The 72089-nt window shown below is 43.8% G+C and overlaps 1 long non-coding RNA gene across 1 annotated transcript; it reads right to left on the bottom strand.

Moving 5' to 3' along the window:
* Nucleotides 1–17010: 17010 nt before the first annotated feature.
* On the bottom strand, nt 17011–53696 carry LOC136627050 (uncharacterized). The gene is made up of 3 exons (XR_010792741.1): nt 53532–53696; nt 49897–50009; nt 17011–17330 (listed from the first exon to the last, which is right to left on the bottom strand). It is a non-coding gene; the product is annotated as an uncharacterized lncRNA (long non-coding RNA).
* Between the last annotated feature and the right edge of the window lie 18393 nt (nt 53697–72089).

Here is a 72089-nt window from a genome sequence, read left to right as displayed (position 1 = left end):
TCCAGAATGAGCTTTCAATACCCCCTCCTTGACAACTGAAGAACTCTGAAGTGGTTTGCACTCGGCCATCCTATGTTCCACCCACTCTCACTACTTTCTAAGCCCCCACCGAGACCTAGAGGGGCACAGACACTACTATATTGTCGTGTGCTGCCAATTGTAATGGTAATTACTCTTTCACCTTTTAGCGGTGCCCTTTGAATTTATGCTGTTTGTGTTCTTAACACTGGACTCTTGAATGATCAGCTGTGCCAGATGTGTCATCAAAGACTGCACTCATGCTTGGCACTTAATGATGCCAATTACTAAGGGGGGTCAGTATGTAGGTTCACATGCTGAGCTTTTATCCCAGTCTTTAGACTGTAAAAAATATAGTGACTCTTTTGATATTTGCAAATAAGGGAGCAAACAAAGTTCCCTGGAGAATGGCTGCATGGTCTTAATTGAAGGACATTTTCTCATGGTCACATTTGAATATCGTGTTGAAATGCATACTTTGCCAGAGCGTCTAGGACTGGGTCAGGATTTTTTCTTTTTTATGAATTGGCACGGCACTTGCACGCAGATGTGCATTAAGAATGAAATGGTCTTTGCATACAGTATTCTCCATAAGGGAATTTCATGCATGAAGACAGCAAATTCAAACAATGACATAATTAAACACTTGCATATACAACTCCAATTAGGGCAAATGCCGGCTAGTTCTATTAATTAGGGTTAGATATGCCCATTGTGGTTGTTTGTAGAAAGTATGTGCTCATTAAAGTGCTTTGTTCTGGTAGTTTTTTTCTCACACAGTTTTCTGAGCTTTAACCCCTGAAATACTTAAACATGTATTTGGCTTATTGTGATGTCTTTTTGTTGACTTGCACCTGCTGTTAAAAATGAAGCAAACAAAAGCCACAGTACCCTTAATAAAGACCAAGCCACTATATTAGTGGCATGCAGTTGATGGACGTGCAAAAAATAATGGTAAAAAATGTATATGTATATTTTTATATGTGTTCCTTGCTACTAGAACACTAATGTACAGACAAAGCCAATGTATGAAGATAAAAACAAATATCGTAATGGTTGTAATGCGTGACTTCTAAACTCCCTCCCCTCTCTTCCCATCGGGCTGTTTGCAATTGCAGGGGAAGGGGTGGAGACAGAGTTAAGCACCACCCCCTCATGCCTCCTCCCATTGCAGCCTGCCAGTAGGTAAGAGAAAGACAGAGAGCCTGTGAGGGGGAGGGAGAGAATTGCCCTATACACAACCACCCTATCCCAGAAATCCCAACCACCTCCCTCCCTATCCCAGAAATCCACACCACCTCCATCCCTATCCCAGAAATCCCCAACACCTCTCTCCCTATCCCACAACCCCCACCACTTCCTTCCCTATCCCACAAACCCTCAGCACATCCCTTCCTATTCCACAACCCCCAACCACTACTCCCTATCCCACAAACCCCCACCACCTGCCGCCCTATCCCACAAACCCCTACCACCTCCCGCCCTATCCCACAAAAAGAAAACAACAAGCCTTGGAGTCAGTACAGGGTAATCGGTAGAGATAAACATCATAAATAAAATAAATCACGGTATTTGTATAGCGCCAACTTATTCCGCAGCGCATTCAGGTAATTATTACGTATTACCCTCCACCAAGCTGGGTTCTCATTTTACCGACCTCGGAAGGATGGAAGGCTGAGTCAAACTTGAGCCGGCTACCTGACGCATGCGGGGATCGAACTTGCAACCTTCAGGTCGTAGCGAGAGCTTACACTCTGCGCTACACGAGGCTAATCAGCCCAAATTAGAGTCAACAAATAGAATTGGTAAGGGTCCCGAGCGACAGATGGTGACCAATCAACGACTGATGACCTATCCTGATGATCATCTATAGTATTTCACTGGAAAACCCCTTTCACTTGTAATTATTTACTCTCACATTTCCTATAATGCTAAATTCCTGTAACATTGTTGTGTTCGGAATTGCCTGTTCAGCAACTGCACTTCCACAGCCAGACTTGGCACTGGCTACTCTGGATAGCAGGATCTAGGGACCGCAGGTGTTCACCCTTTAACCCCTGTACAGGGATCTGGACTTCGCTGCTACGAGTCCGTAGGTTGCATCTCCAGAGTAGTCGCTGACTGGTGGAGCAAACAGGCAACAAAGAAAACAACAAGCCCTGGCATCAGTACTGGGTAATCAGTAGAGCTTCAGTCCAAATTAGACTTAACAAACAGAATCGGCATCAGTGAGTAAAAATACTTGCCCTATACACACCCTCCCTATCCCACAAACCCCCACCACCTCCCACCCTATTCTTCAAATTCCCACCTTCTTCCTCCCTATCCCAAAAAAGAAAACAACAAGCCCTGGAGTCAGAACTGGGTAATTGGTAGAGATAAACATAAGTCAAAATTAGACTCAACAAACAGAATTGGTAAGGGTTCTGAGCGACGGACGCTAACCAATCAACTACTGATGACCTATCCTGATGAAATATCATCAATAGTATTTCACTGGAAAACCCCTTTAACTTGTAATTATTTACTCTCACATTTCCTATAATGGTAAATTCCTGTAACGTTGTTGTTTTCAGAATTGCCTGTTCAGCAACTGCACTTCCACAGCCATACTTGGCACTGGCTACTGTGGATAGCAGGATCTAGGGACCGCAGGTTTTCACTCTTTAACCCCTGTACAGGGATCTGGACTTCGCTGGTACGAATCCCTAGGTTGCATCTGCAGAGTAGTCGCTGACTGGTGGAGCAAACAGGCAACAAAGAAAACAACAAGCCCTGGCATCAGTACTGGGTAATCAGTAGAGATAAGCTTCAGTCCAAATTAGACTCAACAAACAGAATCGGCATCAGTGAGTAAAAATACTTGCCCTATACACACCCTCCCTATCCCAACCCCTACCCCCACCTCCCTCCCTATCATACAAACCCCCCCCCCCACCTCCCACCCTATCCTTCAAATTCCCACCACCTTACTCCCTATCCCAAAAAAAGAAAACAACAAGCCTTAGAATCAGAAATGGGTAATCGGTAGAGATAAACATAAGTCAAAATTAGTCTCAACAAACAGAATTGGTAAGGGTCCCAAGCGACGGACGCTGAACAATCAACTACTGATGACCTATCCTGATGATCATCAATAGTATTTCACTGGAAAACCTCTTTAACTTGTAATTATTTACTCTCACATTTCCTATAATGCTACATTCCTATAACATTGTTGTGTTTGGAATTGCCTGTTCAGCAACTGCACTTCCACAGCCAGACTTGGCGCTGGCTACTCTGGATAGCAGGATCTAGGGACCGCAGGTTTTCACCCTTTAACCCCTGTACAGGGATCTGGACTCGCTGGTACGAATCCCTAGGTTGCATCTCCAGAGTAGTCGCTGACTGGTGGAGCAAACAGGCAACAAACAAAACAACAAGCCCTGGCGTCAGTACGGGGTAATCAGTAGAGATAAGCTTCAGTCCAAATTAGACTTAACAAACAGAATCGGCATCAGTGAGTAAAAATACTTGCCCTATACACACCCTCCCTATCCCACAAATCCCCACCACCTCCCTCCCTATCCCACAAATCCCCACCACCTCCCACTTTATCCTTCAAATTCCCTCCACCTTTCTCCTTATCCCAAAAAAGAAAACAACAAGCCCTGGAGTCAGAACTGGGTAATCAGTAGAGATAAACATAAGTCCAAATTAGTCTCAACAAACAGAATTGGTAAGGGTCCCAAGCGACGGACGCTGACCAATCAACTACTGATGACCTACCCTGATGATTATTAATAGTATTTTTCTGGAAAACCCCTTTAACTTGTAATTATTTACTCTCACATTTCCTATAATGCTAAATTCCTGTAACATTGTTGTGTTTAGAATTGCCTGTTCAGCAACTGCACTTCCAGAGCCAGACTTGGCGCTGGCTACTCTGGATAGCAGGATCTAGGGAGCGCAGGTTTTCACCCTTTAACCCCTGTACAGGGATCTGGACTTTGCTGCTACGAATCCCTAGGTTGCATCTCCAGAGTAGTCGCTGACTGGTGGAGCAAACAGGTAACAAGCAAAACAACAAGCTCTGGCATCGGTACTGAGTAATCAGTAGAGATAAGCTTCAGCCCAGATTAGACTCAACAAACAGAATCGGCATCAGTCAGTAAAAATACTTGCCCTATACACACCCTCCCTCTGTATCCCACAAACCCCCACCACCTCCCTCCCTATCCCACAAACCCCCACCACCTCTCACCCTATCCTCCAAATTCCCACCACCTTCCTCCCTATCCCAAAAAAAGAAAACAGCAAGCCCTGGAATCAGAACTGGGTAATTGGTAGAGATAAACATAAGTCCAAATTAGACTCAACAAACAGAATTGGTAAGGGTCCGGAGCGACGGACGCTTACCAATCAACTACTGATGACCTATCCTGATGATCATCAATAGTATTTCACTGGAAAACCCCATTACCTTGTAATTATTTACTCTCACATTTCCTATAATGCTAAATTCCTGTAACGTTGTTGTGTTTGGAATTGCCTGTTCAGCAACTGCACTTCCAGAGCCAGACTTGGCGCTGGCTACTCTGGATAGCAGGATCTTGGGACCGCAGGTTTTCACCCTTTAACCCCTGTGCAGGGATCTGGACTTTGCTGCTACGAATCCCTAGGTTGCATCTCCAGAGTAGTCGCTGACTGGTGGAGCAAACAGGCAACAAAGAAAACAACAAGCCCTGGCATCAGTACTGGGTAATCAGTAGAGATAAGCTTCAGTCCAAATTAGACTCAACAAACAGAATCGGCATCAGTGAGTAAAAATACTTGCCCTATACACATCCTCCCTCCTTATCCCACAAGCCCCCACCACCTCCCTCCCTATCCAACAAACCCCACCACCTACCACCCTATCCTTCAAATTCCCACCACCTTCCTCCCTATCCCAAAAAAAGAAAACAACAAGCCCTGGAGTCAGAACTGGGTAATCGGTAGAGATAAACATAAGTCAAAATTAGACTCAACAAACAGAATTGGTAAGGGTTCTGAGCGACGGATGGTGACCAATCAACTACTGATGACCTATCCTGATGATCATCAATAGTATTTCACTGGAAAACCTCTTTAACTTGTAATTATTTACTCTCACATTTCCTATAATGCTAAATTCCTATAACATTGTTGTATTTGGAATTGCCTGTTCAGCAACTGCACTTCCACAGCCAGACTTGGCGCTGGCTACTCTGGATAGCAGGATCTAGGGACCGCAGGTTTTCACCCTTTAACCCCTGTACAGGGATCTGGACTCGCTGGTACGAATCCCTAGGTTGCATCTCCAGAGTAGTCGCTGACTGGTGGAGCAAACAGGCAACAAACAAAACAACAAGCCCTGGCGTCAGTACAGGGTAATCAGTAGAGATAAGCTTCAGTCCAAATTAGACTTAACAAACAGAATCGGCATCAGTGAGTAAAAATACTTGCCCTATACACACCCTCCCTATCCCACAAATCCCCACCACCTCCCTCCCTATCCCACAAACCCCACCACCTCCCACCTTATCCTTCAAATTCCCTCCACCTTTCTCCTTATCCCAAAAAAGAAAACAACAAGCCCTAGAGTCAGAACTGGGTAATCAGTAGAGATAAACATAAGTACAAATTAGTCTCATCAAACAGAATTGGTAAGGGTCCCAAGCGACGGACGCTGACCAATCAACTACTGATGACCTATCCTGATGATCATCAATAGTATTTCACTGGAAAACCCCTTTAACTTGTAATTATTTACTCTCACATTTCCTATAATGCTGAATTCCTGTAACGTTGTGTTCGGAATTGCCTGTTCAGCAACTGCACTTCCACAGCCAGACTTGGCACTGGCTACTCTGGATAGCAGGAACTAGGGACCGCAGGTTTTCACCCTTTAACCCCTGTGCAGGGATCTGGACTTCGCTGCTACGAATCCCTAGGTTGCATCTCCAGAGTAGTCGCTGACTGGTGGAGCAAACAGGTAACAAACAAAACAACAAGCTCTGGCATCAGTTCTGGGTAATCAGTAGAGATAAGCTTCAGTCCAGATTAGACTCAACAAACAGAATCGGCATCAGTCAGTAAAAATACTTGCCCTATACACACCCTCCCTCCGTATCCCACAAACCCCCACCACCTCCCTCCCTATCCCACAAACCCCCACCACCTCTCACCCTATCCTCCAAATTCCCACCACCTTCCTCCCTATCCCAAAAAAAGAAAACAGCAAGCCCTGGAATCAGAACTGGGTAATTGGTAGAGATAAACATAAGTCCAAATTAGACTCAACAAACAGAATTGGTAAGGGTCCGGAGCGACGGACGCTTACCAATCAACTACTGATGACCTATCCTGATGATCATCAATAGTATTTCACTGGAAAACCCCATTACCTTGTAATTATTTACTCTCACATTTCCTATAATGCTAAATTCCTCTAACTTTGTTGTGTTCGGAATTGCCTGCTCAGCAACTGCACTTCCATAGCCAGACTTGGCGCTGGCTACACTGGATAGCAGGATCTAGGGACCGCAAGTTTTCACCCTTTAACTCCTGTACAGGGATCTGGACTTCGCTGCTACAAATCCCTAGGTTGCATCTCCAGAGTAGTCGCTGACTGGTGGAGCAAACAGGCAACAAAGAAAACAACAAGCCCTGGCGTCAGTACTGGGTAATCAGTAGAGCTTCAGTCCAAATTAGACTTAACAAACAGAATCGGCATCAGTGAGTAAAAATACTTGCCCTATACACACCCTCCCTATGCCACAAACCCCCAACACCTCCCTCCCTATCCCACAAACCCCACCACCTCCCACCCTATCCTTCAAATTCCCACCACCTTCCTTCCTATCCCAAAAAAAGAAAACAACAAGCCCTGGAGTCTACTTAGATCACAGCTGGGAAGGGGTTAACAGCGGGGGGCGCCTCTCCGATGTCCCCCCGCTGTTGCAGCAGGACGCCGGCTGTGAGTGACAGCCGGCTCCCGCTGCGGGATAGCGCGGGGTCAGTCATGATCTCACGCTATCCCGATGACGTACCGGTACGTCATGTTGCACGAAGCACCAGGATCCCATGACGTACTGGTACGTCATGGAGCGGGAAGGGGTTAATCAGGTCTAATAGTGTAAATTCGGACCAGCCAGTCACAAAATGTGCCATATTTATCACCATGTCCAATACTTAATGATAAATTTGACGAATCCTCAGACACCTCTATCTAACTCTACACCCTCTATTGGTTGGCTTACTTTAAGCAAAACTTTTGGTGCACATTGTTACATTTAAGCCATGACTACTTTTTCACTAAAACGCATCCTTGACGTTACTGGATACTAATAGTCCGTAGACTGATACAAATAACATATCTTATTAGGTCTATCAGACTAAAACTGCTCTGCCACACTGCTGCCCCAACAAGGGATAAAGAAACGCTAGTGGGTAAAAGCCCTTAGGCTTCTTTCCCACGACCGTATATCAGCCAGTCAGATATACGCTATGTTGGGAGAGATAAAATTGGTGAACGAGCGCAGAAATCAAACATTTGTGCGCCCGTTCAGACACCATGGGTCCTTGGGCATATGCGCCAAGAATACCATGCCATCACCCCTTTTCCCTCCCTCCCCATTGCAGGCTCACCTCTTTTCTCCTCCCCGCTCGTTCTTTGCAATAGGAGGGGGCGGGACAGGAGCAGGGCTAAGCCTCCTCCCATTGATGACCATGGACAAGTGGCGGGGAGAGGGTGGGATCTTAGCTCTGCCCACGTCCCGCCCCTTGTCCATAGCGAGCAATGGGAGGAGGCAGGACGGGACGGCGCTTAGCTCTGCATCCGTCCCGCCCCCTCCCATTGCAGAGAGGCAGCAGGGAGGAGAGGACAGGTGAGCCTTCACAGGGGGAGGAGAGCAGAGGGAGGGTGTTTAGCATATATGCGCCGAGCTTAGGCCGTCTGAATGGGCATACAAACGTTAGTTTTGTGCGCCCATTCATGCGTCTGTACGGTGCCGGCGGGTGCACATAAAATCACCTATGGCCATGTAAATAAGCCCTTAGGCTGAGTTCACACAAGCATATGTACAAAACGCTGCATAGGGCAACAATTTTGCTCCGTGCATGACAGCGTATCTCACATACGCTGTCATGTGCAATGTGACTGGTTTATTTTTTTTTTATTTGCCGCTTTGTCTCTTAGTAGTGGTGCATATAAATGCTGCACGTACGCAATGTAATTGTATAGGGTCCTATCATGAATAATAGGCTTCTACCATGTGTAATACATGGCAAAATAGAACACGCTGCGTTCTTTTTTAGGGGCGTATTACACGCAATAAAAAAACACTAGTGTGAGTGGATCAATGTAAATCAATGTATTTTCATCAAATCCATTCACCAAGCGGGGCTGGAGGAATCCCCCAGCAGCAAGTCCAGGGTTTCCCTGCAGGGGAGAAGAAGGAATCCCCCAGCAGAGGGGAGACGGGTTTTTCCTGCAGGGGAACCCCTCTCTCGTCGCTGCTGGAGGATTCCTTCTTCTCCTCTGTAGGGGAAACTCTGGTTTCGCCATTGCTGGGGAATTAATCACTGTTTGCCGACCGCCTTGCATAGTCTCCCATAGGAGTCTATGAAGGTTTCTACAATTTTCTGCAACAAGATAGGTCAAGACTAGAGATGAGCGAGCACCAAAATGCTCGGGTGCTCGTAACTCGGGACGAACTTTTCGCGATGCTCGAGGGTTCGTTTCGAGTAACGAACCCCATTGAAGTCAATGGGCGACCCGAGCATTTTTGTATCTCGCCGATGCTCGCTAAGGTTTTCATTTGTGAAAATCTGGGCAATTCAAGAAAGTGATGGGAACGACACAGCAACGGATAGGGCAGGCGAGGGGCTACATGTTGGGCTGCATCTCAAGTTCACAGGTCCCACTATTAAGCCACAATAGCGGCAAGAGTGGGCCCCCCCCCCCCCCACTGTCAGCATAAAGATCGTTCTCCTCTGCCACAGCTGTAACAGCTGTGGCAGAGAAGAACGATGTTTGCCCATTGAATTCAATGGAGCCAGCAATACAGCAGGTTCCACTGAAAGCAATGGGCTGCCAGCGATCGCGGGATGAATTGTCGGGAAGGGCTTAAATATATAAGCCCTTCCCTGCAATTCATCCAGAAATGTGTTACAATAAAAATATATACCGGCATATAAGGCGACGGGGCGTATAAGACGACCCCCCAACTGTCACCTTATATGCCGGGAATACAGCGGAGCAAAGAATAAAAATCATTACTCACTTCTCCTGGTGTTCTGCGGCGCTGCTGCAGGCTGTCGCTCCCTCCTGGTCCCCGGCAGAGCATTGCTTTCTGGACGCAGTGGTTGAAATCCCCGCCTCCAGAAACACACGTGCCTTCAGCCAATCACAGCCATTTAATGACATCATTGTCATTGGCTGTGATTGGCTGAAGGCACGTGTTTCTGGAGGCGGGGATTTAAAGCCCTTCGTAGAGAAAGCAATGCTCTGCCGGGAACCAGGAGGGAGCGACAGCCTGCAGGAGCACCGCAGAACGTCAGAAGAAGTGAGTAATGATTTTTATTCTTTGCTCCACTGTATTCCCGGCGTATAAGGTGACAGTTGGGGGGTCGTCTTATACGCCCCGTTGCCTTATACGCCGGTATATATTTTTATTGTAACACATTTCTGGATGAATTGCAGGGAAGGGCTTATATATTTAAGCCCTTCCCGACAATTCATCCCGCGATCGCCGGCAGCCCATTGCTTTCAGTGGAACCTGCTGTATTGTCGGCTCCATTGAATTCAATGGGCAAACATCGTTCTTCTCTGCCACAGCTGTTACAGCTGTGGCAGAGAAGAATGATTTGTCTTCTATATGTTGTCAATGGGGTCGGCGCTGCTGCCACCGGCCCCATTGAGCGCATATAGAGAAGGGCAGATTTTAATACTCGGGTGACACCTGATCTCGCCAGCCACTCACTGCAGGGGGGTGGTATAGGGCTTGAACGTTGCAGGGGGAAGTTGTAATGCCTTCCCTGTCTTTCTATTGGCCAGAAAAGCGCGCAAATTTCTCAGGGAAGAAAATGAAAGTAACCCGAACACCGCGTGGTACTCGTTACGAGTAACGAGCATCTCGAACACCCTAATACTCGAACGAGTATCAAGCTCGGACGAGTATGCTCGCTCATCTCTAGTCAAGACCTATTTTTTCACGCAGCAGGGAATTTCAGTCGCTGAATTCTGCGGCTGATGCCTCATCTTTTTTGGTGTGATTTTCATTTTTTGACATGGCTACAAATAGTTCATTTGAAGGTTTCCATAGAAAACTATTGGTTCTATTAGATGCAATTTTTTGATGCATGTAACTTTGCTGCAGAAAATCGTCCACATGAAGGTGGCCTAACAGTCTGAATCTGGGTCTGGTGACACTTTTTTTTTTTACTATCAGGGTTTATGTGTCACTTATACAGACACCAAAACTTTCTGTATGATAAAATTACATAAACTGTACCATGCAGGTCGTTTACAGAGGAGACAGGAACTCCTCTCACACTTACTGTTGATGATTAGATGCTTCTGTCACACAGTTCTTATGAACATGATGGCAGTTCAGCTTCCCTGACTGTACACTTATGGTCTCTTGGCTTACTTAGGAAAATATAGAGGGTAATGGTAGTAACGTCGGCAAAAATGGCATTGGCTCATGTGATACTGTACTGAGACATCATAGGATTGACAGTATAGCATGGAAGAAGAGAAAGTAGGGAGAAATCTCATTTCCAAGATAGAGTCTGATCAGAAGCATACAAGAGGCTGCACTGCATGGAGGGGAGTGCAATGTATGGAAAAGAAGTCCAGAGTGTGATTGACAATCGGATGGAAGTGCAGTGATGGTGGTGTTTCTTCTAGATGTCTTCCTTAACGCTTTACTATATGAAAGTTAAATAATCATCATAAAGTCTGCATGAATGTTATAATGGAATTCTGCAAGTAATAATAGATATGCAACGATCAAACAGCTCTGTCATATATTATGCCTTCTTGGCCAACAAGAGGAAATGTTAATTCTAGCAAAAGGTACCTACATGTCTGCCCAGGACAATCTGACATGCAAAGACTTAAGGCCCATTTAGACACAACCTTATCACTCAAAATTAGCTCAAAAGCCATCTTTTGAGTGATAATCGTTGTGTCTAAATGTGTCCATCTTTCAGTTTTCTGAAGAACGATGGTCTTCAGTTCAGCTTGAAAACCATCCTTCAGCAGAACAGCTGATAAGCAAGACCGCACGTTGTACTCTGCCCGGGAGAGCTGATTACAGCTGATAACATTGTATCAGCTGTTCTTAGCTGTCAGCCCCGCCGACAGAACAAAGGAATTTACTCAGAGAACAGCAGGCGGTCCTCTGAATAAATTCAGCTCCCTGGGGCTCATATGCTGCTAATTGGTACCAATAGGCATTAGTACCAATTAGCAGATTCTGCAAAATGATTGCTCAAAAGCCATCTTTTGAGTGATCATCTGTGTGTCTAAATGGGCCTTTATGTTTGCTAGGAAATCCTGGAAGCAGATGAAGTCAAAAGTGTGATATCTTAGAAACTAGTCAATGAGCGTGAACAGTAGTAGAACGATATCCGTACCATCCTGAACAAAACATGATTTGCACAGGGAGACACATTGATAAGGATCTCCAGTACTTTCTGGCTACATGTGATGGAAACAGAACACAAACACCAGCTGGCCAGGACATCTCTGACATTTGCTAAGTCAGACCTTCGGGGCTGTGAAAAGAGCATTCTTGGGCGACTAGTTACATGTATCTATCTTCTAAAGTTGAGCCAAATAAAATGCCAACCATCTGAATGGAAATGATCTCACATTAAACTTTTAACAGCTATACAGACTATATTTAGTGGGTTTGGACTATTCATATGCTGTAGAAATGGTCTACTGTACAGTACTTATATTAAACAGTGCTTTTTACACTGCAGGAACATCTTTTGTTAGGGTGGCTTACTATCCGTAATAAATCCACTATATATTGCTATTGTAACATAGTATGTAAGGCCGAAAAAAGATATATATCTATTCAGTTCAGCCTTTTACCCCTCAATGTTGATCCAGAAGAAGGCAAAAAAAAAACAATGAGGTAGAAGACAATTTTCCCTATTTAAGGGAAAAAAAATCCTTCCCGACTCTTCAATGTTCATAGGCTGGGGAAGTGGAGCTTGACCGGAGTTGTGAGCGGCTGTGTGGTGTGAGAGCTCCAGCCAACTATCCTGGCATTCATCCTAATCCTGGGCGCTTATTACCTGCTGCAGCTGCCATGCATGTTGGAGCGCTCTCTGGTGCCGTGGGATTCTGCCATGATACGCAAACATCAGTTCAAAACTGGGGAGAAAAGCAGCTGGGACATCCAAGATGGCACCACTGCGGCCTCTCAAGGCAGACCTGAATGCAAGGACACCGCTGCAAGGCTAGCAAGGTTTGCCAGAGACATTCCACTAATAATACCCAGGCCATCAGTGGTGGAGAGCAATCTCATTATTTTCAGAGAATTCTTCTACAGCACTAGTAAAACCAGCAGAACCCATGTTACAGGACATATTTTTGGTTATTAATAGAGATGACCGAGTGTACTCGGCCACGCCCCTTTTTCGCCTGAGCGCTGTGATTTTCGAGTACTTCTGTACTCAGGCAAAAAGATTCGGGAGGCGCCGTGGGTGAGTGGGGGGGGGGGGGGGTTTGCAGCGGGGAGTGGGGGGGGAGGGAGAGAGAGAGGGCTCCCCCCTGTTCCCTGCTGCTACCCCCCCGCGCCGCCACACCTCCCCCTGCCCCCCTGGCGCCCCCCGGATCTTTTCACCCGAGTACTGAAGTACTCGAAAATCGCAGTGCTCGATCGAGTAATTACTCGAAACGAGTAGGTTCGCTCATCTCTAGTTATTAATAAATGTAACACTGCTCAGACTACTCTGTATTTGCAAGTTGGCTCCTTAACCCCTTACCGCTTCATGGCGTATAGTTTTGTCATGGAGTTTCAGGGTTTGCATGGAGGGAGAACGGGAGCCGATCCCGCTCCATACAATTCATGTGCCGGCTGTTTCTTAAAGTTGACACCTGCCCTGTAAGAGCTGTGATCAGCACTCCAGCTGATCCTGGGTGTTAAGCCTTTAAATGCTCCATCAATTCTAACAATGAAAATTAAAAGGCCCCAGAGTTCGAGGGTCCCGAACGGTCCCCCACAATGAGATTGCTGGGTGCCAATCGGTTGTCATAGCAGCGGGGGGCCTTCTGAAATCCCCCAGAGCTGACATTGCATATTATCTATCAGCCATGTCTGCAGTGTGGCTTGATAGATTGCCTGCCAGATCGCAGTATAATATGATACTATGGTTTTACAGCATACTGACAGAGCGATCAAACCATCAGAAGTTGTACCCTATGTACCCTATGGGGGCTGGAAAAACATTTATTAAAAAAAATAAAAGTTAATAAAAGTTTACAGAAAAACCCTTTTGCCATATATATATATATATATATATATATATGTATATAATCTAAACAGAAAGTCCGCTCTATCAAAGTAACGCATTATTTACCCCGCAAGGTGAACGTTGTCAGGAAAAAAAACTACACAGCGTGAGAATTGCACTTTTTTGGTCACCCCGCCTCCAAGAAAAAAATGTAATAAAAAAAGCGATCAAAAAGCCATATCTACTCCAAAATGGTATCAATGGAAACTACAAGCCCTTACGCAAAAAGCAAGCCCTTACACTACTATGTCGACATAAAAATAAAAAAGTTATGGCTGTCAGAAGATTGCGGCAGAAAATAACATTTTTTTTCCAAAGATATTTAATTTTTTAAAAGTAGTACAACAACAAAAACTGTATAAATTAAGTATGTCCGTGGAGCAGGAAAAGGGAATTTCTATGGCCGAACTGAACAGCGCCGGGTGAACCCCATTAACTATAATGGAGTACGCCTGCTTTCCACCTAACTGCTTGGCTTTTGAACAGAAGAAAATGCGCTGCATGCAGCACATTTTCTTCCAATATTTTCAGCCGGTTCTGCGATGGAACTTCCAGCCGGAGGTTCGAACGCAGATGTGAGACTGGCCTTATTAGGATGAATTTTCTACTTTCACCATTATTTTCTTTTATCATTAAATAAGTACAGGAAAAATTTTTATAATACAATGCAAAAATGTCACTAGCCAGTCTGGATATATGTTAAGAAAGAGAATCTAGAAAACAGAATGACTGCACTGTTTGAGTCCTTCATGTTTCCCACAGTAATATTTGTGAAAAGGAACTGAGATCTCCATGCTAACTTTAAATGTTGGCTGAACATTAAATATTTTGAGAACTTATTAATAAAGCAGAAAAACATCTGTCAGAAACATATGGCATTATATTCTTCTATCACAATGATACTTTACTTGTGGAGACCTGGAATAACCCCTTTCTATGGCCTAATATATAAGTCATGTTTTCTAGCAATATCCTCTATAAACCTCAGAGATGGAACTGTAGAATAAGCACCTTGGAATCTCTCTCTCTATATCTCTGTCTGTCCAGAAGTAGGACTTGAAACTACGGTAAGAAGTAAGGCTGTGTTCACTTGCATCGCTATTTCCTTTCTTCTGTTCACCCCAAGGAGCAGGCAAATGATTGAGCATTGGATGCATCACAGACACCAATGGTACCCAACAGACCCCAAGCATTGCATGTCATTTACAGTGTTGTCCTCTTATGGAGGATAGGTAGACAGTACTTTAAACAGGCCGATTTTGCTGCCCTCTCCTTTAGGGCGAATTCACACGTGCGTATTTGCACGCATATTTGCGCATGTGCAATATGCAGAGAACAGAACCCCCTGATTTCAATAGGTTCATTCACATTTCCTTTTTTTGCAAAAAAATTGGATGTACTCTATTTTTTTTGCACCAAAAGTCCCCATAAAAGGCGTAAAAGCGCAACACGCTGTGCAATTGCATGAAAAGAAGAACGCATGTCGACCTCGTTAGGCTAAACAACCTATACAATCAGGGAGGGGGATGTGGTGCACGCCTATGAACAGGCCCTTCATGCGCAAAACTGTATGCACGCGAATCAATTCATTCATAGTGCAAATACGTTGCGCTGAAGCATGTGCATACGCCGGTGTGAAGTCACCCTTAGGGTACCTCTACATAGGCCAATACTTGCCTAAATAAATCACTCATAGGAGTGATTAAGGATGACTGTTGGCCTGTGTATACATGGCCCCATGTGAAGTTACTCAGTAAGGGTTCTTTCACAGGGGCATATGCGTTTTGCGTGTGCCTTAGCGCAACAAATTTGCGCCATGAACAAGGTGCTTTTGTGTGTGTGTTTGTGCATTGTACTGTCTTTGCACACAGGGCTGCTCACATGCACACACAACACAAATTGCTAGCTGTTATGTTTCAGCTTACTGAAATGGAACGACTGCTGAGCAACGTCTCGCTAAATGTAAGGACTCTTTCACATGACTGAATACGTTTTTACTTTCGTCCATTTGTGCTGAAAAATTGCATGAATGAAGAATAGCCACGATCAAGTCCTGATCTTTAGCTGCGTATTTTCTGCCGTTCCCACTGGAAACTACAGCTTATTGGCAGAAAAATATGCTGCGGCGTGGAGATCCTTCGATCGGCAGAAATCCTTGGAATGACTTCTAATGGAAGCTAAACTACCCCCCATCTCCCTTTTTTCAGCACCCATAGGAGTCTATGGGAGCTTCCAGCATATCTTGGGCAAAGATAGGGCAAGACCTACCTTTAGACGAAGCGTATAAAATCGGTGACCGAAAATGGTCACCGATGTTCTATTTTTGAAGGCATAATTCAATAATTCATCTGATTGAATACATTGGAATCCAATCCTTCAGATGGTAGGAATTTTTGCCCAATTTTTGGAGGCTGCTAAATAGCTCCGTATATACAGTCATGGGAATAAAGCCTAAACAAGAGTTGTCCAATCTATTTAATGTAGTGTAAAGGTACCTTTATGCACTTATCTTGTCTAATTTATTCTGTACATTATGTTACTTGTCAGAAAAGTGCAGTTCAAGTGCAGTCGATATACGCTGCCCATCTGATGCAGTGGTTTACAATACATCAGTTCAGATGGGCGTATTCCCGTGGTGTAAAAGTGCCTGACCAGCCAAGATAGCACAAAGGAGCGCATTTTGGCTGGGTGTTTTTACATGGGCCAGGAAAGATAGTTCAGGAACTATCTTCCTGGCCAGAATACAGCAGCGGCTGACTCTTATGGGAGCTCATGGTAGCTGCGGGAGAAGGGAGGTGGGAGGGAGTTTAGCAGCATGTCTGCTGTACACCCACCCCCTCCCTCCTTCTCTTCACCCTTGCCGGCTGTTTGCAAAGGGAGGGGCGGAACAGGGCGTGAGCTAGTTGCTAAGCTCCCGCCCCCTCTCATTGCTGGCAGCCGACAAGGGGCGGAGAGGGGGTGGGAGCTTAGAACACTATCTCCCACCCCCTTCCCTTGCTGGTGAGGGAGGGGGGAAGGGGGAGGCTCTGCTAAACTGTCTACCTCCGCCCGACGGCAATCCGGGCTCGGCGTATATGCGCCGGACCCAGGCCATCTGAACGGGCGCACAAACGGCAGATATGTGTGCCCGTTCACGTGATTTTCGGTCGCGCTCGTGCGAAAGAACCCTAAAAGTCATGCCTTTTGTTTTATAGCATTTCAAAGAAAATATTATCCAAGATCCATGTGAATAACTGCTCTTAACACCTAGTAAGTTGTTGGATCTATTGTTTTATTCCAGTTCACCCCCGAAGTTACTCCTATACTACAAAAGTTCCAACAGACAAAGGCAAACCTTCTAAACGAAACCTTTTGTGATGCTAAATCAAAAAGATAGATTTTATAAGAGGGATTCTTTTATTGACTAACCAGAAAAAATTATATTTGTCTTTTTTTTTACACAAAAGTATTTAACATCACATTGATTTTTCTGGCTAATATGGTACCACACTATTTTTGCTGCACATCATAACAAAATTGTAGCAAGTTTCATTTGGGAGGTAAACATGGTAATAAAGTGTTTTTAGAAGAAAAGGCTTTACTTTCAATTGACTCTGTTTGACATGTAAAAACAGAAATTTGTAATGTAGAGTCCGATGGCAGTAATGATATGTGCAGACCACTAGACTCAGAAAGAAGAGGTGGTTATTTCTAGAGTTGTCCATTCATCAATTGTTAAAATAAACCACCCAGCTGGAAACCTCCAAACCCTCTCGAGTAGAGAGAACATTTGTCTGAAAAAGAAAACAGAGTAGCTGTGTTAGTTCAATTACACAGAAAGGAAGGCCTGCAAATATACACTGATTGCTTCACTGCAGATACTTTGGAAACAATGTAACAGAATGTTACTATGAAAGGTGAAACCTTATCATCTATGGGAGTGACCTGGATCACAGGCATGTACAGCTGTTTGCTGTGAGAAATGTCATGCGAGCATGTGTCAGCTAGTTGTAGAAGTTCATTATTTCACTCCATTGCATTAGTGGTACATGTGCAGTTAGTGTACAAAATTGCTAAAGATAGATAGATAGATAGATAGATAGATAGATAGATAGATAGATAGATATGAGAGAGATAGATAGATAGATAGATAGATAGATAGATAGATGTGGAAATAGATAGATATGGAAATAGATAGATAGTGCATTCTCGAAAGACCAAAAATATTAATTTTTTGTAAAAAAAATCAAGCACCTAGGTGCTCTGCAAAACTCGGCATGCAGTTACATCTCAGGCAGATATGCAAATGATTAGAGTTGTGGCGTGATTAGATGAACAGTCTTGCCACCTGAGGCCCTAAAAGTGGTTTCACTCTTGGCCTATAAAAAGGCTCTCTTACATCCAAACTAGAGGTGGCTTAACAGGGAACTAGAACCTCCATGCCCAGCTGTATCACATCTTACATCCAAGCTAGAGGTGGTACAACAGAATACTAGAGCCCCCATGCCCACCCGTATCACATCTTGTATCCAAGCTAGAGGCGGTACAACAGGAAACTAGAGCCTCCATGCCCGCCCGTATCATATCTTGTATCCAAACTAGAGGTGGTACAACAGAATACTAGAGCCCCCATGCCCGCCTGTATCATATCTTATATCCAAGTTAGAGGCGGTACAATAGGGTACTAGAGCCTCCATGCCCACCTGTATCACATCTTGTATCCAAGCTAGAGGTGGTACAACAGGGTAATAGAGCCTCCATGCCCGCCTGTATCATATCTTATATCCAAGCTAGAGGCGGTACAATAGGGTACTAGAGCCTCCATGCCCACCTGTATCACATCTTGTATCCAAGCTAGAGGTGGTACAACAGAATACTAGAGCCCCCATGCCCACCCGTATCACATCTTGTATCCAAGCTAGAGGTGGTACAACAGGGTACTAGAGCCTCCATGCCTGCCTGTATCACATATTGTATCCTAGCTAGAGGCGGCCCAACAGGGTACTAGAGCCTCCAGGCCCATTTGTATCATATCTTGCATCCAAGCTAGAAGCGGCCTAACAGGGTACTACAGCCTCCATGCCTGCCCGTATCACATCTTGTATTCAAGCTAGAGGTGGTACAAGACGGTACTAGAGCCTCCATGCCCACGCTTATCACATTTTGCATCCAAGCTAAAGGGGGTACAACAGGGTACTAGAGCTGTCATGCCCACCCGTATCACATCTTGTATCCAAGCTGGAGGTGGTACAACAGGGTACTAGATCCTCCATGTCCGCCCACATCACATCTTGTATCCAAGCTAGAGACGGTACAACAGGGTACTAGAGCCTCTATGCCTGCCAGTATCACATCTTGTATCCAAGCTAGAGGCGGTACAACAGGGTACTAGAGCCTCCATTCTGGTGTTCAGTTTTCCACAATAATTTTTCCTTTTGCTCTTATATTCCAATCACTTACTTATATCAATGTTACAATCACACTGAGAAAGTTTCATTTGATTCCCAGAATGCCTTTAAGAGGGAGGGATTTTTTTTTTACAAAGAGTATATTTTTTAAATGACATGGGACCCACAATGCCAAAAAAAGCAGGTTATGTTTTATGAGAACATTAATTATATGTTTAATTTTTATAAAAGTGTTGTGGTTTACCTGAACTTTCTTAGCCATTCATTACTCTCCAACATTGGGAAATATGTGTAAATGTTAAAAAAAACTGTCTGAAAGTTAAAATATGAAGAGCTACCACTATAGAAGATGTTCAACATGAAATTTTCTATTGACAATGTGAGTCACTAGATGTAATAGCACAATAATTTTGTGTAAGATCTATAGTTATAGATATTATTATTTATTATGTATCTCTACAGAGATTAGAAATCCCTCCAATTAGAAAATAAATAGGAATTCATGGTCATAGATTGCAGCAGTTTATTTTTGAAAAAGACAGATTAAGGACAAAATAGTGACTTTATACAATATCAATGAACAGTACATAGATCTGTCTAATGGTGTACTTATAACCCAGGACAGTAACTATAACAAGGGGGCACCTTCTACATCTACAAAAAAGCTAGTTTTACCATCCGTTTAGACGAATGGGAGCTGTAAGTAGCCAAGATTAAGGCTGTCCAAACGGAGCAGGCTGGAGCAGTTGAATATGATGGGGCACCCCCACGCTCCTTCCCACCTCCCATATTATCCCTAGCTAGTGTGGCAAAATTGCAGCTTGACAAAGTTTTATACCACAGACCCTTTTTACACTAAGCCATGGCCTTTGTAGTTCCCTAGAGGAATAGTGCTCCTTAATGACCCCTTCATAGTAATAGTGTATACTGGTATCTTAATAATAGTTACCAGCTGCACATAGTGACATTGATTACAGTGCAGTTACCTCCAGTGATCACAGGTGGCGTCATCAGTGTTGTTCTCTCTCCCTTTTGTTTTGTATCCGCACCCAGGCCAACACAATGACTCCTCCTGACTACAACTTTGGTTTCTTCCTTTCCATTACCCTCCCTACATTTCCCAATACCTCTATAAAATCCATAGTCCCCCAGATAGTAATTACGCCCCACGCAGTAAGTGCTGCTTTTAGTGCCCTCCACACAGTAAAAGTGCCCCTTTTTGCCTCCATTAATAAAGCTGCATCTTCTGCCCCATAACTCAAACTGCCCCTTTTCTGCCCCCATGAGTAATAATGACCACTTTCTGCCCCCATAATTAAAAAAATTCTGCCTTTGCTGCCCTCGTAATTAATAGTGACCCTCTTCTGCTTCCGTATTAAATAATGTAATTGTTGCTGACCCCAAAATAGATGAGGTCATCACTTCTGTCCCACGTAGGTAATAAAGCTGTCTTTTCTACCCCTGTAATTATTAATGCTGCCTTTTCTGTTCCCTTTCTAATAATGCCACCTTTTCTGCCCCCTTTGTAATAATGCAGCCTTTTTCGGCCCTCGTAATTATTAATACCACTTTTTCTGTCCCCTCTGTAATAATGCCCCATTTTCCGCTCGCTTTGTTACAATGCCACCTTTTTCGGCTCCCTTTTTTAATAATGCTGCATTTCTGCCCCCTTTGTAATAATGCCACCTAATACCACCTTTTCTGCCCCATTTGTAATAATGCCACCTAATACCACCTTTTCTGCCCCATTTGTAATAATGCCGCCTTTCTGTGCCCCCTTTGTAGTAATACTGCTATTTTCTACCCCTTTTATAATAAGTAAAAAGCAGTGAAGCCCAATTTTGCAGTGGTGTAAAAAAATACAACCAGAGGTATGCTCACCTTGCACAGCGCTCCCTTGTGCAGCTCTGAGCGTCTCTTCATTCTCTTCCTTTCTTTTGGGGTCAGCACAGTCTCGTGGTGTATGCTCTGAAACTTGCCCAGCGCTAGTGCTAGAATATTCAGCACAGTGTAGACTGCCGAATAGGGGATAACTTGCTGATTGGTGGGACCTCCCTCTCTGTCAGCCTTTTAAGCACAGTGGTCGCATTGACCGTAGAATGTAAAGAGTTAAATAGCTGGCATCAGACGTTTCTGTTCCAGGCCCTCAGAGTCAGAGCTCAGTTATCAGCCGACAGCCAAGCTCCCCCCTCTCGAGTATGGGAGACCCATGCTGACCATATTCCCAAGTGCCATTAAAAGGTGTATGCATTGGAATAAGGCCCCTTACTAACCACTGTACATTAGGCGTATTGGCAGTAAGTAGTTGTGATGACATTGGTAATTATACGAGCACATTTACTGTACACTCTACAAAGATCAGAGATGCATACAGAAATAGTCGTATCATACCAAGGCTGTAGATACTTGTATTAAATTGCTTTCACAGCATTAAGATACAAGTTGTGAAATAGCAGCTCACCACTCTAATGGTCAAATTACTCCTGGCATAACAACAGCAAGGCAAAGAGGAAGGCATTAAAATATAATTGTTACTATTATTTTGAGAAAACTTGCCTAAATTAGTAGTACAGTGATATCTTGGGTGAAGAGTGCCTCCGCTTACAAGCTTTTTGACTTTAGAGCAGGCTCTCTCCCGAATTTTTCCCCCGGTTTAAGAGCAAAGACTTGGGTTACAAGCCTTGCTCTCAATGGGGTCGCCGCTGCTGCCGGTGGCCCCATGGAAAGCAATGGCCTGCCGGCAACCCCTGCAGTGATTTTTGGGAAAGGGCTTTAAATATAAGCCCTTCTCTGAAAATCATCCCTAGCTGTAGTAAAAAAAAATATATTCATCTGTCCGCCGCTGCCGGGGCTCAGGCATGTCTAGCTTACACTAGGAAAAGCTTCAGAGTAGTGCAGGGAGAACAAGCGGCGGCTAGACGCACCTGAGCCCCGACAGACAGGTGTGTATATATATTTTTATTTTTTTACTACTGCTAGGGATGATTTTCAGGGAAGGGGTTATATTTAAAGCCCTTCCCCGAAAATCACTGCGGGGGTGCTGACGCCCTATTGCTTTCAATGGGGCAATGCCATCCCCATTGAAATCAGTGGGAGAGCTTCGCATTACGGAACTGATTAATGGCTTTTCCATTCATTTCAATGGGGAAAATTGATTTGACTTACGAGTGTTTTGGGTTAAGAGCTCCGTCACAAACAAATTAAACTCTTAACCCAAGGCACTACTGTATTCCCAAAATAATTTCAAACAAAAACTTATGCTTAATAAATGATAAAAGAATGGCCTTAGTAGTTCAGATGCCCATAGACGGTCGCTATTGGTAAACGATCTAATAAATCATACTACCATACATGCTACCAATTGGTCCAATTGTAAATAACTGTCCTACCAACATTTCCCTGTTGGTCCCTTCTTGAAAAACCAGGGCGATTGGCCTGAAAGGGCAGCCTTGTAGCAGAGCTTCACCCTATAGGAGGGATATATTTTAGGCTCTGATTATATTCACATTATGGCTTCTATTATAAAATGATCAACAGATCCTGCTGACTTAGCAAGAATAACGGTGCCGACTGCACTATAATTGTGTCAGAAATACTGGATCACAGTGTAATGTAAGCTGAGGCTTATCCCTCACGTGAGGACAAATTGTCACAACCTTACAGGGTTTGTCTTGGTTTCCACTGTGTCAACAAAGTAGAAAATACTACAAACTATTAAGTAATGTAACTATATATAACATATATAGTGATGCAACATCCTCAGCTCTGAAGTGTTATTCTATCTGCCGCAGGACACAAGCCATTTTGGGCCTTGAGGAAAAATTTTTTTGGATAACCACATTCCAAGGGACAATAGGTTTTCTCCATCACTACAGCTTTAGCATGGCTTTTTGTGGGACAACTTGACGTTGTCATTGGCACTATTGTGGGGGATATAGAATTTACTGGTTAACTTTTCATTTTGGGGGAGGTGGCTGACAAAAAAAAATTTAACATTGTTGTTAATTTTTTTTTTGATGTGTTTCACTGTGAAGGATAAATATTTTTCCTTTTGGTTGCTACCAAAAATGTATCATTTTTTACACTTCAACTGCTTATTTGCAATAAAACATTTTTAATGGGGAAAAACAACTTTGAGGAGAGCTGACAGATCCTCAAGGCCACACATGTGAAACACAAGCAGCACTAAAGTATGGAGGTAAAAACTAGTTCTGCTAATGTAAGTGGAGAATTACCCAAGACGCCTCTAATATGGATAGAGATTGTGTACTGAGCTAAAACCGCACCATAGTGTGAAGAAGAGACTGTGTAATAGAGACCTATTGCTGTAGCTACTGGAAACTGCTGCTTGGAGTAAAGTCTTAGAGACTCCTTTTTCTACAAACTATGCACTTATTTGCCCCTATAAAGATATGCAACTGTCAAGCTATTTGCCTCTGTAAAGATATACAACTGTCAAGCTATTTGCCTCTGTAACGATGGGTAACCACTAAGCCTGTTGCCATCATTGAGAAACTGTAACCACCAGACCCTTTGCCACAATGAGTAAACATCCATTCTAGTCAACCCTGCTGTCTCTATGTCATTTTCTGTGCCGTCCTCAAGTGGGACCCGAGTTACACACTCTGGCCTGAGCTCCTTAGGCCACTCTGGCACAAGTGTTTGCATAAACGGTGCGTTTATGGCAGCATTTACAGCGTGCAGGCAGTGCTTTTCAGAGTTTTTGTGAGCATTTGTCTTTGTTTTTACTGCATATTTTGTACAGTAACAATGCAGGCAAAGTAAGCTGATAATGTCACCCTTTTTCCCCCTCCCAGTGGCATTCTAGGCAGTGTTAAAAATGCTGTAATACACTGTTAAACCCCCCATTCACTTCAATGGGCGATATAGGGCATCAAATATGTGCTGCAACACTGAAAAATAGAACAGGTTTGATTTAATATGTATTAAAATGCTGCACTAAAACGCTCATCTGAGAGGCCCAAATGAGATGAATGGAAGCTTAGTGCTGCATTTTTAGCTTGTGATGAAAATGCCCACTAAATGCTGTAAAAAAAAAACCACCTATGTGAGAGAGGCCTAACACTCTTAGGTGGGGTCCCCACGAGATGGAATTGCTGCAGAATTTCCATGCGGACATTCCGCACTGAAATTCTGCGCCATTTACAGAAGCAGCAAAGTCAATAAGATTTTGAAAATCTCATCTACAAGCTGCGGAAACAACCTGCACAAAACCTGTGCGTAAATTTACTAACAGAGCTAAATTCAATTCCACTCCATGTCAATTTTATTGCTGTCTCTGGTACAGAATTTACCTCCTTTCAATGAGAAGGGGGAATTCTGCACAAGAATTCATAATAAAACCCACCCCAAATGGTGCGAGTTTGGCGGCAGACTTTCCACGTCAGATCTGCAACAGAATGCCCCCTGCAGACATTCCGCTGGAAATCCGCCTTGTGTGGACCCAGCCTTATGCAAAAGGCATAAAAGTAGTTTTAACAAAAAGATGACATTTAAACAAGTGCTAACTATGCACTTGTAGGTACCTGGCAGGTGAAATAATAGGATTGGTTATAAGTGTAGCAACTTTTTTGATCAGTTGATCTACATGTAAAATATCTGTACAGGTAAACAAAGGAAGAACTTGAAAAAGAACCCAGGTTAGGAAATAGTATACAGAATCCTGAAAGAACACATCTTCAAAGTTAATCTTTGGTTGCTATCTGTCCAGGATCCTTTGTTTGGAATGATTATGTCACAAAGACTTCATAAACTTTGACATGTCTGTCCGACAGGCTTCAGCAGCATCTCTTTAGCTGACATAAAAGGGCTTGAAGATGTATTGACCTACTATCTGCCGCACTGTTAGTAATTCTAGAAAGCTTTGACTCTGTCTATTGTCATCTTCCAGATAGGATTTCCTTGAAACAAATCTGGAAATTATTATCTTGAAGACACTAGTGATGTTAATATTTTGTTAACTATGTAACAAAATATGATTTCATTTGTAGCTTTCTACCTATCTATATTTGTAAATAAACCAGTAGGAAAGCGATATCAGCATGTGTTGATGATATAGGAGTGTTGAACCTGTGATCTTAGTTTCTCATGAAAATGGTAATAAATCCTCTGTATTCATCTACACCCACTTTACATATCTGGACCGAGCAGCAATTTAACTGATCTTCAGCCAGACTTTGAAGTCTATCTAAGTTCCCTGGAATTTGACCAGACCATGTAATGTATCACAGAACTCTTTGCATTATGTATTCCAGATGCTGATTTCCTGTTCCTTTGTAGAGTTTTTTTTTCAACTTTTTTAATGTATCATGCTATTGATATTTCAAAAAGAACAAAAAGTAACAAGCACCTAATATTGTGACAATTTGGAAAAAATACAAAATAACTGTGTTGCGCATTGCATTACGTTTGTGAGCTGTGTTTGCTTTCTTTGGCCATATTATTACTTCACTCGTGGTATTTCTATAAGTTTCATTGTAGGGTTATTAGGCTTGTTAATGAGCTTTAAAACTGAAATCCAACCTAATTAATACAGAGTTTAAGCCAGAGAGTACGTAATTCCAAATCTGCTGAAAGCCTCAGTATAATTTGGGTTTGGGGTTTAAATGAATGCAATATGAAATGTTTCCTATATTATTTCACTGTAGCACCTTAACCACCAGTGGCATATAAAAATAGATTGACTCTCTCAAGTTCAGGAAACCAGCTCCGTCCTTTGAGGGGAAGAAAACACAAAATAATCAGTCCTGTCACAGTGTGCCAAATGGTTAGTGGTTAAGAAGTACGGTCACAGTCCACAAACTGCTTAAGTGAGACCACAATATTTATTTAAGGAGCCAAAAGTCCCAAGTTTCCTTAATGATCTTCAGATTCTCTGGGTCAGATCTGGACAAGGGCCATGGTACCACGAGAGCAATGAATCTGTAAGCTTTGACACAGGTTACATCTGAAAGCAGCGTTTCATGGAGTCAAACAACAAATATAAAGAGCATAGTGCGGAGATTAGTTTTCCTAAACAGCTCCAGTCCTTCTGTCTGTAAACATTCACACTAATCTTGTTTAGCTTGGAAGGACAGATATTTTTCTTTCTCTCGAGAGAGTAGATAGGGAGCAAAGACATGCCGGCCTCGTACTGGAATATTATTCCACAAGGTCCAAGTAGAAATGATGTTATATAACTTCAGGAGAAATTATTTTGTCGGCAAGCAAATCATGACATGGACTTCTGTACATTATAAAGGGAAGCTGAAGCTTTGGTCAACTTTTACCAAATACGTATGGAAATGGAACATTATGATGTCACATATTTCAAGGTCAGAACGTGAAACCGCACCAAAATAAGAAAGCGATATGTCTTACCAGCCTACCACCGAAGGAAGAAGTAGGAATCCAACAGATATATCCAAGAACATATTTTATTGTAATTTGATACATTACATGATTTCACCCAAAAATGGTTCATTATTAGAGATGAGCGAACGTACTCGGATAAGCACTACTCGTCCGAGTAATGTGCTTTATCCGAGTATCGCTGTACTCAGGGCTAAAGATTCGGGGAGCGCCGCGGAGCGGGGAGCTGCAGGGGAGAGTCGGGAGGAACGGAGGGGAGATCTTTCTCTCCTTCTCTCCCGTCCGCTCTCCCCTGCTCCCCGCCGCAACTCACCTGTCAGCAGCGGCGCTCCCCGAATCTTTAGCCCCGAGTACAGCGGTACTCGGATAAAGCACATTACTCGGACGAGTAGTGCTTATCCGAGTACGTTTGCTCATCTCTATTCATTATCATTACCAATGAATTATCACTTGCCCTGACTGTTTGTACTACTGCCTGTACATTGAGTGTTTACTTTTTGTTTGTTATGTATAATGGGGTTTGGTAAGTGGAGCTAGATTGTGGCAGTAGACCACAGTTGGCACCACTAATGTTTCTTTTTGATTTCCTTTCCTGTTTAGCCATAAAATGTATCGGAAGTGGTGACCCAGAGAAATGAATGTAGCGTATGGAAGCAGGGGACTGGTTCATATAGGCAACATAAGCACAGGAGTTATGCTTCAGACAACCATAGAAGCCTTTGCACACACTCCAGCGCAACGTATTTGCACAGTGTACAACTTTGTTTTTTTGCGCATGTTTGCACATAGTACTGTACTTTTTGCGCACACAGAGCCATTTCACATGCATACGCACCCCCCCCCCACCTGATTTAAAAGGCTATTTAGACTAATGAGGTTCAGATGTGTCCTTTTCCCTATTTCATTCATCCCCTTGCATTTTGCGCCTGTATTTACGCATCTCCCATTGACATCTATGGGGCCGTTGATGCGCAAATAAGCAGGAAAATAGAGCAGGTCCTGTTCTTTTGAGCACGCACAAAATATACGGGAAAAAACGTTAATAAGAATAACTGCACAGCCTTAAATCATAATGTCTTCAGACGTCAGACAGTGGATTAGAAAGGGTTAAATCAGGGTGGGTGTTTTGCGTGTGCATGTGGACAGGCCCTGCGTGCGCAAAAAGTACAGTACAATGCGAAGACGCGCCTGCAAATCAAAGTTGTTCACTGTGCACTGAATCGTGTGCAATTGCACATAAGGTCGTCTGAAACCGCCCTAAGTGAAGGTCTGAGCAATGTTTTGCTTTTTCTTCACACATAAGAGAAAATTTCAAGAACCATCTGCAAGTGACTTGAATTCCTGAGGGTGTCTATGTTCATAATGTGCTTTACAGGCTTTTATGATTGAGCAGTTAGTCTTGTTTCCATGTGTAGCCCAGATGTGACATTTTTTAAAGATCCTATATTCACAAGATTTTTATGTGACCCTTTTTATGCAGTATTTGGCTTTGCAGAGAGAACTGTTAGCATATATATATATATATATATATATATATATATATATATATATATATATATATATATGAAAAACTTTATTATTCTAATTTTGCTTTAATAAAATACAGAAACTAATTCTCACCTGCCAGAAGCTTAACCTGTTCTTAATCTACATTCTTTGTTCTTATAGCACCTTGATGTGTCTCACCAGTTTCCACAGCACCGATAGCAGACTTCTAGCTGCACTTATATAAATATGTATAACAATGTACAGATGTATCAAATCTGAAATTGAGTTTCACAAGATGCTATGCCGTTAACATAGCGCGCCAGTACTTCTATGTCAATGGCTATACAAATTGCGTAATGCGTCAAACTATCATTTGGCACATTAATAAACAGATTTAGCTTGCCAAACACTACTTTGGCACATACTATATCTGTTGTTATTTCACTTAACCCCTTAATGACGCGGCCCCTTTTTTTTTTTTTCATTTTCATTTTTCCCTCCCCCCTTTAAAAAAATCATAACTCCTTTATTTATCCATTGACGTCGCTGTATGAAGGCTTGTTTTTTGGAGACGAGTTGTACTTTTTGGTGCTAATTAAAGTACCATGTAATGTACTGAAAAATTCTAAGTGGAGTAAAATGAAAAAAAACAACAACATTTCGCCATCTTTCAGTGCGTCTTGTTTCTACAGCGCACAAACTGCAACAAAAGCGACATGATACCTTTATTCTATGGGTCGGTACGATTACTACGATACCCAACTTGTATAGTTTTTTTTACTATACTACTCTTTTTTTTTTCAAAGACATTTAATTTTATTCAATTATTTTTTGTGCTCATCCTGTGCGCGCGATAACTTTTTTATTTTTCCGTCGACATAGTTCTGTGATGGCTCATTTTTTGCGGGATGTCCTGTAGTTTCTGATAGTACTAATTTGGAATACATATGAATTTTCGATCGCTTTTTATTGCACTTTTTCTTGGAGACAGGGTGACTGAAAAAGAGCATTTCTGGCGTTCTTTTTTTTTTTTTTTCGGACGACGTTGACTGTGCGGGGTAAATAATGTGCTACTTTGATAGATCGAACTTTTACAGACACGGAGATACCAAAAATGTATTTTTATTTTATGATTTAGATTTTTTAATTACAAATATGGCAAAAGCGGGGGGGGGGGGGATTTAAACTGTTATTACTTTTATTTTTACAATTAAAAAACTTTATTGATCCTTTTTTTTTTTTACTTTACTTTTATGCCCCCCTGGGGGACTACAATATGCGATGCTTTGATCGCTCCTGTAGTATGATGTAATGCTACAGCATTACGTCATACTGCAATTTGACAGCCAGCCTATCAAGCCACCCCACGGGGGTGGCTTGATAAACAGCCTCCTAAGGCAACCCTGGGGCCTTTCAGAAGGCCCCCGGCTGCCATGACACCTGCACTGCTCCCCCAATCTCACCGCAGGGGGGCCGTACGGGACCCCTGAACGTTCGGGGGATTTAAATGCCGGTGTCAAAATTGACAGCGGCATTTAAGGGGTTAATAGCCCGCGGGTGTCAGCTGTACTAAACACCTCTCTTCATACATACCCGCAACCTCTCTTCATACATACCTGATGCTCCAGGAAGTAAATGTACGTCCTGGAGTGGGAAGGGGGTTAAAGGGGTTGTCTAGTTGCAAATTATTCATGGCCTACCCTCAGGATAAGTCATCAATAATAGATCAATGGGGTCTGACGTCAGGGACCCCCACCAATCAGCTATTCTCCAGGCCATTGTGCTCATGCACTGAGCTGATTTCTGCAGTAAACAGCCACTCCGTTCGCACTGCAGTGGCCAGGGTTGGTATTGCAGGCCAAGTTCTCTTTGAAATAAATGGTTGATAAACATGTTTACAGACATCTCTCAATGCTTTTCAGAACTGCTATAATACAATTAAACATGTTTTTCTTACATCAGATAATTGTATTCACAGTGTATTATATTTTAGCTCTGAAGCCTGAAGCATTGTAGAAGCAGCCCTAGCCCAAATACAAGCTGTAACTCAGTATAAATACTAGATAAGTTATGGTAATACAAAGTTACACATCTTTTTATGCAAATTAACTTATAAGGATGGAGCATGTCTGAATTATAAAGCTGGTAACTGTATGAGCTTCATGGATACTCGGATATGTAAATTGGGCTCCAGGATATTCTTCCCACTCATGATATATGTCCAAATGTGGGAAGGGGCTCATTGTATCTGTAAACTAGTATTCAAAGGTGGACATACACTTTAACTTGATAACTATATTTTCATGAATTCTGTTAAGTTGATTATAGAGGTACAAATTTAATACATATGCAACAAAGATGTTTTGATATTAGAGGAAAATAATGTAACATTTGCATTGGCCTAAACGAGAAACTTGATCAACAGATAAGACATACCTCCAGTTAAGGCCGCCTGCAGTCAGCCGGGTCGGATCCAGCTGCGAGAATTCTCGCAGCAGGACCCAACCCGAGCGCCTGCAGAGAGCAGCGTGGAACTCACCCGCTCCCATAGCTCCGGCTCTCTCATGTGCCGGCTGCCAGAGCCGGCGGCCGGGGAGTGACGTTTCTGCGAGCCCCGCACAGAATTAGAGCATGCTGCGGTTTGTTTTCTGCGCGTGATTTCGCGCAGATGAACCGCGGCTGTCTGTATAGGATTGCGTATTGTAATGTAATCCTATGCAAGAGTCCAGGGGTGGAAATTCTGCGGGGAATCCCGCCGCGGAATTTCCGTCCGTCTGCAGGCGGCCTAACATACAGGTAAAAAGTGCAGGTGTGGACACAATAATGCTTTTTCTACATCATTTGTATAGCAGATTTTGCTTCTATATATCACAATGGACCAGCTACAGTCTGTACTCCTTGTTAGGCCTTAGTCACACGGGCGTTTTTTCACGCGATTTGCGGATCGCATGACGGATGCGCATCCGCAAATCGCGTGACCGCTGCGCGCAAGTCGCCCGCAAATCGCCCGAAAATCTGCTCCTAGCCGCGTTTCATTAGAAACGGGCCGGAGCTGTCCAGCGCATTGCATTTAATGGAGACGGCAATAGAGCCGGCTCCATTTAAAGCAATGCGCTGCGGGCGAGCCCGGGATGAGTTGTCGGGAAGGGCTTAAATATATAAGCCCTTCCCTGCAATTCATCCTAAAATGTGTAAAAATAAAAATATATATATACTCACCTTCTCCCGGCAGCCGGAGCTCCGGCGGCCGTCCTGCAGTGGGTGTAAAGGGGGTGTGAGTCAGACCTGCCCCCTGATTGGCTCAGCGCTGAGCCAATCAGAGGCATGTCTCACTCACACCCATTCATGAATTCATGGATGGATGTGAGTCAGACCTGCCCCTGATTGGCTCAGCGCTGAGAGGCAGCAGTCACTCACCCATTCATGAATTCATGAATGGGTGTGTGAGTGAAACCTGCCTCTGATTGGTCAGGGCTGTGACCAATCAGAGGCAGATCATTCAATAGGCGGGGATTTTAAAGCCCTGCCGGCTGAATAGTGCCGAGAAGCAGTTCAGGAGAACTGACAGTGGCCGCGGCTGGACTCCGGCTGCAGCGGAAAGGTGAGTATACAATTTTTTTTTATTTTAACACATTTTAGGATGAATTGCAGGGAAGGGCTTATATATTTAAGCCCTTTCCGACAATTCACCCCGCGCACGCCGGCAGCCCATTGCTTTCAATGGAGCGGCTGTATTGCCGGCTCCATTGAATTCAAGGGGCAAACATTGTTCTTCTCTGCCACAGCTGTGTGAAAAGGGCTATAACTTTAAGGCATAAGCCAAGAACCAATATAATGTACACTAGTATACGTATAGATGGCATCAAGGACCCTAGAGAGGCTATGGTACAGCTGTCCCTCTGTCACTTTGTACACTTGTCCTATGTATATTTCACTGAACCTTCTGGTCTTTGCTATAACAGACTATGCTATACATTTGGTTAGTCATTTGCACTTGACTGTTTGTTTTTAACACATGGCTGCTGGAAAGATTAACAACACTTATCTATGCAAAGAAGTTAAGCTGAGTTAAGTTTACACACTAGAGTTACAAAAGCCAATTAAATAGCATTCAGCATGTGTGGATGCCAACTCCTCTAATTCCACTGCCATGTTGCGTTAGCCTCTAAATCAGCGCAGTTTTGTTTGATCTCAATGAGTTACTGTTTATACACGTATTTATACAAACCCTTACACTTTCTATATTTTGCTTTGAACAGTGAAGTAAATGAGGATGTGGCCCTCCATACACATGGCAATTGATAAACAGCACAGAAACCTTTTTTATTTTGCTTATCAAAGCTTTCCCACTAGTATTCATGCCAAATGCAGCAATGTTCTAGAAATAGGTGTGAGAACGAAGTTAATGGGAAAGATACCAAAAGATATTTGAAATAAATAGTAGGTTAGATAACAAACAAGTATAACGAGTTATATAGCAAACAATAACTGCAAACTTTGATTGTTAGATCCATTATTAGATCTAACCAAGCATATTGATTAGTGTTGAGCGATTAGTGGAATAATTGGTTTGCATCGGGATCGGGGCAATTTCATCATCGTGAATCAAGACAGTCAATTCCATCTCCCAATAAAGTCAATGGGAGTATAAATCAAGTTTACTAATTTGCCCTTCAAAAGGTCCCCCAAAGCTCCCCAAATTCCATGTGAACACAGCTACACATCTGGGAAAAACTGTGCTCCTCCCAAGGTTTGATAAAAATAGTGTAAAGGGATGTGAGGGTGATTTGTAGCAGCGGGGTATGACTAAAAACAAAAGAAGGCCCATATAGAGATCCTAGATCAAAAATTGTGCAGACAGCGGGTGTGGTGCTTGTTATAAAAGCAATCTCATACATTTTCAAAGGACAGATTCCACCAGGTGAATAGAAGAGCCAAGCACGGACCTTCTCCAAGGAAAAGCTGTAGAAATATATTTTTTTTGTAGAATGAGGAGGAGGAAACATGGCGGAAGCAGGAGAAGGAGAACAATAGCAGTTCTATCTCCACCAGCAGCTACAGCATCTTAAGGGCACAGTGTGGTCTTTAATCTATGCTTAGTCACATGTTAGTAAAAATTGTCAGTGTGTTCACCAATCAGTGGAATCTGTAGAAGTCAGGTGAAACCCACACCTGGTTCATTTTTATAAATGTCAGGCGATCCCCATTGTGTGTGGACATATAGATGTGTCTGTCAGTTATCACGTCCCAGCTATGCTGAACACCCTTTCTGATAGTATATGGCATCAAGACAGGCAACCACCTCTAAAGCATGTTGTGCAAGCTCTGGCCACTCATCCAGCTTGGACACCCAGAAGTCAATGGGCCAATGCCTTGTCTGAGTACATGCATGCGGGAGCAGACACAGTTTTGGACTGGCATGGATAAATGCTGCCTGTGACTGTCAGTCCTACCCTGCGTTTTGCTGTGGGCTACGATGTGCTGAAAAAACTATATACCTCTGTTAAACTTCCTCTGTGAGGGGGCGGAGCCTGGCCGCTGAGGAAAATGGCCGTGTGAGAGAGTAGCTCCGGCGGCAGAGCTCCGTTAAAGGACCGACAGCAGCTTCCAGCAGCGAGATAATGAGAAGAGTCGGGAGGGAGAGAGGACCGGAGACTTCAGGGACGCCGCGGGTGAGCAGAGGACAGTCAGATATGCAGCGCTATCTGAAGGAGAAGAGTCCCCGCTCTCCGCTGATCCCAGCAAAGATGGCGCCGGCACAGCTATCGGCTGCAACTCTTAGTAAGGAGGAGGGGGGGGGGGCTGCATCGGACAGTGAGGAGGGAGAAGCTGTATCAAGAGGCTTCATGAGAGACCTCATCATGACAGCCCTGAGCCCTATTATGCTAGAACTGGGGGAGATTAAAGAAGACATCAAGCTCCTGGGGAGAAGAGTAGAGGATTTAGAATCTTCCTCCTCCGCTATTGTTAACCACGCCACGGAGGTAGAACGCACCCTGCGCGCCCACCATGATCACATCAATAGAGCCCTTTTGATGCAGGAGGACTTAGAGAATAGAAACAGGCGCTCCAACGTACGCATCAAGGGGCTTCCGGAGTCATGGGCTGCGGACTGCCTCCACAAGGTGGCTAAAGAAATATTTACACTCCTTCTTGGTCCGGAGAGAGCAGCCCCTATCACAATCGAAAGGGTCCATAGAGCCCTCAGACCCCCCCCTGCGAATTCAGAGCCCCCGAGAGACGTCATCTGTAAAGTCCTCTCGTTCCAGGACGCATTCGCCATCTTGAGAGCGGCCAGAAATCACAGGGGTCTGAAATACGCAGACGCTTCCATACAGATCTTCCAGGACCTGGCCCCGTCTACCCTCGCCAAACGTCGCCTTCTTCGTCCACTACTTGATGTCCTGAGAGAGAGGGAGATTAAATATGCCTGGTTGTTTCCTTTCGGCCTGGGCATTTCTCATAAAGGACGGCGACTGAATATCCGTGATCCAGAGGACCTACAAGCGTGTTGGCAGTTTTTGGAGATAGAGCCGCTCGACCTGCCTTGCTGGCTCCCTTTGCCGGAGCTGCCAAAATTTACTAGTCTGCCTGCTGCATCCGCATGGGACTCAGCTCCCCCGGCAAAATCACCAAAAAATAAGAAGAAGAAGAGTCGCGACCCTACCCCAGCAGGAGATTGAAGAAATGTTCCTACCCGGCTATAGACCGGGTTTAAACTTTCTCCCGCCCTGCCCTCGGTTCTGAGAAACTGAGAGTGTGGCCCAGTTGTTGGACTGTTCGTGTTTGGTTCCATCAAAGGTCCGTGTTTAAACTTTGGGGTTGGGCCCCGCTGTCCTCTCCTGCCCGGAGTTGGCCGGCACACCGCAGTGGAGCACACTGTCGCCTCCAAGGAATGCCAGCAGACGGTTGCCTAGCGGTTCTCCGTGACTTGTTCCTTTTCTTTTCCCTGGCCCGCCCCCTCCCCTCTTCCCTCTCTCTCTCCCGGTATCATTGCAAGTTTGTTGTGCTTAACTGAATTTAAGAGCTCTTTTCTATGTCTCTTTAAATGGTCCTTAGGAGTCGTCCAGGGCAGGTTCTGTGCATCGCGGTTTCCGCCTAACTGCCCGTGAGCCCCTGTACTCGGGATAGGGGCGGGCACCGCTCTGTACATCGCCCCCACTGACCGTCTTTGGACAACTTGGTCTTTTCATCTTTAATTTTGTGTTATTCATTTTAGTGTCACCTCCCTTCTGTGTCTCCCTACCTCCCTCAGTGTTTTCTCTCCTAACTCCTACCTACCGTCGCCCATACCTCCCACACTCCTTATTGTGAATTTACCTGGTGTCTTACTGTGCACTTCGATTTCTTTAGCTACAGTAGCGTGCTCCCTGGTTCTACGATGCCTCCCCCGCCTCCAGCTTCGGATGATCGCCTCCGCCTATCCTCGTTTAATGTCAGAGGGCTGAATTCGCCTTTCAAGAGACACAACGTTGCGCAACTCTTGAGAAGGTACGGCACCAAGATCGCTTTCCTACAAGAGACCCACTACAAGGAGGGTAAGTGCCTCTCTTTACCGGGTAGACAGTTCCCCCAGGGCTTCCACAACCCCCACCCAACATCTGCCTCAAAAGGAGTCTCCATATTGTTTCATAGGTCCACCATATTCAAGTGTGAGGCTCAGCACACAGACGGAGAGGGCAGGGTCATCTTTCTGAGAGGACGTCTAAATAATTTTCAGATTACCCTCGCTAACCTGTACACCCCTAATTCCAACCAGGTAGCTTGGTTGTTGGGCCAGTTGGAAACTCTCAGGGAGTTCGCGGTGGGCCCTATCATCTTGGGAGGAGACCTGAACTTGACTCTAAACCCCCTACTGGACTCGTCAGTTGGGCGCTCCCAAATATCTCACCCTAAACTGAGACGCCTTCAGAGATGCATCTCGGAGTTGGGTTTGATTGACGCTTGGCGTCAATGTTCACCCACTACGAAGGACTTCACCTATTTCTCACATGTCCACGCCTCTTTCCAGAGGTTGGACTATTTCCTCATAGCCTCCTCCTTTCTCCCGGGGCTGCTGGATTCCTCTATCGCCACCACCACTGTGTCCGATCACGCACCGCTGCACGTTGACCTCAGACCCCTAAGTAATTCCCCACAGGAGTGGTGCTGGAGGTTGAATACCTCTCTCCTCGATTCCGAGGATGACAAATCTGAGATCTCTAGGCAGCTAAAGGAATTTTTTGAGATTAACGGAGGCGGTGACCAAACGGTCCCGGTGGTTTGGGAGACGCATAAAGCGTTTGTCAGAGGCATCCTGATAGCTCTTGGAGCGAGGAAAAAGAAAAGGCAACAAAAAGAAATAGATGCTCTCCTAAAGCGCATAGCCAACTTGGAATACACTGCTAAACTTTCCGTCACTAAAGATAACCTATCCAAACTTGCGGACACCAGAAAGGAATTAAATATCTGCCTAGAAAAAAGATTTAATAAAAAGTGTCTACATCTTAAACATATTGCTTTTGCCCAGGGGAATAGGAGTAGCAAGTATATGACCGCTATGATAAAAAAAGCTCGCACCAGGAACCAAATCGACTCAATAAAAACTCACCTAGGTACCCGTGCCACCTCCTCCCAAGACATCGCGGCCGAATTCCAACACTTTTACTCTGAACTCTACAATTTGCGCCCACATCGAGACCAGAATGAGTTGGATAAATCTGATAAACAAATAAAAGAATTCCTAAAAAAGCTCTCCCTTCCCAAAATAGACCCAGAAATAACCAATCAACTCCTGGCCCCAGTCACGGAAGCGGAGGTGGAGGAGATCCTGAACTCTTCCCCCCCGGGCAAAAGCCCTGGCCCAGATGGCCTGCCCCTCACTTATTACAAGTCTTTCCGCCCCACGCTGGTGCCTCGCCTCACAGAGTTGTTCAATGCTCTCCTGGTAGGTGGGGCCCTCCCGAGACAAACTCAGGAGGCCCACATCACGCTAATTCTGAAAGAAAACAAAGATGCGGGGATGTGCGGCAGTTACCGTCCCATTTCTCTAATCAATCTGGATGCCAAATTATGGGCCAAACTCCTCGCTAGGCGTATGGAAGCCCACATCCCTAATCTGGTGGAGAGGGAGCAGGCCGGGTTTGTGAAAGGTAGGGAGGGGAGGGACAATTGTATCCGTATTCTCCACGCTATGCAGTATGCCCACGCTAATAGAATCCCACTCGCCTTGGTAAGTACCGATGCCGAAAAGGCATTCGATAGAGTGGACTGGCAATATATGAAATTGGTCCTGCTCCACTTCAACTTCCCTCCCTCCTTCGTAGAGGCCATTTTTTCCCTATATGCCGAACCTTTTGCTAGATTAAAAATAAATAATATCCTCTCCCTCCCTTTCAAAATAAAAAACGGCACACGCCAAGGCTGCCCTCTATCCCCTTCCCTGTTTATCCTAGCCTTGGAACCCTTACTTCAGTCCATTAGGTTGGATCAGGAGATACGGGGACTCACAATAGGGGATCGATCTCTGTCGGCAGCCGCCTTTGCGGATGATATCATCTTCCTCATCACTAACCCGGAGGTGGGTTTCACCAGACTCTCCACATGCCTGGAACGGTTTGGGGAGTTTTCAAACTTCAAAATAAATTTTAATAAATCGACGGTCCTTAACGTCTCGATCCCAAAGGCAAGGTGCTCTAGTCTGATGTCGGGTTCTCCGTTCTCCTGGTCCAACACAGCTATAGACTTCCTGGGGGTCAGGTTGACAAAGAAGGTAGAGGATCTCTATTCGGCCAACTTTCCACCCTTAATTACCAAAATTAAAGCTCTGCTACACAACTACGATCTACCCTATATCTCCTGGTTCGGAAGGAGAAACATAATCAAATCCTATGTGTTCCCTATTATCCTATATCAGATCCGGTCTCTCCCGATCCACCTCCCAGCAAACTTTTTCAATACCCTCCGCAAGATTTTCATTAAGTATATCTGGAGACAAAGGGGTTCCAGGCTTCCGTACAGCCTGTTGATGAAGAGAAGAGAGGAGGGAGGGATGGGCCTGCCGTGCATCTCCGACTTCTACGTCGCATCACACATCAGTTACTGGGTGAGGTTGTCCGGTCCAACGGGAGACCCCCTCCTCTTCCGGATGATCTCGGACCTGTATGGACCGACGCTGCTGGAGACCTTGTGGTACCCCAAAAAAGCCACCTACAGAAATAGGAATTTTAATATACTCCTGAGGGGTCCCTGTGAAGCCTGGGCCTCTCGGGCCGAGGTACTTGCGCCGGCCCCCTCCCCAGTTTCCCCATTATGTTCCCTCCCTGCCCTACTGGGCCTCCCACAGGACCCCTGTTCGATCAGGCTATGGCAAATACTAAATAATAAGACCATAGGTGAGCTTCAGTCTTTGTCCCACCTAAACCCTGGGGAGACAGTGGAGTCTCTATTGCCCGACCGACCCCTGCCTTTCTTACAGCGAGCCCAAATTGTTGAAACAATTAAAGATTTTAAAAAAACCTTTGCGTCCACAAGACCCCTCACGGCCTTTGAGAAGGCGGTAGGGTCCAACACCGCGTCCGCTGGAAGAATCTCTTTTCTACGCAAGCTTTGCTTCCCACCCGCTCTTTCCTATAAGCCCGCGTTCATCTCCTCGTGGGAGAAGGAACTTAATATAACCCTATCCTCTGCAGACACGCAACTAATCCTTAAGCTCTCCTATGGGCTGTCCTCATGCATCATCAATCAAGAAGCCCACTATAAGCTTCTAGTCCGATGGTATAGGACCCCGCAGTGGCTGGCTGATCACAAGCTTGCTTCTGATAGCAAATGCTGGAGGTGCGAAAGTGATGAGGGCTCATATCTACATATCTGGTGGTCCTGTCCTCTCCTGTCGACCTTCTGGCAGGATATAGCGGCTGCGCTAAAAAGAATTTTACCAAATTTTACTTTGACTCCAGAGGTGGTGTTCTTGTGGAGGCCCTCGGGGGATTTTAATCCTCTGAGGCACAGACTATTAGCCCACGCAATAGATGGAGCCAAGGCACTTATCCCCCCGCTGTGGTTGCAAAGGTCTCCTCCCCTTTTCTCTCAGTGGTTGGATAGAATGGACCGGACCTGCAACTTGGAGGAACTCTCCAGCTGGTCAAGCGGCTCCCACGAGAAATTTCTTGAAACCTGGGGCTTATGGCGCAGGATACGTTCAGAGCTCTCTCGCTAATCCCCCACATGTGGAGAGGAGGAGGTGGGGGGGTTGCGACTGGTTCATCCGATATGAGGCGCTTAGCAAGGAGTGCAAGCACCTGCACGGTTCACACCTATACTACACCCCCCCCCCCCATTCCCCTACCTCCCTCCCAGCCCCCCCCCCCCCCCCTCTGTGGTATGTCTTTGTTCGTCAATAAGTCCGTTGAGTTTTGATTTCATATCTGTACAAAGGCCGGATCAGGATCAGTGGTGATATGTCGCAAATCTCTGCCGATTGTTTCACAGGATACTATTGTCGCTGGCCTACCAAGGCTTACCCTGTTATGTATCATATGTTTAAAATTCAATAAAACTTGGAATTAAAAAAAAAAAAAAAAAAAAAAAAAAAAAAACTTCCTCTGTGACCGGGGGTGGTGGTGCTGCGGCGGTGGCTTCCTGCCCATCCACCATGAGCCACAGAGCTCTGATTCATTGCAAATGAATACTTATGGCCATGGGGAAATGCTGTGCTCAAGCTGCTTAACGGTCTGCCCTGATAGTGCTGCATTTTGAGCCCCCTCTCTACTGCTAGTATTGGTTTTGTCATTTTGGCCTTGTAGCAGGGATCAAGGACGGTGGCCACCCAATAATGATCTGATGATTTGATGCAGTCCTTCTACAAGCACTGCAGCATAAAATCACTCATATGCCTCCTCAGGGTCAGACCTAAAAATGTTCTCCGTCTGGTCCCACTATCCACGTGGAATAGTTAGGGTTAGTGATGGATGGAAGGAACATTGTATAGCATCCTTCCCTACCTCTGGACCTATATTATTCCCCTCTTCTTCCTCCTCCTCCTACTTTTCCTCCTCCATACTTCTCCCATGGGTGAAGAAATGTGTTGGATAAGAGCCCCCTTTTCTTGCTCAAAGCCACTTTCCCTGCGGTAATAGTGGACTGCCAAGACAGTTTGGATATTTGTGTCCCTCTCTATTCCCCCTCTTGTGACAATAACATGTCCCTAAAACCCTGTAGCATATGTTCCAATAGGAAGACAACAGGGATGGTGATTCTAATTAGTGCATCATCATGATGCAATTATAAGCAACGTTTGAGGCCAGTAACACACTATACATATTTTCTGTTTCCCTGCAAACCTACAGGGAAACAACTAACAGGGCCGCAATCCCTGGGCGGCACGATATGTAAGAAGAGAGGGCCACAGAGTATAGCTTGTGTTATTGTGAGCTGTCTCTGTTTTGCACAGCGTAATTGAATTCCCCTTAACCCACTGCTTGCTGCATAAGGTCTGCAAATAATTCGTAGTGGCCAAACTCGCAACTTTGAACGACATCTGAGACCACAAACAGAGAGATGCAATATTCTTCACTCCAAAGTGTAGTTTGTCCGTCTGCTTTTTAGCTATACATGGTGACAGCAGCAAATATATATGCTCTGCAGAATATATCTTCCTATATAGGCTCCTGTCCACAGGCGTATGCGCAGAATTTTACCGATTTTGTGAACATCGGCTCTGCCGGTAGAGACCGTGTATGGCTGCGAGTGCACTACACATAGGCACGTATTACACGCATGCGGTCATGTGCAGCGTGACCCTTTTTTTCAAAAAATTCCTCATTCTGTTAAAGAGTGGGGATGCGTATGAAAATGCTGCCCCAGCATAATGTATTGTATATGGACAGCGTTTCATATGCAGCCTATATAAATGTATAGGGCTCACACTGCGTGGTACACAGAGAAATAAAGCATGCTGCGATCCATTTCTTGTGTGCATTGATTCGCAGTGCCTACACGCACATATGTAGACACTGTGAGTCAATGAAAGTCCCTTGACTTTCATTGACTCCATTCACTGCGTATCACGTGGCCGTACAACGCACACGTAATATACGATGAAAACACAGTTGTGTGCATGAGCCCTGTTTGAGTACTCTGCTGGTATACAAGCTTTCACACCAGCAGCAATATAACCTCTGTAGAATATCTGTCCCTAACACCAGACTACGTTTCATATAGGCAAAAAAATGTGATGCAGCTTCTCTGTCCTGTGCTCATCTTTAAATGGCTGCTGGTTACCCTGTGCCTATGTTGTATATGTGTCCAATGAAACTGCTGCTCATATTCAAGATTAGATGACATTATCAAGGTGCCCAGGCTGCTGATTAGCTGCACTCTGACCTCTGTAGCAGGCATTTTGAGAAATTCAATTTTCCTGCAATTTTCACCAAAAATGGGATCGGACTTACCCGATTCAATTTGGCAAAAATCGGGGCAAGTTTTCCACCCAGCCAATTAAGACGAGCAACACTAATATTGATGTCTTTAGAGGATGCAATAGATACAGTACATTTATGGTCGATCTATCAAGCAATCCCCTCCCACACACACACGCCCAAACTACAGCTGGAGTGACTGCACACTACAATCACCTACTTTATATTGGTAGGTCGCCTGTTGTGGTAGAAAAGAGACTACAACGAAAATCACCCCAGAAATGAGAGAAGACCAAATGTCGCAACCAGAGTGAAGAGCAGGCACAACAGTCAGGCATAAGCTCTTCCCGTACCATGTTTCCCCAAAAATAAACACTACCCTATTTTTTTGGGGGGGTGGTGTCAGGAGGGAAGGGCTTGAAATATAAACCCCTCCCCCCCAAATACGCCCTAGCTAAACTACATGAAAAAAACAGCAATACTCACCTAACCAGCTGTGTCTGAGTCCCTTGCGCTGGTCTTCTGTGCTGTGTCAGGCTGCTGTGTCCCCAGCATTGAAACAGCCCTCTCTTTCTGGTGACAAGGCTGTGAATCGTCCATTCATGCAATTTAGCCACAATTTTTTTCTGTGCAATTTTCACGCCCTTGTGAATGAGCCCTTAATCAGCAAAAGTATTTACATAAAAATATTTGAAAATAGGCTAGAAGACGCCCCCCCTTGTAAATATGCCTAATTTATTATAATTCATTTATTATCATTGGCTATCCAAAACTCAACAAGTACAGTGAAGTCTCTCGGAAGGCAGGACTTCTCTCAGGCCGATTGAAACTGTTTCTCATGAGACCTCAGTAACCGGCCTTGCATTACTGTGATTGTTTGCTATCATAATATCTAAATATGTGCTAAGGAAAAACAGAGAAATAAAGAAGAAGAGCAGATCACAAGACAAAATGGAGAATAGAAAACATTATGGCTTCTCTAACACGTTTTTGGGTAAAGTAACTAATGTGAATCTATACACTCTAAATAATGGGTAACAAACAAAATAATAAATGCCACGTAGGTTACCATATGTTGGTTTTCTAATCTGTTTGATCTGTGAAGTTTAGACACAGTAACATAAATCTTGTCTGTGAACTGTGCAGTTATCACATATCTAAGTGATTTAGGTTCACTCCATGATACTGCAATGTAAGTTACCACTTGCTGTGAAAAGCCTCATGTGCCTCCTTGTGTAATTCTATCATCCTGCTTTCCATCAGGTTACACCCTAAAATGCATTTTGCAAGTGTGAAGTCATGCACACTTTCTTCTCCACTCTTCTCCACAGTTTGTACATTTTCCACATCACATACGTGCTAACATCACTTTTACAGACAGGCTGTGAACCAAGGGGAGAAAATGTTTAAGAAATTTGTTTTTGTTTTATCCACCCTGTTTGCAAATAAAAATCTCTGAAGCCCAGTTTGGGGCTCGGTTTATGTAGCACGTTTGCCATACAAAACATTTTTAACGAAAGCAAAAAAAAAAAAAAGTTTAAAGAAAAACTTTCAAAACAAGAATTAAAAAAAAAAGAGAAATGAGAGAGGGCATGTTTTGTATGGCAGCACCTGTGACCAAGCAGCTGTTGCCGTGAAAAGTGGCCGTAATGTTTTTTTAAGAGCTATTTGGCAAACGCAGATGTGGAAAGTGACAGCGTCTAAAGAAAAAAGTCTTGTTTTTTTTTCTCAATGTCTGTTACACAGGAAATGACGTGGTCCACAGTATCAAGTTGTGCTTTGTGCACTTGAGGCATATTAAGTAACACTAAATTGTAGTAATGTCAGGCAGGAAAGCTCAGCAGTTACTTGCTGTTGTAGTAATGGAGGTTTTGCTGCTTTTTTATATTTTCTCTGCAACCCTATTGATATGCTACAGATCTTAAAATGAGCCCAAATAGTCATATGAGCAGCGTAGGCTATATGCACATGAGCAACAGTTATGTATGTTGCGAGAAGCACAAAACCCGCGTGAACATGAGCGATGCTGCAAGGTAAAAGAAATTGCTGCATGTCCTATTTTTTTTTTTGTTCCTCGGAACACATTGCCCATTGTTTTCAATGGGACCTTAAAGACATTGCATAGCACTCGCATGCCGTGCGATGTTTCCAATCGAAATCAATGGAAAACACTTGTAATCCTCTATTGTGCATAAGAATAGTCATTTCACAGAAGCGCTGCAAGGCATTTTTGGATGAAAAACGCCTCGCATCCGCAGATGAAACGCATGTTGAGAAGCATGCTTGCCTGTGTAAATGCAGCCTTAGGGCTTATTCACGCGTCCGTATATCAGCTGGGCTTTCATGGAACTTAGCTCCGCCCCTGTCCCACCCCTCCTATTGCAAACAGTGGTGAGGGGCGGAGAGAGGGCAGAGAGGGGGCGGGAGCTGAGTGCACTGCTCTCAGCCTGGCCCGCCTCCTCTCCTCCCTCTGCAGAAAGGGACACCGTACATCAGCTGGGCATGAAAACTCAGCCGATTTAGAACATGTGAATAAGGCTTCACTTCAAGGTTTGGGGTGCTATACAGAATCTGAAAAGGGGCTGCCCAATTACAATGTGCCATTTATCATACTGTTGTCTTTTTATGTGGCACAGAGTCCTTTTGGGTCCACTGGGGCACCATTCAACTTCTGAACCCCCTAATCAGGCGAACAGAACTGGACACCTTGGCGCACACAGAGAACTGCACAGCATGCATCCTATCACCAGGGCTCTAAAAGGAGAGGATGAGGTATAATGACCAGCAGGCTCTAGCAAGAGGGGCCGGTATATATGTGCATAGACCCCAGGTAATTGGCTGGGGCAATCCACACAACAGCCAGCCAAATGATCCCACACCTGTAGAGATGTGCTCCTGAACGTGCTTAGAACTACAAGACCCAGGAGCACAAACTATCGCAAACTTGGCAAGTAGTTCTATGAAATACTCCTAGAATGGCTTCTAAGGAAAAGCTTATTGGCCTAAGACTCCCTAATAATTATTTGGTTCTACCAAAAGAGCTCCTCAGTTTGTGTCACAAAGAGATTAATGAAATAAACATCTAAATGTATATCACATTTCTGCATATTCTGTTACCCTGCCATATACTGTAAGTAGAACCCCCCCCACAACGTACTTTATAGATCGCTGCTGTATCTAGTTTAGTATGATTAAAAAAAACAGCACCATATGCTCAGCAATTGGGTGCAGACCTCAGGGAAGATGCCTAGTGTCCCAGTGATACAAAGAATCAAAAATAGGCATCACTCCAAGATCCAAGGCTTCAGAAAGGCCCCATGAGCTTTAAATGTTGCACATGTGGGGGAATAAAGAAACCACCACTTTTTCACTTCAATACCTTTCAGAGCCGCCTAGATTAGCCAGATAAACTTTAAAACATTGAATATTTTTAAAGAGAAAATTTGGCAAGAACTCAGTTTCCCATTGAACGTCTTAGCAGTATTAAAGGGGTTTTCTGAGACCCCCACAAATGTAATTAATTGTTTTAAAATAATAAAAGAACCATAACCTGCTTGTTTATTTGGCTTCTGTTCCAGTATCTTCGCTCTGATGTTTCACTCTGGTCTTTGTTTTCCAGCGTTGCAGCAATGACATCAACAAATACCCATATGATCACTCAGGCCAATAAATGACTGCAGGCTAGCACTCCAGTGGCTGCAGTGGCCATATAGGTAGTCGGAGATGTCACTGCTGCAGCGCTGGATACAAAGAATGGCATGGAGCACCGGAGCAGCAGCACTGGACAGGCCAATGAATTTATTATTTTAAAACAATTCCTTTAAATTTGTGGCATACAGGGGGTCTCAAGAAAACCTTTAAGGCTACCTACACACAACCAAACTGTTACGTGTGCTGCTGAGACATGTTGTACTACTGTGCTTCCAGCAGCACAGCACTTTTAGGGTTAATGATTAAGCTGGGTGTGGTTCTTCTTGCTAGCCAATCCCCTGGGTCTGTGCTCACATATAAACCCAGCTCCTGGTCAGTCTGAAGCTGGTCTGGTACTGTTTGGATGTGTCTGTGACATGTGTTCTGTTACTTGTTCTCTGTTCTGTTGCAGCTTGCAGTGCCTTGTGGTTCATGTTTGTTTGTACGTTTATTTTGTGTCAGTTTGGTCTGCTGAGTTTGTTTGCTATGTCTGCGCTAGGTTGGCCCCTAGGGCCCTCTAGTAGATGTGTTGTTCAGTGCCTGTCATGTGGCATGTGAATGTGTCCTGTTCTGGTGCGTGCCTCCTAGGATCAGCTAGGGCCCAGATCCAAAGACCGCTGGGCTGCCCTTATTGGGGCAATGTCCCCGCTTAGGTAGGGCCATGCCATTCCTCCCCTGTAGCACAGGGTCAGTTTGCCAGAAACCCGTGTGCGTATCCAGTCCTTCTTTGGACATGATCCTGTGGGCCCCGTGCTTAGTTTGCCCACATGATCGTAACACAAGCATGATATTGGACCATGAAGCTCGCCCGTAATCGCACTTGTGAACGTTTGATATACCCGCAGATGCGAGGCGGTTTTCTGTCAAAAACGCCTTCCATCATTTCTGTGAGGCTGCGATCCTCCGGTGCGGCTTTCAGCAGCATCTGGGGATTGGCAAGTGTTTCCCATTGTTTGCAATGGGGAACTTCACATTGCACTAGCATGCACATCTCACACTGTGCATTGTGTTTTCAGGTCCCGTTGGAAGCAATGGGCGATGCATTTCGAGGAACGTGCAAGGATACAACATGTATATAACATCAGTTAAAAGAATTTTTGTGATGGTTTTCTCGGCCGTGTGAAAGCGGCCTAATGGACCTGTCAAACTGTCTAATTTTATCCCTGCTGTTTAATAAATAAAGCCACATAGTTTTCAGTAGTTGCTTAAGGCGCCCATACACACAAGGTATTACGTATAACTGTTTTACATGGATCCCAAAAATGGCGCTCATAGTCTGCTAGGCAACCTAAAATAATAATTATGGATGAAAATTACGGAGGTGCTCTCCGAGCTACCACATGGGGACATAGCAGGGGCATAGCTAAAGGCTCATGGGCCCGGGTGCAAAAGTTTATCTGGGGGCACCCCAACTTTTCTTAACCCCTTTACGCAGAGGCGTAACTTGAAGCTTCTGGACCCCAATGCAAAACCTGTAACAGGGCCCCTAACTATAATGCTTTATTCATAGTACTGGATTCCCTATATGGAGAAGAGATGCATTATGGGCCCCCTAAGGCTCCTGGGCCCGGGTGCAACCGCATCCCCTACAGTTATGCTGGTGGGATAAAGCATTGCACCCTAAGACATCTCCCTACACTCTCCATAAGAATGGACACTTAGGTCAGCTTCCTATTTATTGCTATAGCAAGTAGTGAACAATCCGCTGCTAGACACCTCTGACCTCTTGGAGGAAAAAAAGGATCAAGTGTGTTTTAACCCAACACGTCCAGTCCGTGCTTCCTGTGAAAGCATACAGTGAAAGCCAACTTGACCAGAAATGAAAGAGTGGATGGAAGCATACTTTTATAGGCTGGTGCATGTTTCCTTCTGTAATTAGCATGGTTTCTGTGGCACAACCAGAAATGTGAATTATAATCCAATTACATTACTTGTGACCAGTGACCAGTGGAATTTCTTTGAATAACAAACATGAATAAGAGGAAAAGTAAGATGATCTCACTAATCTAGTAGCTGCAGTTCTGCGTATTGTTGGGGCTTCCAGTGAGAGGGTTATTTATACCTTTGTAGAATCTAAAATTACAATGTTAAGCATATGAATCCATGTACTCTAAAGAGTAGCATGAATAAGAAGCTTTAAATGCGATCTGAAGACCAGGCAAACATCTAGGGCATGTTAATCGATAATCTCATGTAACACATACGCTTCCTTTATTACTTCAGTTTCCTACACCTGTGCCTAAAACTGTTCACACTTCTACTTTATACTCTATTAGATACATCTCAGGTTTCCTTCCGCTTTATTTTTTGATCTTTTTCTATCTGTCATGTTGGATACTAAGAACAAGTGGGTACATTTTTAATTTCGACTAAAGTCATATACTCAGTATATATAAGAAACATTAGGTTGGATTGGGATGGGTTTACTAAGCCCTTCTAATGGTTAGATAATGTGAACTTAGACCAGGCAGTCTGAAAAATTGCTAAAGTTATCACAGTGGCTAGTGCTGGATGATAACTTTGGCAAATACTTAAGAAACTTTTGTCTAACTTTACCTTATATGCGTATATATGCATTGCTTGGCTTACTCCGTGCCAAAATTTTAGCCCAATTTTGGTGCATGATGTCGCATTATAAGTCAATGCATCTTCCCAAACTACACTAATTGACCGTGCTATTCTGTGCTTAAAAAAGAGAAACACAAATGTAAACAAGGTTAAATAGAGACTAAGGTCCACCTCGCCAGGATACACCCCGGGACATCTGACAGATGCTGGAGATGCTTGGAAGAGATGGGCATGTTTGTGCATATCTGGTGGTCCTGCCCAGTGATAATGAATTTATGGAGGGAAATCAGGTTACTGTATAATAAACTTAGGGGGAGATCAGTGGTACTTACCCCCAGAGCTCATCCTTCTTTCAATTCTACCAGGTTCATACTCAACTAACAAAAGGGACATCTTACGTTTTTTCACTCTGGCCATGAGACTCTTGATCCCTCGATCTTGACATTCTCAGGTTCCACCCACATGTATCAGTTGGATGCCAACCATGGATGAGATTAACCATATGGAGGAACTCAGAGCTAAGGACGACACTAACCGGGCAGTCAGGGGCGTAACTAAAGGTTCAGGGGCCCTGATGCAAAAGGTGACCTGGGGCCCCCCCTCTATCTGTATCTGTACCCGTACCCATACCTAAACCATGCTGCACAGAGGCATAGCTTGAAGCTTCTGGGCCCCAATGCAAAACCTGTAACTATAATGCTTTATTCATAGTACTGGGCTTCTTATATGGAGAAGAGAGGCCTTATGGGCCCCCTAAGGCTCCTGGGGCCGGGTGCAACCGCATCCCCTGCACCCTCTATAGTTACGCCCCTGCGAGCAGTTTATAACAGAACATGGGAGGCTTCGAAAGACTTCCGGGGGTCCCCAGTGTGTGCTGGGTGGCTTGCGGATGGAACTGTACCAATTTAGGGCAAGCCACGTGACTTTCTCTGTGGGGGCCTGAATGGCGAGAGGCTTTATAACTAGATTGAAAAAAGGCTATAGATTGTCGGAGCTTGGGGTGAGAATCAGGGTTGGAGACCTCCCGTCCTTTTTTCTTTCTTTTTTTCTCCTTCTCTCTTCCTTTTTCTTCTTCTTTTTGTCTTGTCCACCCCTTTATTTTTTTGTATGAAGGATTAATACTGGCTGATTGAGAATCCCCCATAAAGGGCTGTTAGAGTTCAGTGGGGCCCTGGTGGCTAGGGCAATACGGATCACCAAACAAATCTGGATATGATCGATGTATGTTTATTCACTTGATTAGAATTAACATTAATTACAAGGAATTAACCCACGAAGGGTCATGATTATTAGTCATTGTCTATGGACATTGTCACTTTATGATAATGTTGATTATAACTGTCAGTATTTATTTATTATGCAATTTTGTTAATGTTATTTGTAAAAATGTATCAAAAAGATATATAAACCTGAATAGAGACTATAGTTTGCACCTTTGGTCTTTATTTGCCTGATTAAATTTGATAGTTCCATTCTGCGTTATATTTTAAAACCATTTTTAGCTATTTGAGCAAAACCCCTAGGACAGAAAGGCTCAGTGTGGAGGTAAGCCACTTCCTGATATCCACTGTACATGATACCGCAGCACAAAAGAAGAGAAAGCAGGTCAAAATCTGAAAATCAAGATGGTGTCTGATATATATAGGACAGGAGACTGCTCTGCATGGAAGTGAGTGCAATATACATAAAAGTCGTTCAGACTGTGATAAACACAAGTGAGGGGTGCAGTGATGAAATAATATGTTTTCCCTGGAGTGGCCCATTAATAGGATGCCATTAAATGTACAATAAACTGCAATACCAAAGTAAAGCAGTATATTGTACAAGCAATCAGATGATTTCAAGTTCAAGTCCCCTAAATGGACTAAAGTAAAATGAAGTTTAATAAAGTTCTTTTTTTAATATGACCATAAAGAAAGAATAAATGTATAAAGAGCCTTTTCCCATTTTTAATGTAAAAACAATCAAAACAAACAAAAAAACCACAGTTAGTGTTGCTGGGATGGTAAAAGTCCTATCTATTAAAATATGAATAGAAGGGGTTAATGCTGTGTGAACCACACTTAGCATTATAAGAGTACTTATATTATAACGCCATGTCTATTACCCCTGTTATGTGACATCGCTGTGGTCTTTAGCCATTAGTTTTGACATCACTGTGTTTATTATCCACCATTGCATACGGTGCACATTATTTCCATACAATGCCTGATGAAGAAACCTCAATACTCTTAAAACCTTGCTGTTTAACATAGTTTATTTTAGCCATTAAGAGTAACATATCTAAAATATGATTCTCTTACTGAGCGCAATAACACTTCCCATACCGTGACATCACTATTTCCTTCTTATGTCTTCAGTGTTTATTATTTGAGACATCACTTTGTACATTATTTCTTTAAACTGATACATTGTGACAATAATCACTGTGTTTTCACCTTTCACTCCACCAGTCAGGATCTGGGTTTTGCTGCGGGGTCCCCAGGTCATTACATTGGAAGTGGTCCCAGTTAGGTGGTGGTTGACAATAACATAGAGCAGGGTTCAGTACCTAAGGGTGTGAACAGAGACATTGTTAGGGAGATCTGGGTCAAGGAAGGCAGAGTAAATTCAAAACAAGGACCAGGCCAGATGTCATGGCACACAGAGCAGGTTCAGCACAGTACAACAGGCCAGGAGTCGGGGCAGGCAGTAGAATGGGCAATACAACTAGCCAAGGTCAGGAGTGGAGAATGCACAAAAGTCAGAAACCAGGAAGTCATTACAAAACAAAAAATGCCTGACTAACAGGGGACATTATAGTAGGACGCGCACTAGCCCTTAAAGAGTAACTGTACTTTCAGCTGCTTTTGACATGCTATAGAGACAAGTCAAAAGTATTGACCAGTTGTATAAAAAAGCACTATACACCTCTATGAGGCCGTCTTCAGCTGTCAAAAGCAGCAAAAACCTAGTGAAGATAGGCGAGGGGGCACAGGGCTCAGATGAACGAGGCAGCCCCTTATTTCCGTGATCACCAAGGGTCTCAAAAGTGGGACCCACACTGATCAATAATTTTGACATGTTTCTATGACATGTCAAAGTTAGCTGAAAGTGTAGGTAGTCTTTAAAGACTGTGGACATGTGCCCGCACATTTGGGAAACGGAGAGGGACAGAAAGGAGGTTACAGCCAGATGTTTGCTGTGGACATGGAGAGCGCACATGCTAAGGCCACCAGCAGAGAGAGGCGAGGCAAGATGGCAGCCACGGATCATAAAAGCTATCTCTGTACTATGACGGTACTAGAAAAGGGAATACACAGCAAGAGCACTTCAAGTTTACCATTACATTTCCTGTGAAGGTACAGTTCAGTGGCTAATGTGTCTCATAGCTGGGCCACGAACACTTTTTAAAAACTTTTTGGGGGCCTATAGGTTGAGGGCGATCAGTATTGACTGGATCAGCTACTGTTACATCCTCTGTTTACTCCCAATCTAAGAGGTGTTTCACCCCGCTACTGGTTGTGTGTTCGGCTAAGTAGAGATAGGGTGAGTATAGATGAGTAGAAGGTAGAAAGGTGAGTGTTGTGCGACTAGATTTCCATGAAGATTGAGCAAGGAAGATGTCAGCAGATACAGTAGATGCTTTCTCCTGTCGGATGGAGAAGTTTAGAGTAGAAGGATTTGGTCTTTTTTAGCAGGAACCCAACTAGATCTTCTGCGGAACACGTTTTAGATATGGTTTATAGATGAATGTTAGCATCCCATAACATTTCTTTCAGCCTTCAATCCCGGTAGTGATGCCATAACTCTAGAGTTTAACCCTTTGCAATGCAATTTTGGATTCACGGTTTCCTAGGGGGCTTTCTCTTTCTGACATTATACAATGGTGCCATCTGCTGGCTAGAGCCAGTACTGCGGTATGTGACATGCTGGAGAGGCCCCCAACAAGAGTGGCCAGTAATATACAGTAAGAATACCCTGTCGTACGTCTTCCAACATCGGAGCTGTACAGCCTTCAGTCAGAATGTCTTCAGACGTCAGACAGTGGATTGGAAAGGGTTAAGGATTCGACAAGTCCTTTACGCTAGATAATCGATATTTACTCTGTGAATATCATACAAGAATAACTGACTACACTACCTGCTTGTTTTCCCACACCAATTAACACTATCATTGTTACAACCTTCTGTTAAGGTAAATAAAGTGCGCAGCTTGATGAGGTAACAGATGGCCAACAAAAGCCAAGTAACAAGTCAAGAACTAACAGTCCTTGGTCTATAACTATAGAGTCTATTCCATGTTTACTTGAGACCCTGATTGGCTAGTATCCTGGAAGATAGTGGTATGCTTCCCTGCTAAGGGTTTTGTGGTACTAGCAAAAAAAAAAGAACATAGAAGTTCTTAAGAGAAATAATTGACTTAATTAGATACTAGAGAGACTGTTCTTATGTAAACATGGCTGCAGTCTGTCAGCGGTCTCAATGAAAGTGAGGAGTGATTGAGGAAAGATTAGAGGGTTAAACTGAAGAAAGTCAATATGGTACCATTTTTCACCTTTTTCACTTTCCTCCTGGATAACTCAGTCCGAACCAAAAATAAAACCGGTGAATACAATAAATTAAAAAATTAACAACACAATACAATATAAAGAGAAGTCAAAAATGTATATTACTATATATTATACCAAACACAAGGTAAATCTCTCACTAGGAAACCCAAACATTCCTCAACAACTTTTTACTTTATCTGGTTCCCTATAAAAACTCATATATACAAGGTTGGCCACAGAAAAGTTGCCCGGTAACACATACTTATGAAAGCTGTCTAAAAGAAAATCTGTCTTTGTTGCCCATAAGAACCAATCGCAGCGCAGCTTTCCTTTCTTACACTGCTGAGGTATAATAAAAGCTGTGCTGTGATTGGTTGCTATGAGCAATAAAGACAGATTTTCTTTTAAGACACATTCATCATTACACTCCAAGCATGCTCAGAGTGCGGAAAATATACCTCATCTGTTCATTGATGCTGGGAGCATCTCTGGAGCATATGCTCTGGCTGTTCATTATTACTGGAGCAGTCTCCACGGAGTATACTTGGAGTGTGCTTGCTGTATCAAAATGCAGCGTTGAAAGCAGAGCATCAAATTTTTTTCTTAATTTCCCGCTCTGCCGCTTAGCGACAGTGCATATAAACACCGCACGTACACAAGGTAATTGCATATGTGCAGTGTTTTTTTATGCACCCATAAAGAACAATAGGACTCTATCGTGCGTAACACGCGGTAAGAGTGGAGATATGGAGTAGAAAATAGCTCAGAGCGTGGGTGTCATACTTATAAAGCATCTCGCTGCCATATTTTCCTTATGTCAAAAAGTTTCCAGTTTGGAGGTGCTGTTTCATTTGTTGCAGATGACTGTTAAACTTAGAAACATTTCCTGCACCGGCTGATGTACAGAAATACGTAGAATAAAGCTTTCTGTATGCATTCAGATACACTTTAATTGTAGGGCAAATGGTGCTGATGTAGAGGCCCCCCTGGCAGTGCCAATTTCAACTATATTTGTGTATTCTGGATATGACTCCAGCTGAAACCTTGGAGAAAACAAGCTATCACTTACCTCACCTTGTAAACTGCAGGCGGAATGGAAAAAAATGAGGGAGAGGAGTAGCGGAGATATCAAGAATGTCAAGGAGGAAACCGTCCTGTTCGACAATGCCTAGGTGAATGAGGGAAAGGAGAAGCGGAGAGAGATGCTGGGTCATCTGAAAAGTCAGAGAGAAGGTATGATAGGGAATAATAAAGGAAAGGATCAGCAGAGAATGACATCAGGACGTCAAGAATGTCAAGGAGGAGGCAGGGCCTGCTTGAAGTTGACTTGAAGTGGCGCAGGAAAGCAGGATGTAAGGGAGTCCTGTGCTAAAGGGAAACAGAGGAAAAGGTGAGCAGCTGCATCCACAGAGATGGAGCTTCAGTATTGGGTCATTCCAGGCGAGCACAGAAACAGATGAGCGCCGTACCGTTATGGTAGTATACGTTTTTAGTACTTTTCGAGGAACAGAAAAGTTTTTAGGAGAGAAAGGCAGGGCTCACCAAATTGTTAAAATGGCCCAGAAGGTCTATTTTATTGACTGTTTCCAATGGTTTTTAGATCCCAAGTCCTCCATTGCTCAATTGGTAATGTCAAGGTGAGTTGCATAGGGAGGGTGTAGCAGCATGTACTACAGACATGATTTCAAATATGAGTGTGATGCCAAATAAAACAGTTACATTTGGTCTTGCACAGAATTTCCTAGTACAGTTTTGAAGCCTAAGATGTTTATCACTTGTATCAATATGTACCTATTCATTGCCAAATGTTTGCTTTGTACTCAAGGACAGATAAAGAGAGCAAAGGACCTGCAGGGGCACCAACATGATGTGAGGCCCCAGGCTTCCTATCACCTGATACAAAGAGCAATGCTTAGCACTGACAATTGTCCTCATAGCTTCTTTTTAGACATATTTAAAAAATATATCCATTTCAGTGAAGACTCTACTGACAAATTATATTTAAAGGAGACCTCTCAGGTCCCTATTGGTGCCTGAGCTGTGAGCATTACAGCATAGTGACAGATACGCTGATTTCAGCAGCCTGTCACTTAAACCGATCCTTTTAGGAGTTTTGGAAAACTTACATTGCAAGCTTTGTAGATAGCTGCATTGATGAGTCTGGTGTGGCTAATTAATATTCCTATATTCACTGCTCACCCACCCCTACAGCTGAATGATAGGTCTCTCTGTATACATCATAATACAGAAAGACCTGTCGATTTGAAAGCAGGGGGCAGGGAGAGCAGTGAATATATAAATATTAACGAGCTGCACCAGACTCATCTATGCAACTTGTTGCAAATTCTGAAATATAAGTTTTCCAAAACTTCTGAAGTGATTGGTATAAGTGATAGACTGCTGAAATCAGCGTGTCTGTCACTATACTGCAGTGCTAACAACCCAGACACCATTAGGGACGGGGTGGTCAGTTACAGCTGTGATCCCAGATTTCGTGAGAATCTACAAGAAATAAAGTTTGAATGTTCTTCATGTGGCTTTCTTTCGGTTTCCTCCTACACTTCAAAAACATACTGATAACTGGCTTCTTATGAAACTTTGCCTAATGGGTTTAATATTACAGATGACGTATATTGTGAGGGACAACGATTGTGAGTGATGACAACCTTTAGACAGTACCGCAGAATATACAAGTGCTTTATAAGTGAGAGGAAATAAAAACTAAAATATTCTTCTTTAGCAGCAATGCTCACATGGCAACACAGGGGTCAACATGGGTCCATCCCCATGAGCATAAGGCCCAGTGAGTGAGTGTTGTAAAAACACGTTGTCTAAGATGTTTGCATTCAATGCACAAAACAGCCCACCACACATATGGCCAGATGTATATAACTGTACGCCTATACTGTACAGCTGTATTGAAAAATACATCTGTATCCTGGACAGAGAACACCATTTTGGCATACATTTGCACATTAAACTCTATGGGAGATTAGCCTCACAAGGGTATTAGTGTATCTTGACGCCACCAGGAAGTCCTGGTGGAATCAAGATTGACAGGGGGGTGACGCCCCCCCCCGTACCTGATTGGTAGCTGAGCTGGATGGGCTGCAGGTCCTGCCAGCCCACTAAACTAAGGCTATATGGAAAAACTACATACAGCGACCACCGCTGCAGGTACCCAGCCCCAGCACCACTGCGCCAAGCTCTTTCCCCACTGGCGCACCATGCACTGCTGAGGAGGGGCCTGACTTGGGACAGCACTGCACCGTCTCCTTCCCCGCAGATGGCCGAATCACCGTGGGGGGGGGGGGGGGGAATAAGCACGGGAGAGTACAGCGTGAACCCTCTTCCCTGCCGGGGCTGCAGGACGAAGGACAGAGCGCCATGGGACTGACAGTAAAAGCCGGCGAATGCAGAGGACAGCAGGGATCCTAGCACAGCCGTCCGCAGAGGAAAGCAGGCAGGCCTGAAAAAAGTGTCACCGCCGCCACAGTAACCAAGGCGGAACACATCACGGACGCCATATAGTGCTGGGGGGGACCAGTGACTCAGTGATGCTGGGAGGCCACGGCAGCGGGGGACAGTGAGTACCGGGCACCGTACGCACAGCACAACAGACCCAACTTTCAGTGATGCCAGTAGGATCTTTCAGGACCTTTACATCTTGCACCAATCGAGAGCTAGGGGTTTGACAGGGGCGTTCCTACATGGAAGCACTGTCAAGCCCCTAGTTCCGGTGGCGTCAAGATACACTAATACCCCTCACAAGTATGCAGGTAAGCAAAACTTTCTGTATGTCTGCATCTGCTGTTAGTAAGCATAACTAAGGAAATATTTACTGGAACTACAATAGGAAGATTTTTAGGACCCAATGCACATGGGCATATTTGCACTGCGGGATCCGGAGCAGGAGTTCGCCTCCAGATTCCACAGTGCAAATACTGCTCATAAACATGCAATGCGAAACACTTTTCCATGCCCACAAGCAGAAATCAACTGCAATTTTCCGCTCGCGTGGTAAGAATCGCAGCATGTCCTATTCTAGTGCAGGCCTCGCACGTACGGCTTCCATTGCAGTCAATGGAAGCCATCCGTCCCACAATGATTCTGAAATGTCAATTTCGAAATTGCTGCGGATCCGCATCATTGCTGACACGTCATTCTCTGCACTACGCATATGCGGTGGAGTGCCAGCTGGCATATCCGCAGCACAGAGAAGAAGACATCGCGCCGGTACGCGGGGGTCACAGGATCTGATTCCGCTACAAGATCTCGCAATCGGAATCCGAGCAGGCCATGTGCATTCGGCCTAAAGGGACTGTCTGGAACTTTTACTATTGATGACCTATACCCAGGATAAGTGATCAATAGTTGATCAGCAGTGGTTGCTACCAAACAGTTGTTTGTTGGGTCACCAGCATTGTGAACAGCGCTAGAAGCAGATTATGCGCTAGCAGCAGATTATGCTGTCGACACTGCAATGGCTTGGATTACTCCTACAGGCACAGCTCTCATTGAATTCAATAGGAGCTGTGCCTGTAATACTAACCTGGGCCACTGCGATGCAAACAATGTTATCTGCTTTCAGTGCCGTCCGCATTGTCAGATGGCTTGGCGGGGATTCCAAGCAGCAGTCCCTCACTGATCAACTATTGATGAACTAACCTGAGGATAGGTCATCAATCGTAGAAGTCCTGGACAGTCTCCTTAACGTTGCTCCTGGTAAGGGGAATCTGTCATGTCCTCTAATGCAACATAAAGTATTGACAGGCATGCTGATTTCAGCTGTCTGTCACTTATGGGATAAAGTGCAGTGGTTTTTAAGAACTTTGAAGCTCCCAGCAAGAAAGTAGTCCAGAGTCCATCTACTGCCTTCTAACCATTACACAGCATACTGAGAAAACTGCCAATCAGGATGGGCAAGGATAACAGTATAAGGGCTTTTACCCAATAGCGTTTTTTTTTTCGCTGCATTTTTTTTCCCCAAATGTCAATGGGACTTTCTAATGTTAAAATTTCATCACACAAAAAACGCTAGTTTGTGTTTCTGCGATTTTTGTGCGATGCGATTTTAACATTAGAAAGTCCCATTGACATTTGGAAAAAAATATGCAGTGAAATTGCAGCAAAAAAGAAAAACGCTAGTAGGTAAAAACCCTAAATGTGACTCCTCTCTTGGTAGGAACTGCAGGAACAAACTGTACATTATTAAAAACCCCGGCACATTACCCCAAAAGTGACAGACCGCTGAAATCAGCATGTCTGTCACTGCATTATACGGCCCTCGGTCAGGACAGCATAAAGTACATGACAGGGTCCCTTTAAATTAAACATAGATTGAATATAATTTAGAAAAAAATGAGACGATGTTAGAGCTGTGAACACAAATAAGTAGATATACTGTACACTGTGAGGAAAATCAGCTCGTAGAATGCAAGTGACAGAAGAGCGGAAAAACTTTTTTAAGAAAGTATGCAGTGATAGAAAACTTTGAAAACTTCTGACCAATTACCAGCAGCGCAGGATTATAGGTGGAAGTGTTCATTTATTTCGCTCTTTGGTGATTTGTAATGTGTGTGAGATGTATTATGCAATCTAGTGTTCTCATTTATATGATTGATATTAGTTTGGTTTTTCATTTGCCCTTTTCTTCCAATTATATTGAGAGCCGTCATTGCATGCCTATAATTGGGTAGACAGAAAAGGTTTTATATGTATAGCTCCTCCCTTTGATGTTTGCCACATTGTCACCTCTCTGCGACCTCCTGTCACCTTTAACCTTTTTTCAAGTTTTCTCCATTGCTTTAACGCCTGATTTATGATGTACCAATGAAAAAGGTCAAGTCTACTTTTATGGTTTGCTTTCCTTTCAAAGCATGGGGAATGGAAAAGTGCTGTTTAATAAGTGCTGAGCAAATAAACAGAGAATTGAAATCTACTCTCTCTCTCTTTTTGATTATAGTAGTAGATAAGGATCCACTGTGCCACAAAATGGTTAGGCTTAGGACTAGATCTGGGGGCTGCACCTGAGATTCTCTTTATGCTCACCCTTTAATCCGCAGTTAGGATCTGGTCTTTGCTGCAGGGGAAGGGGTGGGTGGGGGCTGACCATTCCTCCAGAAATAGTCTTGGTCATGTGGCTGTTGTCGCTATTGAGTCAGAAATAGTGTTGCTTGTCATTGGCTGGGCAATAAAATCGGACCAATTTTAGCAAAATCAGATCGGGTGGGTTTTAGCAAAAATCACCAGAATTATTTTCTACAAATAACGTATACACGTGTTTTTTATTCAATGAATGTGGCTCTGTGATTCCTAGTGTTACCTTTCAGTGTTGAGGTCCTAGGTTCAACTCTCATTAAGGACAGCATATGCATGCACTTTGAAAAACTCCATCCAGGTGTTGCTCTTTGAACCTATAACTTCAGCACTGCAAAGCAGCAGTGCTAACAACCGAGCCACCAGATTTATCTGTTTTACTCCAGAGGATGAGAATAACAAGGAGAACAAACACAAAAAGAGCACAAAAACCCAATGCAAATGTTGCCCTTGGTCAGATTTGAACATTGAATTCCAGCGCTGTAACACTATAACACCTTTACATACTAGGAGACTAATTGCTCAGACATTTGTGTGTGAGCGGGGTGTTTTAAAGAAGCACTCCAAGTGTTTTTTTCTTTGAGAAATGGATTACAGTATCACTGACCTCTGTTAAGAATCCAGTTCTGTAGCTCATCCCCTCTAGGCGGTGTATTCTGCACTTTTCTTCCAGCCTCCAGGTCACATGACCAGCACTCTGACATCACCGTGTCCTGAAGTTAATGTTGGCCAAAGCAGCCAATCACAGCGCAGCTTTCATTGCTTATTTTGTACTTCAAAATGAAATCTGCGCTGTGATTGATTTATGAGCAAGAAAGCTAGTTTATCTTTATGACAGTTGACATAAAGTTGACCCAATAACTGCAGGAGGTGAGAGTGCCAGAGTCAGAGTGCTGGTCATATGACCTGCAGACTGAAAGAAAAATGCAGAATACACATCCTGGAGGGAAGGTGGCTTTGAACAGGATTCTTCACAGCAGAGATCAGTGATACTGTGAAGCATGTCTCAGAAAAAAAAAAACTGGAATGCTCTTTTAAATGGCCAGAGGCTTGTCTGGATCGGCTAAGAATGGGAAAGCTGGGTGTGCACACTGGTTCTTTAAGAGGCAGGCCAGGAGACCAAGCAGACTCTAAGGAACAAAGATGCAGCAAGCCAAGTAGAAATGCATCGTCTGCCATCACCAGCAAGCAGATGGGCACCACAACTGTCAATGGGAGAGGATGAGGGAAGTAGGCGGCTGCAGCCCCAATTCATGACAATAATAGGATGTGAAAATTGGAATTTTATGGCTACATGGGCAAATATAATTACAATCTTAATTTATATAATGCCAATATGTTTGCAAAAGAATTATAGCCAGAACCACTATGTCGTCAATACAGAGCCAGGTTAGTATGACTGAATACATCTGTTGTGGACTTGTTAGTTATCATCAGTGTGTGATAGAACATTCATTGCTCAATGGAGAAACATTTAGGAAAGGTCTTCATGAGTTTATACATATAGTTCTGGAAACTTAGATTTATGCCACATACACGCAGCATTTGCATGAATGAAGAATAGCCGAGATCAAGTCTCGATCAAAATGAGGGTTTTCTCATCCCGCTTGCGAAGTTGTGGCCGAAAATAATATTCTGCAGTACGGAAATCCCTTGATCGTCAGAAATCCTCGGAATGACTAGTAATGCCTTAATTATGCCAGCTGTCTTCTTTTCTCAGCATTGGACGCAGCTAAACTCCCTCTCTCTCCCTTTTTGTACAGCTCTCATATGAGTCTATGGGAGCTTCCAGTGTATCTTGGCAAAAGATACAGCAAGACCTATCTTTTCACTCACCATATAAAATCGGCAACTGAAAACGGTCACGATATTCTATTTTTGACGGCGCCATTTTTCATGCGCCCGAAAATCGCTCCTGTGAATTAATATATTGGAATCCAATGTTTCCCATGGTCACGATTTTTGCACGCAGCTACAATAGCTGCGTATATATGCTTGTGTGAATAGGGCCTACAACATAAGCAACTTGGAAATAGCATATGAAAAACAACACTCACATTGTATTCATGCAACTTACACTCAATATTTACTACAGATGCGCAATTCCGTGAAGAAAGAACACATCTGGGATGCATTAGGCTAAATAGCCATTTGAATCAGGGTGTGTTCGTCTGCTGTGCGCAAATGAACAAGGCCTGCGAGTGCAATAAAATAAAATATGCGACACGTGTGCAAAAAAGCCTCATACATAACGCAAATACTTTGCAGTGAGGCGTATGAAAAACACATACAACCATGAGAAACCCTAAAACTATGCATTCTTTGTGTCTTTTTCCCTGCTTTTCTCCTGATATCAGATGCTATGTAAAAGTTTCTAGTAAAATATAAAAATGTTTACATACAAAGTATTTGAATTTTTAGCATTTTTGTAGCATTTTAGGGTCTGTTGCACTTTTCAAAGTGCAGCATGCTCAAAAGTATAACTTTTTTGTGTTCTTCTCTATTTTCTACTCAGAGAACTTAAAAAGTGCCAGAAAAAATGCATGTAAAAAATTACGCTAAATAAAAAATGCTACTAAAAATGGCAAAAAAAATGCTTTATGGTTAAAAAACACCATAAAACATTTGAAACAATTGATGAAAAAAATGATAAAAGTCCTAAGTCTGAAAACAGCAACAATACTGAATCTGATACATTGGTAGAAACGTCTGTACATAATAGAACACGGCGTTCAATCGCATAGCACGTTCCACATATGCCATTCCGAACATGGCGTTACACATTTCATTCCCAGCCAACTACGTTGACTTTACCTGATATATCATTTATGGCTCGTGATACTTTTAGCAGCAAAACCACAAACGTGGTTTCCATATTTATTTTAGGAGACGTTAGATGTGAGAAGTCCGTCACTCATACGGGTCCAATCTCCACTTGGATAGAAGCTGCTAGTATAGAGCCTGTCACATGAAAAAGGCTTTTGATTAATGCTTCCTGATTTAGCTTTTGCTACTTAAGTAGAGGATCACCTCCTCATTTCTTTACGAGTTGAGGTATTGACATGCACGTCTATTTATTAGAAATACAACCGCAATTTGACTGTACTCGCACCGCACCGTGAAAACAGTAATGTTTATAGGTTTTCCTAATTGGAGAGTCATTTGTGGTGGCTGCCTCAGTACTTTGAGGACAAGCCTCATTTTATGGTACACCCTGGCAAATGCAGGACTTTTAGAAGTGGATAATGTGGGTTTCACAAAATTTTAATTACAAAAATCTACCATGCTTACATGGTTTATTTCAAATATTTGCCGACTCAGGAATGTTTGCATTGAAGCCTTGAAAAATGAGTAACCTAGTATGTAGAGATGAGCGAGTATACTCGCTAAGGCACATTACTAGAGCGAGTAGTGCCTTAGCCGAGTATCTCTCCGCTCGTCTCTAAAGATTTGGGGGCCGGCGCGGGTGACAGGTGAGTTGCGGCGGGGAGCGGGGGGGGGGGGGGGGGAGAGGGAGAGAGAGGGAGAGAGAGATCTCCCTTCCATTGCTCCCCGCTCTCCCCCGCCGGCCCCCGAATCTTTAGAGACGAGCGGGGAGATACTCGGCTAAGGCACTACTCGCTCGACTAGTATGTAAGGCCGAAAAAAGACCATCCAGTTCAACCTATTACGCCCCAATGTTGATTGAGAGTAAGGCAAAAAATACCCAATGAGGTAGATGCCAATTTTCCCCATTTAATGTTTTACCTCTATTTTTGCTAACACTAGATAGGCGTTATCTGCCATTGGAGTCCTGATTGAATGGAGGAGGACTGCGTGATAGATTTAGCCTACTGTGTATGTTACTGTATATAACTGGGCTAGTTGGATTATAATGTAATGTGTCACAATATTGCTACTGTCTAACCTGGTGAAAAAAATATGGTGGAATGTATCAATAAATATCTCATACATGTTACTAGAGAGACCCAACTACTAGTGCGTTGGAACTTTTAGAACCACAGCAACTTGTTGTGGCTTAGAGTCAACTAGGCAATGAAATGGTTCTGCAGTAATATTGGCCCGTGTGGACAGGAGAGCATCTTGTAGTTGACGCAAATTACATGGAGTACTGACATGATCTGAACAGCTGACATGAAGGGTTCATGGATTCATGCTGCTTATGCCAAATTCCGACCTCCCATCAGCATGGTGCAACCCAACAATACTAGTGTTGTATTCAGCTGCCATTTGCTTGGCTGTGTGCCGCCTGGTTTCCAAATCATTCTTAAAGATTGGCTGCACTTTAAACTTACTTTTGACATGCCATAGAGACATGTTAAAAGTATTGATCAGTGAGGATCCTGCTGCTGAGAGCCCCGCTGATCGTTATAATGAGAGGGCTGCAGCACTCATACAAGCTGCTTTTCGCCTCCTTCTGGCAGCTGAAGACCAACATAGAGGTCTGAAGACCAACATAGAGGTCTATGCAAAGCTCTATACACCTATATCAGGCCATCTTCAGCTGCTGGAAGAAGCCAAAAAGTAGCCAAGATAGCCGAGGAAGCACAGCGCTCAGGTAAGTACTGCACCCCCCTCGTTCTACGGAGGCCTCAGCAGCAGGACTCCCACTGATCAATACTTTTAACATATCTGCGCATAGGTATGGGAGCTCTAAGGATATTAATATGTCCAATGTAAAAGTTGTGTTTGCTGAGTGAAGAACTAATAGACAAGAGTCTTGGCCCTCGAATTTCACTTCCAGATTCTTCTTGACAGATGGGGAGTGTTAAGGTTTACAACATCATGCTCAAGCATGCGGTGGACAACCTACAGACACCATGGTGCCATTGCTGCCTAAAGTCTAATTTTTTGCGGATAGCATAAGACTGTAGGTTGATATATATTGACAGATATTGTATATTTAATGATAACTTGTGAACATTTTGTGGATGGCTTTAGTCTGTAGATATACATCTAGTATTAGTACTCTATTATTATTCTTTTTATAGCGCCAACATGTGTCACATTGCTTTAAAATCTTGGACAAACCTGCAGACAATTTATGGAAAAAGAAGCTTCAACAATGATACAGGCAAATGGTTGTAATCGAAATCTTGGCACACAGAGTGCTTTCACACAGTGATTTCATTAGTGGTATTCTCGACTGTTGCGAACGTTCGCTAGATATGAACAAGCCCTTCTTGCAGTATGATGTAATGCCAAAGCATTACATCATACTGTGCAGCGATCGGACAGGCTTCTATGAAAGCAGGCCATAGGCACGGCTTGATAGGCATTCTGCATAGACAGCCCTGGGGCCTTTCAGAAGGCCCCCGGCTGCCGTGGCAACCGCACGGCTTCCTGAAATGTTATCGCGGGAGGCCATATGGGACCCCTGAATGTCACAGCAGCTCCAACAATCGGAGCCGCTCATCGTAACTGGCAATGCTTTAAATGCCGCCGACAATTCTTTTCCAACTTGCGGCGCGGCTTGTTGGAGCTGCTGCGGGCGGGTGCCGGCTGTTTCTTATGTTGTATGGAGCGATATCCACCCAAGATCCTCCTCCATACAAGCATTTTTTCAGACATACGAACAAATGGACTTATAAACAGCTTCCTGGAACGGAACCTATTTGTAAGTAGGGGACTATCTGTACGGACGAGAAAAGATAGGACTTGCCCTATCTTTCCCATACGTAGTTAATACTACATGTGATATAGATAGGGCAGGACCTATCTTCTCGACGTTTTTTTTTTCTTTCAAATTCTTGTGTTTGGTGGAGTTTGAATGACTCGGAAAAAAAAACCCTGGTCCATACACAACTACGCTCGTAGTCACGCATACGCCCATGTGTCTTTGCCCTAAATGTGTAGACTTTGTTGTGGATTTGCATTTCAAGGGTTGAAATCAGCAGTCAGAATCTGCAGAATAAATTGACATGCTGCGGATTTAGATTCCATGTCTATTTTAAATACGCTGTGGATTCTGTTTGGAAATTTTCTGCTCCACGTGGACAATATTTTTGATGAAAGAGTATGAGGGACGAATGATCGCTGTTCCGTACAACACATGCATTGGCCTGCGTGAAGGCCTTTTAAACGAGCGGCAAAATTGTCAATCATCGCTCGTCATTTGGCTCAAATTGAGCAGCATAAAACTACCCTCACATGAGTTTTCCAGGACTTTAAAGGGATGTTCTCATAACAGAAAGTCATCCCTGTTCACAGGGGACCCCTAGATTGTAGCCCTGGAGAGTCTCACACAACCTCCCTGCTCCATTCACTTTCATAGGACAACTAGAAATAACTAAATTCAAGTGGTTAGCCATCTCTGGCATGGCATTGTGTGACTGGAGCCAAAACATGTATGACTGTCCTCCACTGCCCATGCTTTGGGACCTGCAATCTCAGGATCGGTGGGGGTCCGACCGTTGGACCCTCACTGATCATCAAGTTATCCCCAATGCTGTGGGATAACGTGCTGTGGGAGCAATACACATTTAACCATTTGCAATCCAATTTTGGATTCAGGGTTTCCTAGGGGGGCTTTCTCTTTCTGCTATTATACAGTGGCGCCATCTGCCGGCTAGAGCCAGTACTGCAGTATGTGACATGCTGGAGAGGCCCCCCGACAACAGAGCGGCCAGTAATATACATTAAGACGGCCTGCAGACGGCCGGGTCGGATCTGGCTGCAAGAATTCTCGCAGCGGGACACGAGCGTCTGCAGAGAGCAACGCGGGCACTCACCTCTCCCGCGGCCCCGGCTCTTTCATGTGCTGGCTGCCGGCACATGCGCAAAGCGGGGCTGGCGGACGGTGACTGACGTTTCTGTGCGGGGCTCTGCAAGCCCAGCACCGAAATAGAGCATGCCGCGATTTGTTTGCCGTGCGAGATTTCGCGAGGCCAAATCGCGGCCGTCTGCCTAGGATTGCATTTGTTAACGCAATCCTATGGCAACTTCCATAGGCGGAAATTCCACGGGAAATCCCGCCGCGGAATTTCCACCCATCTGCAGACGGCCTAAGAATACCCTGCCGGACGTCTTCTGGCATTGGAGCTGTACAGCCTTCAATCAGAATGTCTGAAGACGTCAGACAGTGGATTGGAAAGGGTTAAAGGGGCTGTCTTCAGGTAAAATTAATAAAAAACACAGTAGCTGCTTCAAAAATAATAAAGCTACTTATACTCATCTGTTTCTTGCTCCTGTTGCGTTCATCTCCCTGGGCGCGTACTTCCGAGCCGTGCAGTCTGCATGCCGCAGATAGATCCTTGTATGATTGTTTACAGATATTGCACAAACATTGGCATCGATTTTATTTTCTTCCCTAAAAACAGCACCAAATTTACTAAGAGCGGATTTCAGTTTACGACTGGCATATAAAACGCCAGTCCTACTATGTTTCCCCGAAAATAAGACAGTGTCTTATATTACTTTTTGTTCAAAAAGGTTTAACTTTTTTACATGTATAGCTGCCTGGACACTATTTAAATTGACTTTTTTAATTAACTGTTAGCAGGGATTAATTTTAGAGTAGGGCTTATATTTCAAGCATCCTCAAAAAGCCTGAAAAATCATTTTGCATCCTCAAAAATTCTGGAAAATCATGCTATGTCTTATTTTCAGGGTATGTCTTATTTTCAGGGAAACAGGGTAATAAGTCTTTTGAATACAGTCTAGTTGCCTATGTGTTTGTGTGTTTTATAATGTGAATACTATTTATTTATAGTATAGTTATAGAGGACGAAATCATCAATATATGCCCACTTTCATCTGTCTCCCATATCCCGTATAAGTGCATCCAGCACCACAAGCCAACTTTACCTTCCAACCCTTCCGTTTTATTATATGCCCCAAAGCAAATTTTTTTCACACCAATTCATATTCATTAATTAGTCTGAGTTTCTTTTCTGTTCACTTTACAAAGCTACTTAAACCCACACACCAATTTAACATATTTATGACCCAAGTTTGCATTCTTTTCACTAAGACTGTACCTCAATAGTTTGCCAGGCCCAAAGAGCACAGAGTGCCTTCGCCGATGAAAAGAGACAACATAAAGAGTGAATTCCTTGCACAAAACAACTGAGTGAAATTTGGCCCATGGCCTCTGGTGTCACTTTAATAAAGCAGGGCCCCCTTCAAACAATTAACTCTTAGCAGTACTCTGTCTAGGCTTGTTTACTGATAGGTTCCAACATTCCTAATCACTGCTTCACTTTAAAAATACCAATGGCAGCAGTCATCAAGGTAGCATCGCGTTACAGAAAAAAAACTACTAAATTAGTAATTGATGGTTTATGAGGACCATAAACTTTTCAGGACAAATGAGTTAAAAGTGGCCCTTTGTTGTTAGGTGAACAGTATGGTTGCATCACAACTTTTACAACTTTTGCTAACCGTTTATAGCATGAGCAGCCACGAATGAAAAAAAAAATCATATAGCAGTTTGTGAACATTCTCTTTAAGGAGGTTATGTGACCAAATCTGGCCAAGTTATGCACAAGGGAAACCAGTTCAAATAGGAACACAGATTTTATACAACGACACTTTTTTGAACAAATGTGTTCTATTGCAATTAAAACCTAGTTTGTCTATAATTACATAGAATTGAATACTTACCATTGTTTTGCTCAGTGAAAGCAGTTATTTAAAGACGAGCTATGTCATATCTAAAATAAGCCGTAATGTACTACACAGAGTGATCCCGACCACTGGAACTCACAATGATCAGTAGAAGAAAGGGGCCAAAGTCTAGTAATGAGGAGTACATGGTTACGAAGTAAGATTGAGAGAAGACATGTGTCCATCAGGAGAGTAGTGAGGACATGGATTTAAGGCCTTGGTGACAAAGTAGCGCGATTTTTTCCCGATGCGTCAATGCTACAAATCGCATGTATGTGAAGCCCATGATTTTCTATGGGTTCCTTCACAGTTGCGATGTTTTTTTGTAGCATATGACATTGCTAGTCAAAAACCTTGCAGGTTTCGCTATATGTATGCGACTCGCGAGGTTTTGTAGCCCATGTTTCCCTAGGGAGCCTTCCTCTCTGTTGCATCGCATTGCACGAACACACAGGAAATTCTACTATCAAAGCCCTAAACTAAGCCCTAGCTGCAAAAAAAAGGTAAAAAAAAGAATACATCACCTTAGAAGTGCTGTCCGGCTCCACTGCATCTTCTTCTCGGTCCTCGGCACTGTTCTTCATCATCTCTTCTGGCCAGGGATTGAAAAATCCCCACTTCCTGGAAGCGCTGCGATGCTTAGCCAATCAGAGCCATTGCTTGATGAATGGCTGTAATTAGTTCATCGAGCGCTGGCTCTGGTTGGCTAAGCATCAGAGTGTACAGCCAATCAGAGGCAGTGCTTCTACGAGGCGGGGATTTTTCAATCATGGTTGCCATTGTACACAATATTACTATTAACTTTTCTACTTTTAACTAGTCAACAACTGCAGGTACCAGCTATGGGAAACAGATGACATTCGCTTGCAACAACCGCAGTCAGCGTTAGTGCCGGTAGGGTCCGTTTTACCCTGACACGCAATCCAACTTACATCAGATGTGCATAGGGGTCAGTATGGAGTGGGCTTGGGAGTCGAGCTGGCCCTGGGCTGCCAGGATTGGAAGTAACTTCAGTCCCCATGATTTAACTATTTAGATACATGGCATTTACATGACTGAACAGAAGGAGGGGGCTTCCCATAAAGAAGTGCTCCTCACCACCACAACCACCGCCATTGCTGGAGCTTTCCTGTAAAAGACTGTCAGGGATGATGGAAACTATGTGAATTGGAGACCATAGGGGTCTCCCTTTTACATATTTTCCCCTGTGGCGCTGCCAGGTTCCATCCTGGGTTCTGTCCCCATGCAGTTTTCTAAGGGAACCAGCATTGGTTATGCAAAACACAATGCAGAGCCAGCCTAACAAGCACAATCCTCTTAAAGTGATAATATAAGATACTATAGGTTATCCTGGACATCCGTTATGAATTAACCCTCTACAAAACCGCTAAATGTATATAAATATGTAAAATTTACAAAATGAAATGATAATTTTAACCCATCATGTAATAGTCTACCCTTTTCTAAATGCATATTTGCCAGCTAGCTCCACAACCTTAACCCCATGCCACCTGCCTTAACCAATTTCCTTGACTGGCTTTCTCTGACACATGGTTTTCATTTTGTGCTGTGTAGCTGATATATGAGCCTATTTAGCATAAAACACCCCACTGTAAAGGTTTTCAGCTCTAGCTCAACTTTGAGAGGGGGCTGTTATCTATAGCTGACGGGTTTCAAGCTCACAAACCAGCAATAAACTTGTCTGAAAAATGACATTTGTGTTTCACATAATGACAAAAAAAATTATATATATATATATATATATATATATATATATATATATATATATATATATATATATATATATAGTACTGTGCAAGTTTTAGGCAGGTATGGAAAAATGCAAAAGTAAGAATACTTTCAAAAATAGAAAAGTTTATAGTTAATTTTTGTCCATTAGAAAAATGCAAAATGAATGAACAAAAGAGAAATCTAAATCAAATCAATATTTGGCGTTACCACTATTTGCCTTCAAAACAACATCGGTCCTTCTAGATACACTTGCACGCAGTCAGGGATTTTGTAGGATTATAGTCCGGTGTATGATTAACTAATTATACCAAACAGGTGAGAATGATCGTTATCTTCATATGTAGGTTGAAGGACAGTCATTAACTGAAACAGAAGCAGCTAATAATAATAATCTTTATTTGTATAGTGCCACCTAATTCCGCAGCTGTGTAGGAGGCTTAAGGCTGGAATCACATGGGCATATGCGCAAAAACGCTCGCGGTAGCACAACATATTAGGCTGAGATCGAGTCTTTTTTGTCTGTTTTTTTTGCATATTACTTTTTGCGCTCACGGGGTGATCCCACATGGGTGTGGAGCACAGTCGCACCCCGATTCGAAAGGTTATTTAGCCTAATTAGTTCCAGGTGTTTTCTTTTTCTCACCAAAATCTGCAGTGTAATGCGCAATAGTGCGGGTATTGGGTGCACATTTGCGCACCCCTGATAAACCTCTATGGGGCCTTTGGTGCGCAAATGTGCACTAAAATAGAGCATGTTGCTTATTTCACACACATGTAATGCGCGTGCAAAAACAAACAATGAGAATTAACTCTTTGAAGTCAATGGATTCTATTCTCTGTGTAAAATTTGCATGTGCAAATACGTCCGTGTGAGTCCACCTTAAAACTGGGTGAGGAACAGCCACACTCTGCTAGAAAGATGAGGTTGTGGAAGACAGTTTCCTTTCAGAGGCCATACACCACAGCAAGACTAAGCACAGAAACAAGACACAATGTAGTTATACTGCCTCAGTAAGGTTTCTCCCAGACAAAGATTTTAAATCAGACTGAGGTTTCAGGATGTGCTGTTCAAGCTCTTTTGAAGTATTACAAGGAACTGCCAATGTTGAGGAACGTAGATGCAGCGGTCGGCCAAGGAAACTGAGTGCAGCAGATGAAAGACACATCATTGGAAATTGGAAAATGTTCAGCAGCACCATCAGCTCAGAACTAGCAGAAACCAGTGAGAGCCAGGTACACCATCTACTGCTCAGAGAAGTCTGACCAGAAGTGGTCTTCACAGAAGAATTGTGGCCAAAATCCCATACCCTTGGCACAGGAACAAGGCCAAGAGACTCAACTGTGATCAAAAACATAGGAACTGGGCTGCAGAAAAATGACAGCAACTGCACTGGACTGATGAGTGAAAATTTGAAATATTTGGCTGTAACAGAAGGCAGTTTGCTCACTGAAGGACTGGAGAGCGGTACAACGATGAGTGTCTGCAGGCAGCAGTGGAGTATGGTGGAGGTTCCTTGCAAGTCTGGGTCTGCATTTCAGCAAATAGAGTTAGGGATTTGGTCAGATACTTATCCAACCTGTAATACCATCAGGGAAGCGTCTGATTGGCTCCATATTTATCTTGCAGTGGGATAATGACCCCAAACATATTAGAACTATCTCCACTGTAAAGAAGAACAAGGAGTCTTCGAAGTGATGATATGGCCCCACAGAGCCCTGATATCAACATCATGAAGTCTCTCTGGGATTACATGAAGAGAGAGAAGGATTTGAGCAGGTTTACATCCACAGAGGATCTGTGCTTAGTTCTCCAAGATGTTTGGAATAACCTCCCTGCCAAATTTCTTTAAAAACTGTGTACAAGTGTACCTAGAAGAACTGATGCTCTTTTGAAGGCAAAGGGCGGTCACACCAGTATTGATCTTGCACAATAGTATATGTACAGTACTGTGTAAAAGCTTTAGGCAGGTGTGGAAAGAATGCTGCAAAATAAAAATACTTTAAAAAAAGTAGAAGTGGCAATTAGGTTTTGGCCAATTAAAATGCAAACTGAATGAAGAAAAGAGAAATGCAAATCAAACCAATTTTTGGTGTGACCACCATTTGTCTCCAAAGCAGAATCACTTCCTCTAGGTACACTTGTGCACATTTTTTGAAGGAACTTTGCCAGGGAAATGTTTTCAAGCATCTTGAAGAACTAACCACAGATCGTCAGTGGATGGCTTGCCCAGGCCCTTCTCTCTTCATGTAATCCCAGACAGACCTCATGATGTTGAGATCAGCGCTCTGTGGCTGTATGCATGCTTGAGGCTGTTGCTCCACCTAAGAATATATGTGGAGTCAAATCAGACACTTTCCATTCTTGAAAAGATTCTTACTTTGCAGCAGTTTTCCACACCTGGGGGTACCTTTAAGCCTCGTATGGTGAAGAGAATGGAAGAGAGGTACCCTGAGGATCCGAATGTCAGGGACTGAATAGAAAGGAGGAGAAACTGAAAGAAACAGCGTGAAAGCAGAAAGGCCAAATTCATCGTGTAGAGGTATTATACCACAGGAGTATCTGTGGAGTGACCCTACCCCTCTCCGCCTAGCAGATAACTGGGACTGCAGGACTGGTTTCATCCTGAGCTTCCTCCCTGACCTCTAATCTTCTGTCTACCTGCACCAGTATTTTAAGAAGTGTAGTCTTGCAAAGTTATTCAGTAAAGTTCTGCCAGGCTCTGACCGTTCCCAGGGCCTGAGGTACGTTAATCCAGTCTGAAGCTTCTTTATTTATCGTCGATGCGTAATGGTAAAAGTACCGCATTCTCATCACTATAAACTATATGGACAAAAGTATTTGGATGCTGCATGTTTTTCAGAAAAAAAGTGCTTTAATATTCTATTTAGTAATGTGTCAGCCCTCCTTGTATTACAGCGTTACCTTGTATTTAGTAATGTGTCGGCCCTCCTTGTATTATAGCGTTACCTTGTATTTAGTAATGTGTCGGCCCTCCTTGTATTACAGCGTTACCTTGTATTTAGTAATGTGTCAGCCCTCTTTGTATTACAGCGTTACCTAGTATTTAGTGACGTGTCAGCCCTCCTTGTATTACAGCGTTACCTTGTATTTAGTAATGTGTCGGCCCTCCTTGTATTATAGCATTACCTTGTATTTAGGGACGTGTTGGCCCTCCTTGTATTACAGCGTTACCTTGTATTTAGTAATGCGTCGGCCCTCCTTTTCCTTGTATTGCAGCGGTAACACGTCGAGGAATACTTTCCACAAGTTCTTTGTAAGTCCGGGCAGGAATAGCTCGCCATACCTCGTGCCAGGCTGTGAGAAGAGTTTGTTGTGAGGATGGGCGTGGGTGGCGGTGCCGTACCCGTCGCTCCAGTTTGTCCCACAAGGGCTTAATCGGATAAATGAATAGTAGAGATTAGCGAGCCTACTCGGCCACGCCCCTTTTTCGCCCGAGCGCTGCGATTTTCGAGTACTTCCGTACTCGGGCGAAAAGATTCGGGGGGCGCCGTGGGTGAGTGGGGGGTTGCAGCGGGGAGTGGGGGGGAGGGTGAGAGAGAGGGCTCCCCCTTGTTCCCCGCTGCTACCCCCGCACCGCCCCGCCTCCCCCCGCCCCCCGGCGCCCCCCGAATCTTTTCACC

Source organism: Eleutherodactylus coqui, chromosome 5 (genome assembly GCF_035609145.1).
Source record: "Eleutherodactylus coqui strain aEleCoq1 chromosome 5, aEleCoq1.hap1, whole genome shotgun sequence".
NCBI classification, from domain to species: domain Eukaryota; kingdom Metazoa; phylum Chordata; class Amphibia; order Anura; family Eleutherodactylidae; genus Eleutherodactylus; species Eleutherodactylus coqui.
Note: the sequence above shows the minus strand (reverse complement) of the source record. Positions and strands in the feature narration are given on the sequence as shown.